We start from the raw sequence: 69667 nt of genomic DNA, 5'->3' as shown, positions 1-69667 counted from the left end.
ATTTTGTTCACGTTATCTATTCGACCACTCAATATTTAGAAGACTACCGTTATCATTTTTTGCCATTTCACCCTTTGGCACTTCCGTGGATCGCCAAGAAAATTAAAATAAAAGTAAAATGGAATTAAGGAAAAGTAGGAGAAAATATACAGAAGTCATGAAATGAAGAACCAAAGTAGTGAATAAACATGTTTCTTTTTTTAAGAAAATAAGTTTATATTTAAGTTGTATAGTAATATAAACTAAGAGATGTCAGAAGATTCTCTTTAGTTATTTTAGTGAACATTTTTTAAAAATTTTGGATTGACTAGATTTTATTTCTAAGTATTTGATTGAGTCTAGAATTATTAAAATAATTAAAAATCATAGGAATCGATGTATAAATGTGTGTATTAGGGTAAAAATTAAATTCTAAAAATGTTTACTTTCGAAACAGAGAGTAGTTATTTGGCATAAGATTTTTTTTAAAAAAAATGGAATACAAGGGGAGGAGAACAATCTTTAGTACCTTTTAAGGAGTTGTTTAAATCGGGGACTTTTTTTTAAGTTACTTATCACATCGTTTGAACGTTAATTAGGAGTATTAAATATAGAGTGATAAAAAAACTAATTGCATAAATAAAGGCTATTTCTTTAGATAATTTTTTAAGACTAATTAATCCACGATTAGCAAATGTTTACTGTAGCATCACATGGACTAATTATGCTCAATAGATTCATCTCACTAATAATACTTCTAATTAATATCCAAACATTCGAAGCAAACATGCACTAAGTTTTTTTCTAGTTAAGACTTCATTTTTTCTTTGACATGTTCGGACATCGTAATCTTTTGCTGAGCACAAGTGGCCAATTGGCCACACACATGTACTCGTATACACCTATCTAGACAAGTCGTAGCACACGTAAACACTTGAATTTTTTTTTAAGAAATATTATTATTATAATGTAAAATAGTAAAATTAAAGGCCATCCGTGTAAAATCGTAAATTTAGCTCTCTGTCGAACTGTCATAGTTCGATATACCTCATATCAAACGACCAACAGTCGATTAGGGAAGAGATCAAACGACTACGAGTTCGATGGGGCCTATCGACCTGCCCCTGTTCGATAGACTCTGGACATGTACGTATCAAACGCTAGGTGATCGACAAGGGCGGTGGGAGGGCCCAATCGGTCTGCAGTAGTTCGACAGAGGGGTGGGAGGGCCCTATCGGCCGGCAGCAGTTCGACAGGCCTCGCGGCGCCAGGTGGTGGGCCTAGTCGAACGTTGGTTGATCGATAGGGGCCCTGTGAACAACAGCAGTTCGACAGGGCCCAATCAATTACCCATTGTTTGACCGTGTGCTAAATTTATGATTTTTCACGGACGGCCTCTAATTTTACAATTTTCTATTAAATTAATAATATTCCTAAAAAAATTCTAAACATTTAACATTGAAAAACATCCAGCCATATATATGTACTAGTAGTACTTCCTTAAGATTAAACTATACAAGAAATATAAGGACAGAATCAAAAAAATAAAAATAAGGGCACCTACCAAATTCTTCTTGAGTTCATAAACTTTGTACTATGTTTGGTTTTCCTTAATTACAAGTCTTTGTTCCAAAACATACCTACAAATACTTTTGTCATTCCATTCATAGGCAGGATTTACCTCACTGATGATAACCCCATCAAATTGGAATAGACTTAATATTTGATAAAGAAATATTTAGTTATTTGTGGTTTTTATGACCACCATGCTTACCACCAGCGTGCGGACCTCGATTCTCATAATAAGGACATTCACAACAAGAATACATGACAAGTGATTTTATTATTAAGAATACATGACAAGTGATTTTATTATTCCACTTCAAATATCAATCACCATGGAGGAGAGGGGTTTGAGGAGTATCCTCATTCCTCTACAAGGCACAACGTGGTTGATAGATAACCAATGGATGCATGGCTAGAAAATGTGTTAGGTGGATACATACCCTTGTCACACGCAGCAGACCCCAATGATTCCCTTTACTGCATATACGTGAATATTTAAACAGATAAAATTTCTCGTATACCTAATCTATATTTTAGTGATCTAAATTTAAATTTAATATCATATATATATATATACATATTTTACCATATTTTTTCTACGGACGGATGGAAAATACCCATCCCATTCTCACCCTGGTAACGCACTCCACTCCACACCCGATGGGGCCCGACGCCTTTCCCGTTTCGGGTGTGGAGCCCTTCTTGCCCAGTGGAAGTAGCCGCGCACAGAAGCCAAGCCGCCGCGTCAAGTCTAGCTCCCTCCGGTCAAGTCTCCTCCTCCTCCCCCTCACCCATTCCCCCTCGAGAACTAGGTCGCCGCCGCCGAGGGCGACTCGGCGGCCAATGCATTTGCTGCTCCCGTAGAAGCCGCCGCTGCGTCCCGCAGCAATGGAGGCGGAGGCGCAGCGGGAGATGGAGGCCGGCAACGCCGCCTACCGCAAGCTCTACCTCGAGACGGCCGTGCGCCACTACACCCGGGGCGCCCGCCTCGACCCCGGCGGCATCTCCTTCCTCACCAACCGCGCCGCCGCCTACCTCCTCATGGGCAAGGTAGGCACGGCGCACGGATCAGTCGAGTCATGCTCATGCTCATGCCCCAGCCCAAACCCCTCTCTCCGCTCGCGGGGGCGGGCCGCCATTGTTTAACTCGTCGCCGGTTGCACGCGGCTGGTTTATTTTTTTCTCCAGTACAAGGAATGCGTGAGGGACTGCGACGAGGCGGTGGAGAGGGGCAGGGAGCTCCGCGCCGACAACAAGCTGGTCGCGCGGGCGCTGTCGAGGAAGGCGTCGGCGCTGCTCAAGCTCGCCGCCTGCGCCGCGGACTACGAGCCGGCGATCAGGGCGCTGCAGCAGTGGCTGGCCGAGCAGTACAGCGAGGACACGCTAGCCAAGCTGGACGAGGCGGAGAAAGCCAGGAAGGAGGTGGAGGAGCAGGAGCGACTCGATCAGGAAGCTGCCGATCACCACCGAGACAAAGGTTCGTGTGTTCTGTTGTTGATTAGTGCAATGTGAGGTACAGTAGGAATTGATTGCTGTGCATCGACCATCTAATGTTGTCATGTTGCTCCATTTGGCCATTTGTTACATGCTATCTTATCCATTTTTAAATAACAATTTGGCAGGAACACTACCTGCCTATCCAATATAAAAAGGAAAGAGTGTAGAAGTAGCCATTTAGTTACAACTTACAAGGTAGGTGTTCACAGATGATGGCAGATCTTTCCCTGCCTATAGCACCTCATGGACGACTGGATTGCTGTATTATCAGATATTCCTCCAAAGCATGCTCGTTGAATGCCAACTGTCAAATACTCTAGTTCTGTGAAATTGCAAGAGTTAGCTTGCTATGTGCAAGAAGAAAGCTATTAAAGTAGAACATCACTCTCAGAAGTTTCAGTTTCTCACTTCAAGCGTGAGACGGAGCAAGTGTACAAAACTGTTCTGGTTGTTCATGCAGTAACACAATAAACTGGATAGGGGTTCCCTTTCTTCAAGCATTATACAACCAGCTCCTGGCTAGTACTCCCTCCGGTCCCTAAAAAGAGTTCATTTTTTGGTTTCTGTGTTCAACGTTTGACTATCCGTCTTATTTGAAAAATTATTAAAAAAATAGTCATGTGTAAAGTACTATTCATGTTCTATCATCTAATAACAATAAAAATATTAATCGTAAACTTTTCTTAAATAAGACAAAAAGCCAAGCATCGTATACAAAAAGTGAAAAATGAACTTATTTGGGACAGAGGGAGTAATACACTAGGCATGCTACATTGTAATGTACATATTCTTCTGCTCATTGTGTACCTGTGTTTCAGGAAACGATTTTTTTTAATCAGAGAAAGTACCAGGAAGCAGCAATGCACTATACCGAAGCCATGAGAAAGAACCCAAAGGATCCCAGGGTATTGATTTATACTATTACACTGGTTTTATAACAAGTCAACTATTTTCTTCTTGGTGAAAATTACATCTCAAGTTGTCACTTTTTAGTTTGGTACTCATCTTTTGTAGCTTTCTTTTAGCAATAGAGCTCAATGCCACATCTACCTAGGAGTATTTCCTGAAGGTCTTGAAGATGCATGTAAATGCATTGAGTTGGATCCTACTTTCCTGAAAGGCTATCTGCGTAAAGCTAAAGTTCAGTTCCTTATGAACAATTATGAAAATGCTCTGGCAACTTACTTGGAGGGTTTGAAGTGTGACCCAAACAACCTCGAAGTTCTTGATGGCTTGAGGAGGTAGCCTTTTTCAGTTCTCTGTTAACTTTAGTGATGCTATTAGTATTATTTGAAGTAACATTATTTTGGTAAATTTAGATGTGCAGCATGCATTAAAAGGGCTAATGGCGGTGATGCCAGCACAGAGGACTTGAGAGAGATATTGGTCAGTTTAGTTCCTTTCATCTAATTATTCTACCATTGTCACCTATTTCTATGTAGTAGTATTTTTGAATGCAATGAGTATGTCTTGCATATGTGGTTAGCTATGAAGGGTAATCCTTGTAAGATGGTAAAATGGAGTAGATAATTTGACTAGCGCAGTGCTCAAGTATTAAGCTTAGGAAGTTGCATTAGGAGTGACAACTGATAAACGAGTTCTATGATGCTAATCCATAGCTCAATGAAAGCTTGCTACCTATTAATCTATATTTTCTCATGAACTATCCTTGCAGGGAGATTTGCATTTGAATGATGATCTGCATAATAAACTGCAAAAATGCATGGATGAAGCTGCACTGTTGAAGAAGGAAGCATCTGACGAGCGTTTAAAGCGGATTGAATCTGAACGATTGGTAAATTCATTACGAATTTACTATGCTATCATTGTATTAATATTTTTTTTTCTTTCTGCAAAATGGTTGGATTTGACTGGAGATATATCATCAGCCAATCATATCTTGTTCTCAAACATTTGGTTCTATAGAGTGCATAACATCATTCATATCTAATATTGGTGTTGTTGCGATTCCAACAGGCAAGCCTTAGCAGTCCACTGCCAGTGTATCTACTACCAATTTGCCAGGCCCAAGCTTTATCTCCATTCAAACCAACACTCACTCGCCATATGAAAATACTTTTTGATGACACTTTTTTCCTGACCAAGGATGTTGCAAGCTATTGAATGAACCCATAAATCAAGGTAACTGTCTGAATGATATGAATGACAGCTATTTGATTTGTGCAGGCCAGGACATTAGAAGACCTGTATTTAAGCCAGGTCCAACAAAGGAAAGAAACGGGGGAATCTCTTTCAAGGGTACAACAAGAGTTTGAACAACTTAAAATGCAGCAAGATGAGGTCACCGTGGAACTTCAGAAAGTCAATGAGCTGAACGAGAATCTACTAGGTCAACTCTCTGAATCCAAAGAGTGTTTTGAATGGCTTCTATCGGAGCATGATCACTTGCTACATGAACGAGATAATGCAGTCCGAGAGGTTGAAGAATTACGTCGGAAAAGAGGCCAAATGCTTTCAGTTTTGGTTACAGCGATGCACTGTGAGTTTTCATCATCTGAACTGGAATCTGCAACAGAAAATTATAGTAATTCACTGAAGATTGGAGAAGGAGGGTTTGGCTGCGTATAAAGTTATCCTCCGAAACATGACAGTTGCAATAAAGGTGCTCAGACCTGATAGTTTACAGGGGCAATCACAGTTCGAACAAGAGGTAGTTTAATGCACCCATTTTAACTTTTGTTATCTTTGTCATTCTGGAAAAGGGAGTCTATCTCTGGCTGCTCTCGTCCAAAATGGAAAGTAGAAACTGAGCATCTTCTTTTGGATTTTGTTGCAGGTTTCTATCCTTAGTAGAGTGAGACACCCTCACCTTGTGACTCTCTTAGGAGCTTGCTTAGCGTCTTCAACACTTGTATATGAGTTCCTTCCAAATGGAAGCCTTGAAGATTTTCTTGTGTGTCCAGATAAGAGGCAAAATTTGACATGGCAAGTTCGGATTAGAATTATTGCTGAGATATGTTCAGCACTGATCTTCCTGCATAAGAATAAACCTCACCCAGTTGTTCATGGAGATCTTAAGCCTGCTAACATCCTCCTTGATGTTAATTTGGTCAGTAAGCTCAGTGACTTTGGTTTTTCTCGTCTCCTAATCCAGTCCAGCACCAATAACACCACCCTGTACCGCACCATGCATCCTGTGGGTACCCCTCTGTACATGGACCCAGAATTTCTTTCCACTGGAGAGTTGACACCTCAGTCCGATGTTTATTCATTTGGGATTGTAGTCTTGCGTCTGTTAACAGGCAGGCCTCCTGTTGGTATAAAGAAGATTGTGGAGGATGCAATGGAGAAAGGCGACTTGAATTCTGTAATTGATACCTCAGTGGGAGACTGGCCTCATCTGTACATAGAACAGCTGGCATACCTTGCTCTCAGATGCACTGAGTTGAGCAGGAGGTGCCGCCCTGATCTTTCAGGTGAGGTGTGGGAAATAGTTGAGGGCATAAGGGATGCTGCATTATCTTCACCTTCATCCTCTAGATCAATGCAGGATCAGAACAGTGCACCATCATATTTCATCTGTCCTATATCTCAGGTAAGCAGAAAGACTAACTGCCGTAAAATTTGTCAAACAATCACCTGAGTTTCACCTGTTCTGGCACATGTGAATTTAATCAGAAGACAGTACTGAAGAAGCGCACATTTATGGTATAAACCAAATGTGATTTTGTTTTTTTGAAAAAATGCTGACCATCATAGAAGACCATATCCTTATAGTTTGTGCGATGACTTACATTAACTTACTACCTATGTGGTCAAAATTTCAGGATATCATGGATGATCCTCACATTGCAGCAGATGGATTCACCTACGAAGCCGATGCCATCAGGAGTTGGCTCTGCGCTGGTCATGACACATCTCCAATGACCAACTTGCGACTTGAACACGAGGAACTCATCCCGAATCGTGCACTACGTTCTGCTATTCAGGAGTGGCTCCAGCAGCACAACATGGCGCTGTAGCCAACTTCCTCCCATATGTGAAGCAAGTGGTACCAACTGTATAGAATTAACAGACCCCTAAGGCAAGTTCGGTATGCCTTCTTTATGCAGGTATGTAACTAGTATAGTAGCATGTAATGTGAAGGCAGTGTTGGGCAAAGCCCAGTAACTTCGATATGTAGTGAGGACAAAACCTGTATGCGTGTAGTGTAGGTATGGCTATGACTCTTGAGGACAACTAATGTCGAATCTTAGTTTGATAATGTGTATATCAACCGTAATGTTGCATGTGCCATGAGTTTGATTATGTGTGTATCAGCTAGTTTATCCCCAAAAAATCAAATAGCTAGTGAAAAATGGTAGCTGATGTATTCATTTTAGCTCCCATTTCTATGAACAATAACTATTAATTAATTATTTCCAATACAACCAACAATTGAACAAAAACACCATTTTACGCATTGATTTTTAGTTTAATTACACAAATCTAAAACGAATTTATTTCAGATCGGAGAGGTAGTTGTGTGAAGTACCAGTATCTTTTTTTTTTTATGATTTGAATGTTCCATCGTCCTAAGGTAGGGGCCTGATATGCACAGATACACTTGATCACAAGGCGACAGGTCGTCTTCTGTTGCAAAGGAAAAAGGAGGTACCTGAGCATTGATGATGATGCTAGCTGCTCGTCCAGCCTCTTGCACAGTTTCACTACCTGGATTTTATCACATGTTTCCTTTTGTCGGATACCATACCAGCAGCATGCATGGACCAGCTGGGTTGATGATCAATGGCGATGATGGTTCAGGTCTTCAGGAGACGTCTGGTGCGCCCAGTGGGCCAGTTTCACTGTTGTGGTTGGTTGTAGGTGGACCGGAGGAGCTTTGGAGGAAGTTTCAGCAGTTGAATTCTGGATTCTTTTGCGAGTATCATGGTGCCTTTTTGGACTGCACAAATGGTACCGGAAGAAAATATTGTAGGAAGGAATATATTGTTTTCTATGCCTTTTCTAATGGCCTCAGACGTCGAGCTGAAGCCCTTGTTAAGATTCCTTCATGAAAAAGTTCAAGGCAACCGTGTTGCAGCCTTGCTCTTTCTCTCGTGTAAATATCCTCCTCTTGGACAACTACTGCATCTAGTTCCCTATCATTTTTAAGTTGTTTTAGGGGTACTCTCTATCGTTATTAGAACCAATTTACTCCGTACATTCTGTTCTACTTGAGTAAATTATACTTTGGATCATATATCTTATCGAAGTTTTACTTTGGACCACTTTTATAGTGTTATTATTTTTTTTCACTTTGGGCTATTCATCGTTGCAAATGTTGCAATTTGAGCCGGGTAGCCCACATGTCAATGAAAATAACTCTCTATTGTCCATGTACATCAATTGGTCCAAACTGTAACATTTTGGCAACAATACTAGTCCGAAGTAAAAAAAAAAGACACTTTAAGCATGGTCAAAAGTGAAACTTTTTGAAGTATATGACCCAAAGTGCAATACACTCTTTCTAATCCTATGGGTTATATTTATACTACCGCATTATGATATTAAATGTTGACGGCAGAATATTTTTCTGATGACAGTATACTCATTAATCATACCAAGATTAGGATGCAACCAATAAATGTTAATATACTCACAATTTTTTTATTACCACGTTTTCTACAACATGTTTGATGCATGAGGCAGGGGCGGGACTAAAATGAAATATGGATTGCCACTTGATTTTTAATACGGTGAACCAAGTCTAGACTCGTTACGAGTGTTTTAGTTTGGATCGAGAGAAATGTATATGGTGAAAATATATAAACTCTATTTAAATTTTTTTATATCGGTATCTATAAACCCTCTTGTACAACACAGTTCCACCCCTGGCAACAAATTTCAGATTCCGTCTGGAAAACACGAGACAAATCTTTTGAGTCGGATTAATCCGTCATTAGTACATGTTGGTTACTGTAGCACTTATGGCTAATCATGCACTATTTAGGTAAAGATTCGTCTCACGATTTTCTCCATAACCGTGTAATTAGTTTTAATGTTTATGTACTCTTAATACTTTATTTAGGTGAATAAAGATTCGATATAATGTTTTTGGAACTAAACCGGGCCTAAAACAAGCCACCATCATAAGGACACCAACAACGTGACTCCTATACCTACGGCAGGTTACGAGATGCATGTGTTTATATGAGATCACTCTTTTAGCTAAGTCATTGACTTGAATATAACGTGGAAGCACGGTACAAATAGCTGTATTACTGTATTATAAATATCCTAATAAGTACCCCTCTTTATTTTTTTTCTTTAAGCAGAGTATGCACACTATGCAGAGATAGAAGAAGCAAGAAGCAATGAAAGAAATGGGTCCCATCTTTTACCCTAAATGCATATATTGTTTTAAAATTTAAATTCTAAAACTTAATTTTGGAATTGTTATGCGCTTTTCATTGTAGTTTCTCAATCAACATTGGTGTTTAATTCATTACAAATATAAATAAAATATTAACCATGAATCATTTTTATTGGTAATGCGTATTAGCTGTAATTGGTTGAACTCAATTGAGACCATATACCATAAGTTAGTGACTCACTGACATGTAGATTTACTTTTCTATGGATTTATATATTACTAGCCGTAATATTACATAACTTAAGAGTGAGAGAATCTGGTTCTGGCTAGACCCCAGCCTGATCTTTGCGTTATACGTATGCTTATAAATAAGAAAATAGAATTATAGAACTTAAATTTAATGTTAATTTTGAGGTTTTTCACTATAATTTTATTTTTAGTCTTTGTTTTGTTAGATTGCTATGAACATATAATTTTTTATTCATAGTCTATTTTTTAATCGTTAATACCAGTTTTTCTTCCACTTACTATAAGACATAAGACAAGGATATCAAGCTAAATGCATATGCTGCTCCCGAGTCCCAAACACCAACGACAGGGTCCTGCAACAATATAAGAAACTTAAAAAATAGATTGACATGATTTTTAAAATTAACTTTTTTACATGAAATCTTTAAAAAACATATCGTGTTGAGCGCACCCGTGAAAAAGCTAGATTCATGAAAAAGCTAGCGAATCTAGCTAACTATAAGATCAGTCTCAATGCATGTTTCATAAGGATGTCATGCACATTAAATAGGGTGCCATATCGGTAAAATTACTGACTTAACAGAGTCATTAAATAAGGGAGTTTTGTGCGACAAGAGAGGAGTTTCATCCACATAAAACTCATCTGGTTTGATTACCTAGATTATAGTCTTGATAACTATACCATTAAATCATACGTTATGCATTGAGACTGACATAAGGGAAGAGAGCTTCAGTCGTGGCTGGCCACACAGAGGTCGACAAGTGGCTCGCACCACACCCGGGTGGGGTACCGTACGGCCAGCAGCGACGAAGGGCGGCAAAGAGCCATCGCATCGCCCATCGCCAAAGGAGCTACAGTATCTGCCACCATCCAGGACACAAGGATCCTATTTCTCTTTTATTTTTCAAAAGATCGCCATGGATCCGATTCTATTCCAAAGCGATGGCCAAGCCGGCTTTATTGTTAACCGGCGACGGTACCACATGAACAGTGAGGGGCCAGATTGCAGTAGTTGCAAATGGAGCAGGGTGCTGTACGAATTCTTTTGTCTCGTAGCCGCCTCCACGTGTACTTTTACGGCCGTTTTAAACAATCTTTTGTTGATTCGTGGATGTGCATGGAAAATGTAAATTGCAAAATTATAAGGACCGGAAAAAACACTAAGATCCGAGTTACCAAATTAAAACCATTTATATTATGAGATCCAAATTTAAGACCTCTATGCTTAGTCTACGTGTCACTTTGGAACCAGACTTAGGTCCGTTTATTTCCAAAAACTTTTTTCCAAAATTATCACATCGAATTTTTTGATATCTAAATGGAGTATTAAACATAGATGAAACAAAAAAAACTAATTGCAGAGCTAGAAGGGAAATCGCGAGACGAATCTTTGAGTTTAATTACTACATGATTAGCCATAAGTGATACATTAATCCACATGTACGAATAACGGATTAATTATGCTCAAAAGATTAACCTCACGATTTCTATGGGAAATTTGTTTTTTCATTCGTGTTCGAAAGCACCACCCGATATCCGATCAAATCTCTGACGTGACATTCAATTTTTTTCTAACTACACGGGACCTTACAAGCAACCTCCATTTTTCGGGGCATTTAACTTTTTGCGACTATTAAAAATGGATGATAACAGATTTGTCACTCGCTGTCTATGATATATGGATTCTTATGTGTCTATGGCATGTAAGTCCAGTGACAAATCTGTTATAACCAACCGTAACAGCGGCCAAAAAAAATTTAATTATTCCTAATTTGTCAGGCAAGAGATCGTATGCCTACCTAGGCCTGGGAAAAAAGACCGAGACCGAGAGACCGAACCGAATAGATCGAGACCGAGACCGAAAAGACCGAGACCGAGAAATTTGGTCCCGGTCTCGGGTGGAGGAGGTGAAAGACCCAAAAATTCAGTCCGGTCTTCGGGTACAAGGCTCGGGTAACCGAATAGGACCGAACAAACCGAACCGCACTCTTCCCTCTGCCTCCTCCCGCCCGCCTCCTCCCCTCCGCCTCTCCGCTCGCCTCCCTGCCTCCTCCCATCGGCCACCGCCTCCTCCCGCCAGCTGCCGCCTCTCCTCCGCCTCCTCCTGCTAGCCGCCGCGTCTCCTCCGCCTCTTCCCGCCGGCCGCTGCCTCCCCTCCGCCTCCTCCTCTCCGCGTCCTTCCGTCCACCGCCGCCTTCCCTTCGTCGTCCTCCTGCCAGCGGCCGCGTTACCTCCGCCTCCTCCCGTCGGCCGCAGCGTCTCCTCCACCTCCTCCCGCTAGCCTTCTTCTCGACTCCTCCCGCCGGCCGCTGCCTCCCCTCCGCCTCCTCCCCTCCCCGTCCTCCCGCCGGCCGTCGCCTTCTCTCCGTTGTCCTTCGGCCAGCCGCCCCGCCTTCCCTTCGTCTCCTCCCGTCGGTCACCGCCTAATATTTCGGGCATTTCAGTCAGGACCGAGACCAAACAAGACCGAGACCGAATTTTTCGGTCTTGTGTTTTTTTCAAGACCGATCGAGCCCGAGTTCTGAAAGACCGAATTTTCTCTGAAAACCGAAGACCGAGACCGAACAAAAACCGAATGCCCAGGACTATGTCCACCTTATTGTGATGACCCCGTTAATTCCTAATATTGCTGAAGCTAAAGACTAGAGAGCCCACTGAGTCGTCGACACGTGCCCCCACGGTACCACTCTGCAGCAGTTGCTCAGCCAGTAACGAGGCGCACGTAGCAAGTCACTGACATTGTGGGCCGCTTGACTGGTGGGTCCCGCGTAGCACTGGGCAGGTAGTCGGCGGCCAATCGCGAGCGTCGCCAACACGCTGCCTTTTATTCTCAATGCATGGTGTGGGCCCCCAGGGTCCAATCAACCAAAGGAAGGAAGCAACCGAGTTGAGAGTACACTTGAGATCTTGGTGTTTAGTTGTCAAAATTTTTTATAAAAATATCACATCAAATGTTTGGTCGGATATTGGAAATGGGTTTTTGAACACGAATGAAAAAACGAATTTCACGGCTAGCCTAGAAACCACGAGACAAATCTTTTGAGCCTAATTAATCCGTCATTAGCATATATTGGTTACTGTAGCACTTATGGCTAATCATAGACTAATCAGGCTCAAAAGATTCGTCTTAAGATTTCTTTCGTAATTGTGCAATTAGTTTTTTGGTTCATCTATGTTTAATGCTTTATTTAGGTGTCCAAAAATTCGATGTGATATTTTTGGAAAAAAATTTTGGGAAAAACAAAGCCTTAATACGAAACGTAAGAGCAAGTTTACTAATTAATAAATAGTACAATCAACTGTTGGCTACAAATTGTCTATAGACAATTTAATAGTTAATTTATACCATAGTTATATGCTATATAATTAATATTCGATTATACCTGCATATGCACACGTGTCTCGGAGTCCGTACTATAGCTGGCTATAAATCTGTACTCCGCTGCTCTTTTCTCTCCTCTCTTAATTATCACTCAACATATTCTTATAGCTGACTTATAGTTTGTTATTGTACCTGCTCTATAAAACAACTATCTAGCACAAAATACATCCCACGCACCTCTCCCTTGCCCATATAGAATACTTATAAAAAGAGTTTATATAATGAAATTTGAACACAAGACCTTGAGTAATATGCCATATGAACTAATAATAAACAAGCCTCACTTGTGATAGATATTTCTTAGTAGTATTTTATCTTTTACGTTCATATCATATTGATAACACATGTGGTTAACCAAACTATGATGGATATTACTTTACATTATATTACTATTATGCATATGCTACGGTGTTACCGCAATAACATCACTATAAGATATATTATAGTAGCATGCTATATTACCATGAAAGTTATAGATGTTACTGCACATTTACAGTAATATCATCAAATGATTATAATAAGTAATAGATGATAGTAACAGTAATGCAATAATATTATTGCATATGTAGAGTTAATTTTCAAAATCCCAAACTTTAGAGAATAATATCTTTCGCACCACAATATTTTAAAACTGTTTCGCTATAATGTCCTAAAAGAAGGTGCTTACCAAAAATAGATCCATGGTCACTATATTGTTAACAAAGTTTTGGCACCGTTACTGCATGCAAGTCATAATGTTACTGCACGTTAGTTCTGTTACCGTATAATTGCTAGATGAGAGCAGAGAAGAGGTGGGCTGTAGGAGAGGCTTGGGGTGACTTTGACCGGGGTCTGACCGATGTGGTGACCTTTGACAAGCCTTTGACCACTAGGAGGTGTGTTTTAGGGCTTGGCAGGGTGGTGGGAGGTAGATTGTGGGGTGTAGAATGGTTACTATAATAGGGATGTAAAATAGATTCGCTAAATATAAAGTTTTTTCAAAGGCCACACATTAGAAGCTTGTGAAGCGTGTTCATGGTAATGTTGTACTAACTTCAACGTAATATGTAAAACGCTTTAGAGTTGGGATATTAAGAAAGTACGTTCAATTAACTAATGTTGTAATTGGTTGCATAAAAATAAATATGGAAAAATTGAATGGCGAAAAATTATAATTGATTAAGAAAATAATGTATGTAACCAAAATCTTATATTTAAGATATATTTAAAATGCTCAAAGTTGCTATATTTTACGGTAGGACAGAAGTGCGAGCAGTGGCTAGCAGGTAAAAAGCTAGACCAGGGCTGCAAGAGAAAAGGAGGCGAGGAGGCTAGTAGCACTACGGCACAGTAGATGATACTCCCGCTATTTATTTTTTTATATGAGTTCGTTGATTTTAAATTTACATTTAAAGATTCTATTTAGATATACAAAATTATAAGTCATATTTAAAGTTTCTATAATAACAAATTAAATTATAATAAAATAATTAATAATTTTGTTTAATAAAGTAAACGAATCATACGAAAAGGTGGAGGGAGTACGAGCCTACAAGCATGAGCATGGCTATCTAGCTAGCCGAGCTACTACATATCCATGATCCATCATCATATCCATCCCCAACAGTTAAACGAAGCAAATACGGCAAGAGTGCGTGGGAGCGAGCGAGCGAGAGGCCGGCCGGGGAGATTCAGCTAGGCAAGCCAGTAGGTAGAATTAGCAGAGAGAAGAGATTCTTAGAGAGAGATCAGGGAGATCGAGAAGAGATGGGGCGAGGGAAGGTGGAGCTGAAGCGGATCGAGAACAAGATAAGCCGGCAGGTGACGTTCGCGAAGCGGAGGAACGGGCTGCTGAAGAAGGCGTACGAGCTGTCGGTGCTCTGCGACGCCGAGGTCGCCCTCATCATCTTCTCCACCCGCGGCCGCCTCTTCGAGTTCTCCACCTCCTCCTGGTACCTCTTCCAGATCATGCTTTCTTAATTTCTTGCATGCCCTAATCCTATTAACTGCAAGTTTTTTGCATCCAAGAAATTAAGGCTATTTTTCTCGTTTGTTCTTTTGTGAAAGACCGAGATTAATTTATCTCCTTAAATATGAACTATATATGTACTACATGTAGTACTTATATATGAATATTTCTTGTGTCTATAATTATTTATAACACCTTGTGTCCAGCGAAGTTCTTGATTTGATGGATGAAATACAGTTTTCCCTGCGTTGTTAATTTGTGTTTCAAGTATTTCGTTTCAATTTGTCAGAGGATTTCTGTGATTGTCATGTTTTCCCAAAGACTCTGGATTTAATTTCACCACACCTTGTAATCATAGAGATGTAGGCTCAGAGCTAGCTAATTAAGCTATCTCTCTCCCCTTCCTTACTGTTTTGGTGAAAGAAGAAAGGGAAGAGGGGAAGAAATGAGCCAGTCGTTTTGGTCTCCATAGTTTGTGGGTTTCCCTTCTATTAATCCCTTCCCTCTTGATGGCTTCCAGTTGCCATAGAGAGGCTGTCAGAATGAAGCAGGCCATCTCTCTCATGTTTGCTTCCATTAATTTGTAGGCTAGCTTGCATGCTCTCTATCTTGCTTGTCGATCTCCTTTAGTGCATGCAATTTTCAGAGCCAAATGGATGAGATCTCTGCAGATCTGCACTAGCACAAGGCATATATGCATGAATAATATTAAATCTCACAGTCATTAATTCCTGAGCAATTTTCTTACCTTTAAGAGGTACCATGAAAAATACTCTTAATTGTTAGTAGGAACTCTTCACCATGCATATGGTTAAGCTACATGCAGTTGCTTTTCCAATGTGAAGTTCTTGTCAGATTTTAGGAGTATTCTGATCTGTGAAGTTGTGTGAGGTTTATTCTTGCTCTGGTTTTACTGTTCCATTGGGAACTCGCAAGAGAGCGTATTCTTGTGTGTCTTGGGGTTCTACTGTTCCATTGAGACACTCTCTCTACATACCGTAGCTAGCTTGCTCTCTCTACGTGTCTTGTCAAATGTCAAGATAGGTTGCAGTGGTCGCCATGCGGCTAGCTAGCAGGAGGAAAAGGCGAGCGAGAGTAGTATCGATCGCCTCGTCGGTAGTTATCCTCACTGTTGTGTATGTATGTATGTGTACGAAACAATTGGTTTTCTATGGTAGCCAACTGCCCACGAGTTGATTGATGTGAACATTGCCATATCGTATGCAAATACTAGAGAGAGAGATGTGTAGGAGTAGTGTAGTACATGTGAATCGCCAAAATGCCGAGTCACAGCAGGCTAGGAGTAGGCTGGAACGAGGTACAGCTAGCTGGCTACCCAACGGTGTTGTGTAGGAGTACTTGTGTACCAGTACCAAGAACTCTAGTACTAGCTGGATTTTCCAACATGATCCAGTCAGGCAGTCCATCTAAAATTTTCTGAGAAAACTACTGCCTACGTGTTATAATAATTTTATTTTTCGTTTATTCATATTTAACATTTGACCATTCGTTTTATTTATATAAAGACTAAAAAAATAGTCACGCATAAAATACTATTCATATTTTATCATCTATTAACAATAAAAATATTAATCGCAAAAAAATTTTAAATAAGACGAAGAGTTAAAATATTGTATCAAAAAACTGAAAAATGAAGTTATTATGGGACGGAGGTAGCACCTATTTAATCTATTGTATCTGAAAACTACATATTTAGTGACATATTTTCTTTTTAAGAAACTACATATTTTATATGTAATTTTGTGATAAAATCGATGCTATATCTGTAATTTTGTAAAAAAACAAAAAATGTGTAGTTTGAGATATAATGGCTTAGTAGTTCTACGACAAATCCATTCCTAAATATATATTTCTGTGATATTATGACTTGATAGTTTTACCAAAGTAAATGTAGTTTGTGAAATTGACTCACATATTTTATATTTTATATGTAGTTTATGCGTGTTGTGACATTCATTGATTTCTCCTCTCTCTCTCTTTATGTTAACAGTATGTACAAGACATTGGAGCGATATCGCAGCTGCAACTACAACTCATGCGAAGCATCTGCTGCATTGGAAACTGAATTAGTAACCTTCTGAGTTCTGAATATGATCTGATTTCTCCATAAGCATAACTTGTAAACCATGATTCTTAAACCTTTTTAAACAACGGAACTTAAATTAAACAAAGATCTATATATGACCATGAATATATATTAACACATAATTCCTCTTCCCCTAAAACAACTTTATCTTTCTACTTTAAATTTGAATTAGAAATGTTGACTTGTTTTAGGATGAAGGGAGTACATATTTATGAATCACTATATTTGTTATACCCGTTTTGGTTCCTTAATACGACGTATGTTTAGACAAGCAAGGTATATCATCATAAGTACGTTGTGTCTTCATTACTGACACTGATGACCATATATATACTTAATTTACTTCCCTTTCTTTGACGTGAAATATCTATTGCTGTACTGCAGATGTCAAGAAAAGGAGAAACAAGCTTGTTTAAATTGACTTACAGCCATATAAAAACTTCTTAAATATTATATACTCCCACTCCCAAAAAATAATGATTTTTAGACCTAACGACAATATTCAAAATTTTGGTGGAATTAAACTGGGGGAGGTTAATTGGTTGAGCAAAGAAAGTAGGTGTAGTAAATTAACATACAATTTTTTTTCATTTTTTTATCATTATTGGTAATATAGATTGTATTCTAATAAATTGATGCTAGCCAAATTGACCATAAAAAGAGGTAATTAAATCTAACAAGTTATCTGACCACCCTAGGTATAATAGGTAGACAGTCCCGCCAGCCTATATGTGTATAGTAATGGTATATGTGAATTATGCTTCCTTGTTTCCAAAGTATAAGGACATGTATCAATTCTAATATGAATTAAGGACAAGAGAAAAGTCCAGAGAATATCCCTCATTAAATAAGAAGGACCACTCTTGATCCATTAATTGATGGCTAATTTTGTAGCAGTCCATATGAATGACGAGGGATGTTTGGCTTAAGAGAGTACATAAATGGAAAAGGCTAATGGGTGAACACCAGAATGCCTGCACGAACACAATTTTCTGTTTATAAATTTTCTATATATAAAATTTCTATAGCATACTTTATATACACAATTTTCTAGTGTAGAATCTTTGTAGATACCTCTTTCTAAGATAGTATTTTTAATGTGGATAGTTTTCCTACTATATACTTTATATGTTAAATTTGTTTCTACTTATGATTTTCTATATATTTCTATATATAATAATATAAAGACAAAAATTTATACATTATAAAAACTTTCATGTATATACAGATGTTCACGCTGGCATGCAGGTGTGCATGCGTTCGCCCATTAGACCTGCCCTACACTAATTACTCCCTCCATATTTTTATGTATGATATCGTTGACTTTTAGAATCATGTTTAACCATTCGTCTTATTCAAAATTTATATCCAAATATGCAAAATTATAATGCATAATTAAAGTTTCTATAATAATAAATCATATTATAACAAAATAATTAATAATTATATAATTTTTTTGAATAAGACGAATGGTCAAACGTGGACCTAAAAGTCAACGGCGTCATATAAAAAAAATATGGAGGGAGTACTATTTAGAAATCCATATATTTTGGGACAAATTTTCAACCTAAAAAATCCTTATACTTTTGGACAAAGAGAATAACAAACACAATATGACACTGTAGTATATACTCCATCGTTCTGATATGACTACATTCTTTATCACAACAAGAACATATCAATATGTACGCTGCTGGTCATAATACTAAATTAAACATAAGTGACGACTTAAAATTTTACATAAATGTTTGGCAAAAAATCTTTTAATTAATATGTGCATCTGATAGCTAGATGTAATTAATATGCTACACATGAGAGTTAATGTAAAACAAATATTTCTATTTATTTTTATTTTACAGTACATTAATCCCACATAAGTTTATTCCCTTTTTGGACAGCTAGCTATATGAATAGAGGATGAAACAAATAAACAGCTATCCATGTACGATACATATATAATAAAGTTCTATAATTGTCAACTAACCCATCAATTGTCAAGTAGAGCAGGCAGTATACTTTGTAACACACCTTTGCCATTTTTTTCGTATTACCTACTCCATTTTTACTAAAAAATAGCAACCTAGACACATTCGTCTAGGGCTCCCATTGTTTTGCTTCTACTTTTGTTTTAAGTAAAGAATTGAATTTTTAAATTTAATTGAATTTATGTTTGTTTTCTCATTGTTGTTTACTATTTTACAGCATTTTTTCCCACAAATTATTCTTATTGTTCATAAATCGTTTCGTCAATTCTTTCAATAAGCGAAATGACGGAAGCTTCAGATGTGCTTAATCTAGTAGTAGGTTGCTATATTATGGAGATAAAAATACTTAATTTCTCATGACAAATTTAGTATTATACCAAGCAAAAGTATGTTATACATTTACAATTTATACATAGTAATCATGATTTTATCAATTACCAATTGAATTCTGTTAATTTTGGGATTCATATAGAGTAATTATCAAGAGTACTTGAAGTTAAAGACAAGAGTTGAGTTCCTACAAACAACTCAGAGGTATGTATTTTGGGATTATGAGGCATTCTTAGAAAGCTTAATTTACAATGCGGTTTTAATTAACCCAAGCCGCACCCATGCTGCACATGGAGTCATGGACTAACTATATATTGATATCATGCAGAAATCTTCTTGGAGAGGACTTGGTTCCACTTTGCTTGAAGGAGCTTGAGCAACTTGAGAGCCAAATCGAGATATCCCTCATGAATATCAGGCAATCAAAGGTAATTAAATAAATCATATTTTCATATATTCTTATCCACTTGATCGACACTGTATATACACCGCACTATGTATCATAGATATTTCATATATGCTCTGTTTTTTTTCTTTCATTACACAATTTGATCATAAAAGATCAATTTTTAACCAGATATATCATAATCCTGTAAACCATATGTGTGTACATTTTTACAGAACCAACAGTTGCTTGATCAACTATTTGAACTCAAGCTTAAGGTAATTTCATGAGCTGTCTTTGTTAATTTGCTTTTGTTTCCATTAATCTTCTAACTTAAGATTTGTTTTGTAGGAACAACAACTTCAAGATGTTAATAAAGACTTAAGAAGGAAGGTAATATATACACATATTAGTATGTGTGATATAAATCCAAACATTAATTTGTTACTATCTCCGGCGCTGGTTGAGCCTGACTGAATTCGAATGTGCTTGAACAATATGAGTAGTCTATATCATTTGCATACACAACCTTATTTGCTCATCCTCATTAATTTCTATGAACCTATGAATCTCATATTATCTAATACATTGAATATATTTATCAGAAAGAGAACCCACTAATAATTAAGAAACTAATTGTTCTTATCTCGAACTAGCTTCCAACTTCTGCCATTCCAAAGTCTCGAATGGACCCTCCTAACCTCCTTGATGCAAGAGTTTGGTTGCGGCTAGATGTTATTTATCTAAAGAAAAATATGTGTTACACTAGAATGAAGCTCTTGATCTAATTCAGTGGTACTGTGAATTACCCACAGTTGTTAATTTGATATTAATGCACTAGTGCTAAATAATTGACAGAAAAATTCTTAATTTTCAAGGCAGAGTAATATAATGAGTTTTGGAAATGAATGTATATATATATTGCTCTTTAATTTTGATTAACTAACTATATGAGAATGATCTAAATTATTCTTGTTGCTTGTATATACTTTAAAAAGGGATCGAGTTGCTGTCCTTTCAGCTTACATCTCTTTCATTGCAACAGATACAAGAAACTAGTGGAGAAAATATGCTTCATATATCTTGCCAGGACGTAGGGCCGAGTGGCCATGCTAGTGAAGCTAACCAAGAATTTATCCACACTGCAATTTGTGATCCTTCCCTGCATATAGGGTAATTTGTTTACCTCCTGTTTTTCTCTTTGTTCTTTTCAAACTTGTTGAGTGTTGTACTTTTTCAGTAACTCTCCCAAAAATCTTATACAAAGATACGCACACCTTATGCGTATTTTAGAAAAAAAAAATGACCTAATTTCTAATCGACTATCTAAACCATATGCTAATATTAATATTTGATGCGAATTATATGTTTCACGTCCTATATTGTGGAGACAAAAAAAAAGACGACACCACTATAAATTGATAACACATATTCCCTCCATTTCATAATGTAAGATTTTCTAGTCTTGCTTGAATTCATATTGATGGTAATGAATCTAGACATATATATATAAATTATATGTATCAATCAATTGATGAATTTAGGTAAGACTAAACAATATAAAACGGAGGTAGTAGTTCAGAAAAAATATGAACTACTCCTGTATATTATTAGCAGGGACTGAAGAATGCACTAAAACTCTTCTCAGAACTTTAAAAAAGCAGTTTCTTTTCAGCTGGAGCTTAGTAGATACTTACATACAACCTATATGTGTGTTTTGTCCTTTTCCTTTCATGCAGGTATCAAGCCTACCTGGATCACTTGAACTAATGAATGAATTGCCCTTAATAGAGATTTGCTGGTGTTGGATGTGTGGTGGTTGAGTAGTGCTCATTTCCCTGTGTGCTTTACCTTATAATTCCGTGTGTGCTAAGTTAGGTGCTTTTGTTTATGCTCCTTTCAAGTGAACAGATGAATGATTTCGATGCGATGTTTATGCATGAACAAGGACATATCAATATATCATATAAATATCGTAGTACGCATGAAATGTGTCTATTGAAGAGTTTCTGTTACTGGGATGATTCCCAATTAATAACTAAATAAATAACTGAGAATACTAATCATGTGATCCTATATATGCTTACAAATATTTGTGGGGGCAATTCCTACATTCAATAGGTAGATGCACATTTTGTAGTTTCAACTGATATATAGTACCATGCTACACTATTGCTTGTCGGCATCACCTACTAAATATATATGTTACTAGCCGTCTGTATAAATGTTTTTAGTACCAGCGAATATAAGAAATTCTAAATAATAATAAGTAATTAAAGACAGTGCCAAAGTACATTCAAGCTGAAACAAGAAAAAGCTTAGAATATGGGCTTCAAGAAAAAAGAAAAAGCTTAGAATATTAATTAATTACAATATAATCAGTTCATTTGAAACCATACATAGAATGTGTTTTTTTCTTATTTCTCTAATATTTATTAACCATATAGATTCCAAGGTTGCACTCCAAAAGGTCGTGTAGTATATATTAGTAGCACATGCAGTAACATCACTGGTTAATTATTTCCTCATCCACTAGCCGCAAATTGTGTACGTGTGACCATCTCAACTAGATCCATCTCCTCCTTCACATGCACTGCTGGCGTCTCCAATGGTGACGATCCAGATTCATTGTCTTCAAGTTCAAGCACATCATCATCCCATGCCATTTCCATATCTTCTATCTCATGGCCGATCTTGTTAGCATAATCAATATGGTTGAAGATATAGTTCATGTCAACATCATCACCATCGATGTTGTAAACCTGGTACGGTGCCTCCTCCTTTGTTTCGAATAAATGATCACACATATCAAGGCATAAGTCACCATAGGTAGAAACCAGCAGCTGGAATTCTTCACAAGTGTTAGTCTGGATGTCATCATTCTCATCCATGCTGAGTGTTTCTTGGGTGACCATTTGGTTGGATAAGTTGGAGCCTGTCCTCACACCATTCACCTGTGCTAACTTTTGTGTGTTTGCCGGTGAAGATGACACTGTAGGTTGTTCTAGTGGAGATAGACGGACACTGGACTTGATTGGACCAATTCCAAGGCTTTTGATGTAGTTTTGTAGAAGGGTTCCAGATTTCGGGTTCTTTGAGCTAGCACGGCTCCTCCTCCGTGCGAATTGCCTTCTTTTTGTTGCGTTCCAGTGATTCTTGATAGAGTTTTCTGTTCTACCAGGTAGGTGCTTGGCTATCTCTGCCCATTTGTTGCCTACTTCTTTGTGCGTTTGGATTAGAACTATGTCTTCCTCCTCACTCCATGTATCTTTCTGCATTTGTTGTTACATAAAAGAATTATTCAATGTCTGGATAATCTAGAGAAATTGTGATTATGATAATTAACATATCAGTTTTTTAATAAAATTAAAAACATGCCGGTCATTTTTTTTTTGCTTATGAAATAACTGAATATATCCTTTTTTGAGTTTCTTCGTTTCTCCTTGATATATGCTTCCCGTTAGACCTTTTGTTCAATAGGAACGGGAGGAAAGATATATTGAACTTATCTAATTCTTGTCTACGGTGATGTACCCTAAGGTTTGTTTTTCCTAATTCCGGTGATTTCTTCTCTAATACCACAACACTCCTTATTACTGGTCACCAGAAAGAAATTGAACCTTAGCTTGTGAATGCTGGGCTAGTTAAAACGATTGAATGGTAAGGAAAGTATACAAAGGCCGTGTTTGGCACCTCCCCATATTTCCCCATATCGTCTCGTTTTTCGCGAACACACTTTTCCTTAACTATAAACGACGGTGTGTTTTTTTAAAAATTTTCTAGAGTAAAATTGTTTTAAAAATCATATTAATATATTTTACAATTTTTTATAACTAATAGTTAATTAATCATGTACTAATTTATTATTATATTTTCCGCGCCGGTTATATATCCCACCACAGAATGCAGTATATATCCCACCACCGAACGCAGCCAAATATTATGATTGATATAAATGTATTCAAATGAATATTCAATGCTCTCTTTCATAGATTATAAGTTTATTTTGTTTTTATTAACTACGAACCTTTACTATACACATATATTTAATACATTGCGTTCAGACTCCATGACCTTTCAGTCTCAAGGTAGGTCATGGAGAGAGATAAAAGTATTGGGGAATTTATTAGCATTGATATAAATATATTAAAATTGATTTCGTCCAAATAAGCAAAAATATAAAGAGATACCAAACAAAACTGAAATGCAGGGGCATTTTATTGGTCAGAAACGTTTTCCTTTCCTCTACTCTAAAACAATAGAAAGTAATTCTCCTAGAAATTAATTAGTCTGGCAAAAACAGATGGCAGGAGAAAGTACCTTGATGTTAGGCCTCAAATGGTTGTGCCATCTTTCTCTGCACTGCTTGCCTACCCTTCCAGGAAGCATTTGAGCTATGTGAGACCACTTCCTTAATCCAAACTGCTGGACTAATTTCACAAGCTTCCTGTTAAAGTTTTGCAAGAATCAATTCATTTACATTTGTCAATGTTATAGAGAGAACATGAAAGATCCTATGTCCTACTAACCATGGACTCTTTAGGTGGACATATGGAAGCTAAATAATAGAAGAACATGAATGGACAGAATTTAATTTACCTGTCTTCCTCCAATGTCCACTGCCCCTTGACGACATTAGCCTTCTTCAGAGACTTACCCGAAGACTTCTTACGCCGGATGAGCCTACCATTCATCTCAAATGCCTTGTATGATCCAACCACACCACCTCCTATGAGATGAGAAACCTCAGATTTAGGTGTGAAGAGAGGAAGGTGAGGCGAAGCTTTATGAACAGTCGGCGAAGCCTGGTCGACGACGGCCTCCTTATCTCCTCCTCCATGAGGGCAGTAGTCATCATGGCCAAGATCGTAGTAGGTTGCAAAGGGAAGAAATGATCCACCGGCGTATGAAGAATAGTATTCATGGCCATGGGTGACGCCCTCGAACAATGGATGATCAACAAGATGGAGCTCCTGGTGGTCATTTTGCTGCACATATGAGTCAAGTGGCATGTCATCACAGCATCCTGAATGTGGCTGGAAGCAACTGAAATCCATGGCGGATTTCAGGAGCTCTGGTCAGGGAATGGAAAGAGAGAGAGATCGAACAATATGGCCCCTCTTTCCCTGCATCTCTCAGGGGAGGAGACACAGGTATAGGCATGTCATAATATATCTAGATAAGAACGCATTGGACTTAAACTTAAACAGCACGACTAAATGGAGTTTAATGTTTCCATTAATTGGTGAGTTAAAGTACCTCATTTATTTTTTGCATTAATTGATTACTTCATGCAAAAGAGAATTAAGCATGCATTACTCCAAAACGTGGCACACACCCATTGCAACATGGTAGTCAATTAGTCATGCAGTAAGGCTGACTGAATTGCATGCCCGGTGATGCAGATATACTAAACGTCTCAATTAAGGTGTAGAAATCCATGTGAAATGCGACCAAGAAACCTATAGAACCGGTTAGTAATCAAGCCTACACATAATCATGTTTCAAAACACTAATCTTGAGCAATGGTCACTGTCAATAGTAATATTTCCAGGCACCATTTGAGTGCTGGATGTGAATGAAACCGTGCATTCTAAACTTGACAATTCAATTCCAGATTCATGCCACTAGCTCGCACAGAATTGTTCCAACTATTCAAATTTGCAGCGATGGCGTATTAATTAGTCTATCAAATTGCAAATTCAAGCCACTAGCTTGCACAGAATTGTTGCAAAATCCAATTCGCAGGGAAACCGGATGAACTAGTCGATCTCAACTCGTGCGCCGTTTCCGCTTCAAAATTCAACCCGCAGAAAACCAGTACTCGAATCCTAGTTCAGCGACCTCTCGATCAGTGCAAAACCCTAAATATCATGGACTCATGGTTTATCAGTTCGAGAAAAGAAAAGGAGGAGAGAGAGCCCAGCGGCAAGCACGCCAGGGCGGAGAACTCACCAGCGCGCTACGCCTCCTCTCCGGTGCCGTCGCACGGCGCCGCCGATTGATCGGCGCATGGGGGGCGCCGCCGCCATAGTCACCGGCGGGACGTTCCCAACACGAGGACTCATTTTACGCCCATTTCATATTTGCACTGGGCCTCGCTTTCCAGCCCACTAAACCACGTGGCCCATTTAGTGCGGCCCAGTTAAAATGGGCCAGGTGGGGCCCAGTTTGGCGGCCCCACCCACCAGCGCCGGCCCTAGCAAAAAGGATGCACACGCCGGCAAGAAGGGGGAAGAGAGAGAGAGAGAGAGAAAAAGAGCTCATCTTCCACGGCGACGGCGAGGGGAGGAGGAGATGAAGCTGAAGCAGCTGGAAGGCCTCCTCGGGGAACTGCAGCAGTTCACCAGACCCAAGGTACACTCGCTTGCCGGGGTCGTGTGCCCAAAGTGGTGGCGGGAATATGTCTGAGTGTCTGACCTTTATGCCGCCGGTGGTGGTGGGCTTGTGGATGCAGGTGGAGCTGGAGCAATACGCGACGGGCTCTCACATCGCGTCGCGGATGCTCTACACGGTAGCATCCTGTTCCGATTCCCGTGCAGTTTCCTGCTTTACTAGAGTAAAAAAAATTACCTTTCTTTGATCTTCGAATAAGATCCTGCTTCTTCTTTTTCTTTTTTTTTGATGTGGGTGGAATTGGGCTCCATCAAGTGCAACAGCTTTTGGTTCCATGTCCAAACCGACCAAGCAATACCAGCAGTAGTAGCCTCATGGCTAGAGTAGAGTGGCTTTTGTAGCGGTTTCTTTGTGCTTTATCCTAGAAAACAAATTGAAGAATAGCTATTCATGTAGTTGTTGGCCTTTGGAGCCTTTATTTTTGATAAGCCAATACCTAGGGTATAAACTTTGGTGATGTTCATCCAAGTAGAAGCTTTGGAAGATCTGGTGTTTTGGCCCCGATTCCAACCTATACTTGCAAGTTGCAACCTTTGGAAATTTGTAGTTTCGTGGTTTGTCTCACTAATGTTGTCCACGAAAGTATCAAGTTGACAGATAGTAGATCATCTGTCTGGTGTGTGTGCGTGCTGTTCAGATGCTAATATTCAAGTTGTTCTGGTGTGTTTTTTTATCTTGCTCATTGTGATTTGATGAATCCATCAGGCAGAGAATAGTTTTGATGACATAACTGGAAAAGTGGTGGCTGACTTTGGCTGTGGCTGTGGCACCCTGGCTGTTGCAAGCTCTCTACTGGATGCTGAGTGAGTATGTTTAAGATCTTAGTATATAGGCACCCACTTTCTTGAGTCTTTTTCTTTTAACCAACTGGTTTGTCCTGCGTTTATTTTGATAAACATTTCATTTGACGGTGCAAACGTGTTACCCTTTTTTTCCAATTCAACTGAAAATGGCATTGTTGCATCTTGCATGCTCCTTTTTGGCACTCACTGACCTAAATGGAGAATGGTTGTATCTAAAACTGTGTGGTTATTGAGTATTCTGTCTGGATACATTTTAGCCTTGTTTAAGATTTACCTAATAAGTGTAGTGGTCCATGATGTTTGTGTGTTGATATAGATATACCATCAGTTACAGAACTTAGTGGAAAGTAAATTACCATATTAGTTCACCTAGACAATTGCCTCAGTGCCTTCCCATTTTTTCTGGCAAAATAATGCAGCATTATACAATAATATAATTTCGGCCATATATATATCTGAAACACAAAAGTGGTATGCCTATGCCACAATCTTTCAATAGCATAGAGTGAATTTTCTGGATAACACTTTTAAGTGCGCATCGATTAGTATAGGAACAAGAAAATGAGGTGCATCACTTAATTTCTTTGTGCCTTTTGCTGTTATTTGTTGAGTTACAACTTCTAATCTTCTGTACCTATGGTTGTGAAATGACAGACATGTTGTTGGTATTGATATTGACCCACAGTGCCTTGAACTTGCTCAAGAAAACGCTGCTGATCTAGAGGTACACCATTGTTTTGGTTCCAATTATAACCATGGCTTTATCTTGAAGTAGAAAAACCTTAGCATTGATTATTTTCCCTCTTGTTTTCACCTTTTACCTGTGTCCTGCTTCCATCACCACAAAACTCCGCGTGATATTTAGTCATCTTTTGTGATAGTTCTCATCTGCTTGCATCACCAGACAGCAGTGTGGCAAGCTATATGCTTAAATCACCTTTCTGCAACTACAGATATGCACTACAGGTGTTCATTTTCGTTTTCAGTTCTCCACATCTGTGATGTTTTATATTGGAATTTTGCAGCTTTACATTTCTTTATATGTACTCCTCACATGGTTGTTTTTCCCCAGTACCTTTTTTATCAATGAATCATGCATTTTTCACAAATGGCAAATTTCCTTCTCTTTTTTCTGTAAACCTGCAGTAATTTGATTGTGATAAATTGATTCACGAATGGGTCTAGACTACCCTCTTAAATATAGGTTTTACGGTCTCTGATTTTCTTCATGATTTTTAGCATCACTGGTCAAATTTGCATGGTTAAGCTCATGTTGGCAAAGTAAGGCTGAAAGTAAAGACTGAGAGATTAATGTATTAGTTATTTCTAGGATCAATAACAATGCTGAATTATGGGAATGACATGTTTCTTTTCTTAAATGTTTGTTGCGCAGTTGGATATGGACTTAATTCAGTGTGATATAAAGAATTTAAATCTGAGAGGTATTGTTCTTAAATGATGACATACACTACCCTAGTTTAAATGCACCTGCGATGCTAATGTTCTTTTATTTGTCTATACACCCTATTGCTTCTGATCTTCTCATAGTATTTTTCTACACTGTTTATTCTGTTGCGTGTTCTTTATTTATTGTTTTTATAAACAAGTAGATAATGTCTAGAAAGCATATCCAGAGTAGTATCCTAGCTGATGCTACTTTACAAGCCAGCTAGCTACTCACTGTCCAGTAGTACTTCAATAGCCTGCACGCCAGTGTTCAGGTCGAGAAAGATAATATAGCATCACAAAACAACTTTGAATAGTTATTGACCAAATCATATATAAACATAAGCATAGATGACATTGAAAAGCTTATGTGACTTCTACAATTTTTGTTTTAGTGTAGGCCTTCTTGTTGACACTGTTGTCATGAATCCTCCGTTTGGGACAAGCAGAAAAGGAGCTGACATGGAATTCATTTCTATGGGCTTGAAGGTGGGGGCAGCAGTAGTTGCCAGCTTGCTGTTATACACGTGAGCGAAATTGTGGCATTGGTGTTTAAAATTTTTAATACCCATACTATTTGCAGGTTGCCCGTCGAGCTGTCTATTCTCTACACAAGACCTCTACCAGAGAAGTAAGTTTTCCTGGTGGGGATTGCAAATGTAGCATATCAGAAATCATATCTCTTTTGTTTAATTTGATTCTTCTGATATTTGAACCTTCTCTATTGCCGGCAGTATATCTCCAACAAGATGTAGCCATATTTATCAAATTTTCATCTCCTTGTGTTTAGAATGGAGGTTTTATTAATTATTTTTTCACCCTTTTTGTGTCTGATTTTTAGCACATCAAGAAGGTAGCCTTGCGCAATTGCAATGCCATCAGTGCTGAGGTTCTGTGTGAGGTAACTAAATAATGCTGGGCATTTATCTTTTATATCAAGAAGCAATTTTATACTTTGCATCTTTCCAACTGCAAAGTAGTGAAGAAACTGTTCTTTACTAATTCTGTTGTCGGTTTTATTTTGCTTCTATTTATTTTCTGAGTCAGACATTAGGGTAAAGATTGGAGGACCAAACATATTCTGTGCTGTCTGTCTAGCTCTAGGCCAATCTTATTCTGTGCTGTCTAGCTCTAGGAAATCTGAGAAAATGGAATTGTGAAGGCAATATTGAGTTACCATTTATTTCTTAAATCACTTGCACACCTGTTTTGTTTATATTATTTGGAATACCAGAATATAATAATGACTAGCAACTGTAGTTTTGTTTGAAATCTTTCAAAATGATGGCTTGTTCTTAGACAAATCGTTTCTGCATCAAGGCTTTTACGGGTCAAGGACACGTATGTTTTCTCATTCCAGTTTTGTACTTGCTATGGTAATCTCTATTTCCCTCTGCTCCAGCTCCGATACAACCTACCACAGACATACAAGTTCCACAGGCAAAAGGAGGTTGACATCGCCGTCGACTTTTGGCGTTTCGTTCCACGAGCCCGACATGAAGGTAGCACTGCATGCTCTGTTACTGCCAACGTGAAACAGAGAAGAATGCACGGATGATCATGCAGCCTTTTTTCACAGCGGTTCAGCCGTGTGTCTGAAGAAGACTGAAGAACGTGTTGGTGTTTCCCAGAGTCTGGGCATGAGGATAGACCTTGGTTGCGATTGCAAATTTGCAATGGTTTTATGTTATTGTGCAAGTATAATCCAATCCATACCATGGCCTCTGAAGAACTCCACAAGCTGTCGTTTTGATGCGTAATCTGTCTGTCTGTATACTGAAACTGATTAACAGCAAATTCAAGCGTAGTGCACTAGTGCATGGTGGCTAATGATTGATTTCTCTGGACTGGTTCTCTAGGTCTATTCTATGTATTGGGCCAATTTAACTGGGCTGCATGTAGGGGTATAGGTGAATCAACCTGCGAGCCCACGTACTACCCACTTAATAATTGATGTTTAGCGAGTCGGCTAACTGAGAAAGCGATCTGACACTCAAAGATTGATACAGCTCGTTGTTGAGGGGCTAATTGAGAAAGCGATCCATCTAATCACATTTTTTTAGTCCACGATTGAAAGTTAAAAAGTGTAAAAAGTTAAAAGAGTAAAGGTAGCTAGTAGAAAAGAAAAGGAGACGAAATCAAAATGTAGTAGTATAGGTTTTTCAGTCATCCAACTTCGTAAAACCACAACAGAACAATCATCTTCCGGGCTTACTTTCATGCTTTACTTAGGGTGCGTTTGGTTGGTGGTCAAGGTGGAATTGCTTTACTTAGGGTGCGTTTAGTTGGTGGTCAAGGTGGAATGGAATATGACCATCTATATTTTTAGGGATATGGTGATCTAATTTTATGTTTGGTTAGATGGATAGGATGATCTAATTTTTTGTTTGGTTGGATGGATAGAATGGATATTGAATTACTAATAAATAATAATATAAATTAATCATTATAGATTTTTATCGTAATTAATATAAATTATCAATTAAAAATATCTATCGTCATTAATTAACACTAATTTAAACTTGGTAATTACTAGTTAATGTCAAAACAAGCTAATTATCACTAAACAATCACTAATGATCCTGGTTCGTGAAGGTGGATGAGCTAATCCGGCCAATTTGGCCTGATACACCCATCCAGCATCTTCGTGGAATATTCCCTTTCTGAACTACCATATCCAGTTTCGCCCACAAACCAAACACATCAAAAACCTGGACGGTCATCTCCCATCCAGACATATCCCACCAACCAAACACACCCTTAACTGGAACAAAGAAACATGTTGCGGACAACACCGCAGCTAATAACTGCAAACAAATGCGAAAATGGAATTAGCATAGGTGGTGCATGGTCAAATCGCACAAATCCAAGATATCAAGGTCGATCGATCACTTCACGTACCCTTGTTCAAGAAAATATCAGAGAAGTCACAATTATTTGACCCAAAGCTTTCCACATGAGTCGTCAAGAACTCCGTCGGTGAATCAAAGGCAAGGTTCTCAATGCGTGCATTAACAAAGATCCACATATGCCTTTCCACATCATGCAGTTGCGCAGTAAAGTTGTTCCTTTTATCATTCACAACACATCACATGGGTGGCGATCTTGTTTGCAATGTAATCAACATGTGTTCCACCCTGATGGTTGCATTTCCATTTACAAAACTAACCTGAAACACATAAACAAGTACTGCCTCCATTTCATAATATAAAATATTTGACTTTTTTATTATAATATTTGACCATTCGTCTTATTTAAAAATTTAGTATAAATATAAAAAAATGACAAATTGTGCTCGAAGTTCTTTTGATAATAAAGTAAGTCACAGGCAAAATAAATAATATTTCTATAACTTTTTAAATAAGATAAATAATCAAACATTGCAAAAAAAAATTTTACACTATGTAACGGGGCGAGTAAGACGCAACTTTAACCACGTCGATCAGGAGAAGGTTAGCTAGCTACCCGCGTAGAAACATAACCCACAGTTATTTACCTGTTCAAACTGCCCCTCACATGGACTCACACATACCTCCCACTGACCATTTACCTTCTCGCAAATCCTGAAAAGAAAAAAAGTGAGAACTATCAGTAAATGCAATCGTAAGAGCTTTCATACACACCAGTAACGCTGATTAAATATGTCTGACTAAAACATGCTGCCTAGCTACTGTTTGCTCCCAAGCTACACATCAACCAATCGGACCAATTTATTCCTCTCCATGGCCGACGCATAGCTAGGGATAAACCATCTTTGTCCGTGTTCTTGCATGCCTTACTGCTCTCCACTTTATAAGGCAACCAGCCTGAACTAGCAGGCATAACAAACATATCACAGATTATGAAGCTAATAACTGACAAGAGAGTGAGGAAGCCATGTTCAGAGCTGCAGGGTGTAGGTCTAAGGTCACCAGATGTATTCACCTGGGGAAGGGCACAGGTCGATCTTCCTCATTGTCTCCACCTAATGCCATCAAGGTAATATCCATGCAAAAGTGTAGTGATATAAGAATTTAAGAAATAATAGTGGTTTATTAACTTGATGTTTTTAGACAAACAAATGGATAGAACATGCCTGCCTGGATGAATCCAGTAATTAAGCAATTCAAGTACTAAATTTGACATGTTTTGTAAGTAATTATTTTTTAAAAAAAAAGACAAAAAATTGACATGTTTTGTAACAATATTGTCAGGCGTTCTAGTTGACCTTGGGAGCTGAGTTTGTTTTTCATAAGTCGATATTTTGCACAATAAGAAGCGATAGGTTACTATAGATGTACCATCGATCATTCTTCGGGTGCAATCTTCAGTTACTGAGTGGAAGAAGCAGACGCTTGTACAGGAATTGACAAAAATCTGAAATCAGTCTCCTTAGATCTACTGGAGCAATTCATCGACAGTCTCAATGATGAACTCTATCGAGAAGACATTGGCAAGTTTGACGGCGCCGGTGGTATCGTTCAAGTTATCGGTGCTGATAAGGTGTGCAAAGAACCCTAGGAATGAACAGCATTAATGGAGCTTGGGACCAACCTTTTACCAGTCACCCGAAGAGTAGTAACTATTATCCAATTACAATATGCTCGCTATTTCTTTACAGGTTTGTCTGATATTTTAGGGGGAACAGTAGGGAAGAGTGATTGTATATTATAATAATCTTCAATGAGAAAACCTTCATCGATCAATCCATCATCAGCCATTTCTTAAATTTCAAAAGTTCACTTCATGGTGCACGAGTATAGAAACACGAAACATTTCAAAAGTTCAAACACAAAATGGCCTTAGAATATCATTAATGGCAACTATTAGAGATATGATCCGAATTATTATCTGTAATGTATTTGGATTATATTACTACTTTTCTACTAGTTTTTTTCTAGCCCTTTCCTACTTGGAGTAGGAGTAGGATTAGTTTCCTAATAAGATTGTGCAATCCTTTTTCTATTAGGACTGTTTGATTTCCCCTTATATATATCTCTTGTAAGCTGCACGGGAAGGGTGCGACGGCCCGGTGTATTCATCATTTCTTAGTGGATATTGCCGGTTGGCGCCCGTGGTTTTTTTCCGCAAGAGTTTTCACGTTAAATCTGCTTCTCGGTTATGCCTCAATTTTCCTAACAAGTGGTATCAGAGCCAAGATCCGATCTACTTGGTTATGTGGCCAATTTTTTCTAACAAGTGCATTGCCACTTCATCCACACACCAACATATCAGGAAGTTTTTCTCTGTTCAACCTATCATATTTTTGATATGTAAATTCTTCTCGAAGTCTTTCCCCAAATTAGACATTGAGAAGTTTGATGGCAAGATCAGTTTCAGTATATGATAGGTTCTGATGAGAATTTGCAATCCGCCATCGCTGGCTGGTTCGTCAGACCAGATCGATTTCTGACGTCAACATTGGCGCCCTTCGATCTACTGACTTTTCTTCTACAAGCTGGTGTTTGGAAGGGAAAAACAATTCATCGAGAAGATTTTCGTTCCCGTTTATCACTTTGATCAAATTTATCAGGAGATTTCAATACTTCGTTTCGCTATTCTGTTGAGTGGTTCCCCAATTTATACCAACAAATTTAGGATTTGATCCTATGACGAGTTTTGAAGTATTACTCAATGCTCTTGTTTTGGTCACGTGATTTCAGAGGAACTGCTATGAGTACATGACTATTTTTCATGAGGTTTATCAGGAGATTCAAGTACTTCGTTTTGGTTCGCAGCACGTGAAATTGTTTCATGATGTTCTGTCGTCATATTATTCATCTATAGCAAGGGTTCACACGCATATGATTTTATTTACAGAAGATTTGTGGAAGTGGACAGCTGGTGACAATGGGGATTAGTACTGAAAAACCACACTCTGTGCTTGGAATAATGGTGAGAGGCTTCTCCACAAGGTCGATCTCAAATTTGAGGAAGGCAAAACTCATTTCATGAAATCCGAGTAACTGCACAGTATGCTCGCTTTTGTGTACGATATTGTTGTCAACAATATATTTTGCTATAACTACTAACTGCTATACTGTAGGTACAACATGAATATACTTCGTTGAGTAGCCTCAGGGGTCAGGTGTGCAGTAAGCTGCTGAAAGGAAAGATCAAAAAAGCTGTACCGAAGGCCTTTGTGAATTTGCGATTCAAATGCCTCAGGGGTGCATCCGCACGAAGGAACTGTAGCATGTGAAAAAAGGAACTCTTTCAACGGGTTGACGAAGAAGGACTCTTCTGACGTTGCCATCACTGCTATCAAAGGCCGTTGATAGATCAGTATCCAGTGCGGTTCAGCGTATCGAACAACTTTGCACTGCATCATCGCTTGGCAAGGATCCTCTGCAAGCCTTTTTCTCGTACCAATGTGGCTTTTAAAACTACATCTATTGCCGATGACCATGTTAGTGAATGGAATGGATAAAGTGTTATTCCACTCTCCTTCACTCATAGCATAAATTCTTGCGGTCACAGTCTGGTTATCATAGGTCAGGAGTGCTAGCAGCCCATTCCAATGGCACATCACAGAATCTCTTATGCCAGCAAACCCAAGAGGTATTTCAACCATGCCCTCCTTATGCTGATCAATATTATAAAATATCAAGGCTTCTCTTGTAACATGGAAGTATACTTTTTCTCCCACAGTTATGGCATTCCTGGGGACAAATTCCTGGAGTATGTTGTTACTGTGTACCACCTGCCATTCCTGATTCTCAGAACTCCATAGCATGAAAGCAAATGACAAGCCGAATCCAGGCCGATTGAGCCAACCAGGAGCATAAATGATTACTGCATAGTACCGGTTAAGTACTGCAACACCATCTGAAAACCTGGTTGCTATCCCAGTTGGACCAACTAAATCATCATGGCAGAAGATGAGAGCTGGAAGTATACTTTGTTCTACCGTCATTGGATTCCATAGAACTAATTGATCTGGAGCAGAGAGCTGAACGCAATGTACTCCCAAATTTGTTGCTACTATTTTAGCACCCCTCCCCTCAAAGATGACATCTAGTCTAGGAAAATAGCGACGTGCACATCTGAGTCCAACTGTTGCTGATTTTTGTAATTCATCGGTAGGGAGCAGAAAACCCAGAGGAAGAACACCGCCTCGAGATGGCTGTGCTTGGGCCAGTGTCAGAGGGGGCAGCAATGCACTTTGATAAGAGTTAATCCAATTGCCCCGAAACGCCAAACTTGCTCGGAAGGCATCACAAGCAGGTAATCTTGGGAAAATGTTTCCAATAATGACCTCGGGTGGAATTTGGGTAGCCATGAAACTAAAAACATATAAATGGATGCAATTATAGAACACCAAGATATTAACAACATTCTTGTCGATACAGAGTAATCAAAATATATATATTAACAGAATAATTCATGTGATATCTATTGATCACAAACGAGTATATATATATAGGCATCATACAAGCCGTATCCAGATACAAACGACTGCATGCAGTAACCATCCAAACCATTCTTTACAAGATAGGGCCGTTCACATGAAAGATAAGAAAAAATAAATTCTTCAGGGTCGGGCGCATTTCTCCAAATCCTCCAGGATCACAAGTGGAACGCTAGAACGACTGCATGCATGCAGTAACCATCCAGGCTACAAACAACCAAAACTCTATCTCTAAATACATGTCCATCCAGGCTATGAAAGGATAATCAACCAAAACTCTATCTCTAAATGCATGTCTAACATTAACCACCAATAGTAAACCTCATTTCAAGCCGCTACCTAGAGGAGACACACGGTGGTTCTATCCACATTAGAAATAAAATTCCCAATTTAATACAAATTTTAAGCCAAAACGTAGATAATACGCACACAGCACACTTCTAGATAATGCACACACATCCATATGATCGATCACCAAAACATAAACAAAATCACCGAGACATTTGATCGAGCACACGAATATAGGGAAACACTCCAATCCAATCCGCTAGGGGCCGAGCGCGTACCAGAGCAGAGCAGGGGAGGAGACGCTGATGCCGAGGTCGATGATGCGGTAGGACGAGATGGAGATTGACGCAACGCCGCGCCGCGCAGCAACCCAACCCTAATATTTGGGGCAGGGGAATTTGTCGGGAGTGGGAGCTAGAAGAAATGAGCGGGTACCGAGGCGAGAATTCGAAGTTTTGAGCCGTAGCAATTCGAGTGCAGTGGAAGTCAAAGCCTGCTGAGATTTTTCTTTTTTGTTTTAACAGCTAGTGAATTCTTGGCCATCGGATCGTTCCGAGATTGATGCAGGGTGGGACCGGGACCTGTCAGTGTGTGGGGCCACGTTGTTCTCCTTCCACCTTCGACTCGCTCTCGCTCTCGCTCGAGCGGAGGGGCGCACCACCGGCCGCGCCGGCTCTGCCTCCCGACCGCACCCTGCGCCTTGGCCGCTCATGGTATCCGGACGGACGCCCGCCGCTGCCGCACCCTTCCTCTCCATCGCTCACCGCCGCCCCTGGCCGCGCTCATGGTGTGGTTTTTATGGTGATTCGATAAATCCATCAGGCAGAGAATGTTTTGATGGCTGCGGCTGTGGCAGGCACCCTGGATGTTGCAATCTCTCTGCTGGATGCTGAGTGAGTATGTATGTTGCATCTTGCATGCTCCTTTTTATCACTCATTGACCTAAATGGAGAATGGTTCTCTAAAACTGTGTGGTGATTGAGTATTCTGTCTGGATACATTTTAGCGCTGTTTAAGATTTACCTAATAAGTATAGTGGACCATGATGTTTGTGTGTTGATATAGATATACCATCAGTTACAGAACTTAGTGCATTACCACATTAGTTCACCTAGACAATTGCCTCAGTGCCTTCCCATTTTTTCTGCCTAAATAATGCAGCATTATACAATAATATAATTTCGGCCACATATATCTGTGAAACATAAAAGTGGTATGCCTATGTCACAATCTTTCAATAGCATAGAGTGAATTTGCTGGATATCACTTTCAAGTGCGCATCGATTAGTATAGGAACAAGAAAATGAGGTGCATCACTTAATTTCTTTGTGCCTTTTGCTGTTATTTGTTGAGTTACAACTTCTAATCTTCTGTACCTATGGTTGTGAAATGGCAGACATGTTGTTGGTATTGATATTGACCCACAGTCCCTTGAACTTGCTCAAGAAAACGCTGCTGATCTAGAGGTACACCATTGTTTTGGTTCCAATTATAACCATGGCTTTATCTTGAAGTAGAAAAACCTTTGCATTGTTTATTTTCCCTCTTGTTTTCACCGTTTTCCTGTGTCCGGCTTGCATCACCACAAAACTCCGCATGATATTTAGTCATCTTTTGTGATAGTTCTCATCTGCTTGCATCACCAGACAGCAGTGTGGCAAGCTATATGCTTAAATCACCTTTCTGCAACTACAGATATGCACTACAGGTGTTCATTTTCGTTTTCAGTTCTTCACATCTGGGATGTTTTATATTGGAATTTTGCAGCTTTACATTTCTTTATATGTACTCCTCGCATGGTTGTTTTTCCACAGTACCTTTTTTATCAATGAATCATGCATTTTTCACAAATGGCAATCCTTCTCTTTTTTTCTGTAAACCTGCAGTAATTTGATTGTGATAAATTGATTTACGAATGGGTCTAGACTACCCTTTTAAATATAGGTTTTACGGTCTCTGATTTTCTTCATGATTTTTAGCATCACTGGTCAAATTTACATGGTTAAGCTCATGTTGGTAAAGTAAGGCTGAAAGTAAAGACTGAGAGATTAATGTTTTAGTTATTTCTAGGATCAATAACAATACTGAATTATGGGAATTTTTTGCGGGGCCAACCGCAGAGTGGGTGGCCAAATTCATTAAGAGGGAGAATGTACAATTTTGTTTCGTTTACAAGAGAGATCGACAAGAAGCTGTCGATGTGAGCTTAGTTTGTCACAGCCGACAAACCGGTGGAGAAAAGCTAAAACCGACTACTCACTAATTGATTTCAACAGGCCCACGACCTTCCAAACTTCAATCTCATCTCTAATACCCTGCACCACGCCTTCCATTGAATTGTGTGACTGATTGAAAACGCGGTTGTTTCTTTCCTTCCACACCATCCAACACCTTAGCTGTACCAAGGCATCAAAATTTTTTTCTGTAACCCTTCCGACAATAGGCTCTTGCGTCCAGCCACCATTCCCCCAGTGGGAGGTCCTCCTCCCCCGGTAGCGTCAAATGAATTTGTACCCAATTCCTTAATCTTGCCCAAACTTCATTTGTGAAACGGCACTCCACGAATAGGTGCGCACAACTTTCTTGCATTGCTGGGCATAGCCTACACCCCGCCTGATGCTGCCACCCTCGCTGCGCCAGGTTGTCAGCTGTCAGGCACCGCCCCTTCTCCGCCAACCACATGAAGAATTTGATCTTGGCTGGAGCGCGTGATTTCCAAATGAGCTTTGAGCAGACAGCCCTTGTGTTGGATGCAAAGAAGAATTTGTAAGCTTCTGAGACAGTATAGCTTCCTTTGGTCGCCGTCTTCCATACTGCTACATCCTCCTGATCTGGGGAGAACACAATCTGTCTCACCTCGTCCCAGACCGCTAGGAATTCAGCAATCGCTCTGTTCGATGGGGCGTCCTTTATATCGCGCACCCATCTGTTATTACGGATGCCCTCTGCTACCGTTATGTTGGCCCTTTCTATGTGACTGTACAGACAGCTCTTGGAGTGCATGATACTTCCCCCGGGCAGCCAATCTGCTTTCCAGAAATTGACAGCCCCACCGTTGCCAACAACAAACTTTGTTGCCGAGTAAAATAGATTCTCCATCAGTCTTGGTTGCTTAACTGGGTACTTCGTCCAAGGTCTGTCTCTGTGGTCTTGCTGCAGCGCCTTCCATTTCAATCGCAGCGCCTTGCCAAAGAGGTCGAGGTCCTTTATTCCTAATCCACCGTTGTCGGTCGGCATGCAAACCAACTTCCATGCCACCAAGTAGTGACCTCCACTCACTTCTTCCTGTCCCTTCCACAGAAACGCGTGGCATTTTCGGTTGATTTCTTTCAGAGCCCACCGTGGTAACTCCATTACTGTCATCAGGTGCAAGGGCAAGGCAAACAGGACGGCCTTGATGAGAGTCAGCCGGTCACCCGTGGATAGAAACTTCGGTTTCCACCCGGCGAATTTTTTTCCAAACCGGTCTAGCAAAGGTTGAATCTCTGGTTTAGTTAGCTTCCGAAGGGAGAGTGGTAGCCCCAGATATGTTATAGGAAAGTTCTCAATTTTGCAGTCAAGGATATTCTGAACCAGCTCAGTCTCTTCCTGGGAGCATTGAATCGGGGTGATAGCACTCTTAGTAAAGTTGACCCAGAGGCCTGTAGCAGATCCGAAAAGATCAAGAATTGCCTTTAGTCCATGCGTCTCTTGCTCTATGGGTTTGAAGAAAATGATTGCATCGTCAGCATACAAAGAGATTGCAGACAACACCTTGTTCCCATCAATTGGCCCCAATAGTTTGTGCTGTGTCGCTTTTGTAACCAGGGCCTGCAATGTATCCATTACCAGGACAAACAACATTGGTGAGAGTGGGTCTCCTTGCCGTAAACCCTTGGCTGGAGTGATAGGCTCACACTCCAGCCCGTTTATGCTGATTGTTGTGGAGGAAGTTGCTAGCAGCATGCACACCCAGTTGCACCACCTGTCCCCGAAGCCTCGAAACCTCAACATGTTGATCAAGAACTGCCATGACACTGAATCAAAAGCACGGGAGATGTCCAACTTAAAAAGAATTGTCGGCTTTTTCTTGGCATGACATCTGGCAGACAAACCCCTAACAAAGATGAAGTTCTCATGCAAGGATCGTCCTTTAATGAATGCTGACTGGTTATTGGGGATCAACTCTGGTAGTCTTCGTGTTAACCGCGTGGCCATCATCCGGGTGACGAGCTTAGAGAAGCTGTGAATGAGGCTAATTGGCCTGTAATCTTTGAGTAAAGCTGGTGACTCCTTTTTCGGCAGCAGGATTATCATCGCTGTGTTGAGCTTGTGAAGGTTCTGTGAATTGCCCGAAGTGAATTTCTCTACTGCTTTGATCAGATCCTCTTTAATAATCTCCCAACATATCTTGTAGAATAATCCGGTGTAGCCATCTGGCCCGGGAGCCTTGTCATTCGGCATTTCTTTAATCGCGCTCCAGCATTCATCTTCAGTAAACGGGATCTCCAGGTCAGGTAGGCATGCTGTTTGCAATTGCAATTCTTGAAAATTTAAGCTGCTACCCCCGTTGCCAACTCCCTCGGTCATGGTAAGTTGGAAGAAATTCCTTGCCAAATCCAGCATGTCTTGATTGTTGGAAGCACGAAGCCCTTCATGCTCAAGAAAATGTATAGCGAGTTTTCGTTGTCATGTTTTAGCCTTTATCCTGAAAAAGGCCACACTAGCATCACCATCCTTGAGAACTTTTATTCTCGCCCGCTGCCTCGCTCTGATCCTCTCAAGTGCTGCCAGGGCCAAACATCTTCCCTTTAGTATCGAGCGAAATTGTCTTTCTTGCGGCTGTAGTATCCTAGATTCTTGTGCCACATCCAGGCGGAAGATGATCTCGTTGGCCACCTGCAATTGCAGCCTCACCTGACTAATGCGCCGCTGGCCCCAAGTTCTCAACTTCCTTGACAACCTAGCCATCTTGATATACAGTACCACAAACGGATCATCATTATGCACGGGAGCGGCCCAGACCTCTTGAACTACCTCAATGAAGCCTTCCAGTTTGGTCCAGAAATTCTCGAATCTGAATTTTCTCGGCCTGTGGTTCAAGTGCCCGCAGGCAAGTAAGATTGGACAATGGTCTGAAACCGATGAGCTTAAAGCCTGTAGATTGGCTTCCGGAAACAAAACTTCCCAATTGGTTGACACGAAAACTCTGTCCAACTTGGCTAGAATTGGCTGTTGCTGTTCATTACTCCAGGTGTATCGCCTTCCAAACAGATAAACCTCCTTGAGCTCCAATTGATTCAGTTTGTTTTTGAACGCATTCATCAGCCTTCTATTTACTCTGCCATTGCTTTTATCTGCCATGGATGTGACCAAGTTGAAATCCCCTGCAACCACCCAGGCTGGTTGACAAATTGCTGCTGCTGTCTGTAACTCCTCCAGAAAACTGAATTTGTCTGGTTCTTCCTGAGGCCCGTAAACCGTGGTTAAAAACCAGTCTCTGCCCGTGATCAATTCCTTGACCTGAATCGTGATAGACCAGGCACCCGAGTAGACTAGTGAACCAGCAAACATGTCGCCTTTCCAGGCTATCAAGATCCCCCCTCGTGTCCCTTCCGCCGGCAAAAACACAAACTTGCTGAAGGAGGAGCCACAGACTTGACGAACACAAGAGAGATCCACTTGCGACAACTTAGTTTCCTGAAGACAAACAAAGTCGGCGCCTACACTTACTACCATCTCCCTAACAGCCGACCTTTTTGCAACATTATTTAGGCCCCGAACATTCCACACTAACATATTAAAAGATAACATGGAGATAAAGTGGGGGGGTACACAGCAAACTCAGAGCACACACACGGCAAGAGGACTAGGCCGTGAAAGGCACCGGCGTCAGTGGTTGATCCGGGTCGCAGGCAGCCAGGATGGGGCTCGACGGCGGGGCCACCTCAACCCCAAGCAGCTCAGCCAATGCCTCTAGGTGAGAGGCTGACAGTGGCTCATTGAAGAGGTTGGTGAATTTTTGCACTTCGGATTGGGATGGTTGGTCTTGCTCTCCGATGATCCCCAGCTTCTTCATGGCTATGGTTTGCGCCTTGCTGACGGCGTGGCATCGCGCACCATCCCCTTGCATCATGATTCTTGGACTGCGGCGCGGCTTGAAACCCACCGGCACCAGGCAACGCTTGCGGGTGGCCGGCTGCACCGGCGGTGGCGGTGCTCCCAGCACGGACGGCACTGGCATCGCGGAGCAAGCGTCGATGAAGGCGGCGATCTGGAGGGAGAGTTGCGGCGGCAAGTTTTGAACGACCTCAGTCGTCTCGCCCGTCATCTGGGCCTCCGACGTAGCTTGCTGCAGTTCGGCCTCCACTGGTTGGAGCGGCGGCCCAGCTAGGCCGACCTTGGCCCCAGCCTGCTGCGATTCGGTCCCCGCTAGTTGGCGTAGTGACAGCCCTATATGGCTTGAAGCTGGCTCGATGTTGCGGGCCGGCCCAGTTTCTCGCGGGCCTCTTCTTCTTCTGCTGAAAACCAGCAGCATGTCGCCCGTTGGCGGTTCCGCCGAGGGAGGCTGCGCAAAAAGAACTCTCGCCTCCTCAGCCAGCTCCTGCCCCGAGGGCAAGATCTTCTTCCCCGACGTTATCTCCTCTTCTGCATGCACCATTAATGCGGCAGCGCCCCTCTCTTGACCGGTTGGAGCGGGCTGATCAAAATAGGCAGCTTCAAATGATAGCTTTCGGACCGGCTCCCGAAGCTGTCGCTGCGCCCTAGCTTGGGGCAGTGTTGCTGGGGCGGAGGCAGGATGATCTGGTGCGCTGACCTCAGCCCCTGCGGCAGCTCCAAGTGACCCCACCGAACGACGAGCCACGTCATCCGTCGTTGTGGTGGGCCCCTCCAGCAGCAGCAACTGTGGCGACCTGCCCAGGCCCGGCGTGCTTGCGCCGGCAGCCATGGCAGCCAACACGCCCCCGCCATCGCCGCCTGCGTTATGGACCCGAGCCACCTCGTCCGCCAAACTTTGGGTGACCACGTCCGCCTGGGAAGGCAGAGGGGAGGATGGCCAGAGCGCTTGCTCGAGCGGACGGGGCCCCTCCCCGCCGATCGCCGCCTGGACGTCCGTGATCTTCCCCTGGCGAGGCCGCAGAGCCGGCACTTGACGTTGCAGTCCGCCGGCAGTCCCGGCTGGCCTGCCCCCGAACGACTGACTGCCCCCCAAGTAGGAGCGGTGCGGCCCTGTACCATCCACTCTCCCGGGGAAGCACTGGAATGTATTGCACCGTGGTTGCCGTGTTCTTCTCTCCTCGTCGCTGTCATCATCCCGACGAAGGTCGTAGAAGGCGTCAAATTCGTGGGACACAGGAGACGGATCAACCACCTCCAAAACGTGAACGAGAAGGTTATAGTCGAGGCAGCTCTTCTTCCTCGGTGGCGAAGGTGGTTGTGAATCAGGTTGGGAATCAGGTTGGGCTGAGCTGCCCATGCAACAACTTCCAGGATTCTGGCGTCCGCCGGCGGCAACAGCTCCACGAGATGACATCTCCAACCTGCCAGCAAAGAGCAACCGCCCCTTCCTCCCAGGCGTGCGCCGGCAGGCCCTCAATACCGAGCTTGGTGAGATATTTCAGCTCCGAGCTCCCAGCTGCCGCCCGTCGGCTCCAACGACAGAAGTCAATCCGGCATCCCCGCACCCAAAGACTCCCGGAGAAGTACATGACCGTCCTGTTGCAGTCAGCTGGTCTCGCGAAAGTGACTAGAAAAACTTGGGGAGCGCAGACCTCGACACGCACATCATGCCGGTGAACGCACACTCCCGGACGATAGCGGCGACCAGCATCTCCGGCGAGATGGCTTGCCGATTTCCTCTGACCGAGGCGAGCAACGCATGCGAGCCCAGGTGAAGCTCTCGCTCATGCATTCCAGCCGTCCAAGGGATGGAGCAGACGAGGACTCCCGACGGACGCAGGCTTGGATCGCCGCACAGCTCCATCCGGGATGGCGCGAGCTCCTTGCAGGCTGGCACCGGAGTAGGCGACTGCGGAGCCGGCGGCGCTGGAGCTGGCTGTGCTGCTGGCCTGCGTGGAGCGCGATTGTGGGCTTTGTCCGGGCAGTCCCGCTCAACGTGACCAGCTAACCAGCAAGTATAGCACCGCCGTTGCCCCTCGCAATCCAGCTTCCGGTGACCTAACCCTAGGCATTTAAAGCAACGCCCCAGCAGCCAACGGGGTACCGGCTTTAGCGGCTTCCATGCGGCCCTGCGGTCGCCGGTGGTGGTTGGCTTGTCTCCCCGCCATGAATTCTTCTTACCCTTACTTCTGACCTCCGTCCAACCTCCTTGAAAGTTGTTGTCTTTGTTGCTTCTTGTCTCTGAACGGGCAGCCTTGAGACCGGTAGCTGCCACGACGTCTCTCCAGGTCCGCATGTCGACGTTGGATGAGCGGCGGTGGGCGCCAGTGCCGGAGTAGCCGCCGGCGAGGCTAGGTGGGCGCCGGGGCCGGGGTGGCCGTCGGCGACGCTCTCACGCTTACCTGACATGTTTCTTTTCTTAAATGTTTGTTGAGGAGTTGGATATGGACTTAATTCAGTGTGATATAAAGAATTTAAATCTGAGAGGTATTGTTCTTAAATGAAGACATACACTACCCTAGTTTAAATGCACCTGCGATGCTAATGTTCTTCTATTTGTCTATACACCCTATTGCTTCTGATCTTCTCATAGTATTTTTCCACACTGTTTATTCTGCTGCGTGTTCTTTATTTATTGTTTTTATACACAAGTAGATAACATCTAGAAAGCATATCCAGAATAGTATCCTAGCTGATGCTACTTTATAAGCCAGCTAGTTACTCACTTACTGTCCAGTAGTACTTCAATAGCCTGCGCGCCAGTGTTCAGGTCGAGAAAGATAACATAGCATCATAGCACAACTGTGAATAGTTATTAACCAAATCATATATAAACATAAGCATAGATGACATTGAAAAGCTTATGTGACTTGTATAATTTTTGTTTTGGTGTAGGCCTTCTTGTTGACACTGTTGTCATGAATCCTCCGTTTGGGACAAGCAGAAAAGGAGCTGACATGGAATTCATTTCTATGGGCTTGAAGGTGGGGGCAGCAGCAGTAGTAGCCTTGCGCAATTGCAATGCCATCAGTGCTTAGGTTCTGTGTGAGGTAACTAAATAATGCTGGGCACTTATCTTGTATATCAAGAAGCAATTCTATAATTTGCATCTTTCCAAGTGCAAAACTGTTCTTTACTATTTCTTTTGTCGGTTTTATTTTGCTTCTATTTATTTTCTGAGTCAGACATTAGGGTAAAGATTGGAGGACCAAACATGTTCTGTGTTGTCTGTCTAGATCTAGGGTAATATTTCTTAAATCACTTGCACACCTGTTTTCTTTATATTATTTGGAATACCAGAATATAATATTGACGAGAAATTGTAGTTTTGCTTGAAATCTTGCAAAATGATGGCTTGTTCTTAGACAAATCGTTTCTGCATCAACGCGCTTTACGGGTCAAGGACAAGTATGTTTTCTCATTCCAGTTTTGTGCTTGCTTCCAGCTCCATGTGAAGACTGAAGAACGTGTTGGTGTTTCCCAGAGTCTGGGCATGTGATGAACTGGATAGACCTTGGTTGCGATTGCAAATTTGCAATGGTTTTATGTGATTGTGCAAGTATAATCCAATCCATGGAACTCCACAAGCTGGCGCGTAATTTGTCTGTCTCTATACTGTCTGAAACTGATCAACAGCAAATACAAGCGTAGTGCATGGCCGGGCCGGTTCAGATGGGCTGCGTGGCGAAGAAACGAGCGATTAGGCTTTCCGGCCCAGTAGGTAAGATTGATTTCTCTAGCTCGTTGTTGAGGGGCTAATTGAGAAAGCGATCTATCTAATCAAATTTTTTTAGTCCAAAGTTAAAAAAGTGTAAAAGTCAAAAGGGTAAATGGTAGCTAGTAGAAAAGAAAAGGAGACGAAATTCAAATGTAGTAGTATAGGTTTTTCAGTCATCCAACTTCGTAAAACCAGAACAGAACAGAGTACAAAACTAAGGGTTTTATCATATTTGAAAAGTATCTCAAGGTACTACTTTTTTAGCTAAAAAGAGTGGAACCTTGAGGTACCTTTTCAAATTTCAAAGCTCTAAAACTAAACACCATCATCTAATATGTTATACGTAAGATAAGATGCCACTGAAGCCGTAAATAATCGATCGTTGTGTTCAACGCCTTCCGGCTTTTGACTTAACTGGAGCAAACATGTCGTAGAGAAGACCGCAGTTAATAACTGCAAATGCGAAAAATGGGATTAGCATAGGTGACAGTCAAATTGTACAAATCCAAGATATCAAAAGTCGATCAATCACGTCACGTACCCTTGTTCAAGAAAATATCAGAGAAGTCACAATTATTTGACCCAAAGCTTTCCACATGAGTCGTCAAGAACTCCTTCGTCGGTGAATCAAAGGCAGGGTTCTCAATGCGTGCATTAACGAAGATCCACATATGCCTTTTCACATCATGCAGTTGCGCAGTAAAGTTGTTGCATTTATCATTCACAAAATTCATCACATGGGTGGCGATCTTGTTTGCAATGTAATCAACATGTGTTCCACCCCTGATGGTTGCAATTCCATTTACAAAACTAACCTGAAACACATAAAAACAAGTAAGACGCATCTGTAACCACGTCGACCAGGAGGAGGTTAGCATAGAAACATAACCCACAGTTAGTTACCTGTTCAAACTGCCCCTCACTTAGGCTCAAGCATACCTCCCACTGATCATTTACCTTTTCGCAAATCCTGAAAAGAAAAAAGTGAGAATAACTATCAGTAAATGCACACCACTAACTAACGCTAATTAATTACTTATGTCTGACTAAAACTGTAAAATTAAGCAATTAAATACCTTGGAAGTTCTTCCACAGGTCTGTTTTTTTTGGCGGAAATGATATGCCAATCGACATAAGTTGAGAAGTCCTTAAGAGGCAACCTCTGGCCATCCAACACAACGTGAACAGTCTCTCCCAGCATTGCAGCAACATCAAATACTCTCTTCCTCATAAGGGCTATGACGTCCCGTTCGAAATGGGTAAGGTTGAACTTAGCAAGATCAGGCTTGAAGGTGATCCTGGTCCAGTTCTCCCCCTTCTTGCAATCGCTGATTTCAGGCTCCGACCTCCTCCCCATGTTTTCAGAGAAAACCTAAAAAAAGAAAGGAATATGCTAATTCACAATTAACCCAAATCAAATCAATTAACAGCAGCACATTCTCAATCGTCAAAACAACATTATCTCAGTACATTTACATTACATTACCTGCTTGTACTTCTTGAGACGGCACGCGTCGGCAGTCTCAATGATGAACTCTGTCGAGAAGACATTGGCAAGTCTGACGCCAGTCGAGGTGTCGGTGCTGCTGGTAAGGTGTGCAAAGATCATCTCCGGCATGTAGACGCCCTCCTCTTTGTGGAGTACAACGGGGATACCCTGGGCGTTGTTGTAGACAGAGATCCGGCGCTCGGGGACGTCGATCTCGACATGGAGGGCGTCCATCGAGGGATCCCGCCGCTTCCTTTCGGCGGCGTAGACGAGGACCTCGTCGAACACCTTCTGGAGGCCGGGGACGTAGGTAACCGCTCGCCGCATCATCGGGAAGCTCTCGTACTCCCAGAGCATCTGGGTCTGCTTCTCCACCGAACCGATGTACTCGTCCGGCCGCAGGAGAATTTGCTCGAGCAGCGGTGGCGACTCCATGGCGGCGCCTGTGACGGCGGCCGCAGGAGGATTTGCTGGCGCTAGGGCTTGGGAATTGGGGTGGGTGGCCTCTTTATTCACCGTGAGGTGAGGACAAAGAAGGCAAGAACGATCTACTTCTATCTTTAAACAATACAGGCATGCATGCATGCATTCATGTGTAGTTATATTTTCGAGGATGTGATTGGGTGTAATTATCGTTAGTTCGCTCCACTAAATATCAAGAAAAACATTTATACTACATTACAAAATAGTTTGTGAGAAAAAAAATCTACTCGCTCCGGTAAAAAAATTATTTATTATTTAGGACAAAATTTGGTCAAACTAATAAAATTCTGACAAATAATTTCATGTTAAATTAAATTTATAAAACCTAATATGCTTATGATATTATGATAGCACTCTTCGAGGAGAATATATATATATCATTTATCTTATATTTAAACTAACTATTTAAGAAATAATTGCTTATTAGAATTTTAGAAGTTTGACCTAATTTTGTCCTAAACGAAAAATGATTTTGACCGCAGGAAGTAATTTTCTAGCATTTGGTATAAAAAACTTATCGGCATTTTTATTTACATTCCAACATTTCTTTTTTCAAATAAAATACATTCATTTATAAGCCTTATATATATATGGATTCATAAATAAGATATTTTTTCATTCATAAACTTTATACATACTAGTTGAGTACACATGCGTTGCAACAGAAAAATAATTCATACCAACGACTCCATACTATATGTAAATGATACAAAATAGCTTAAATTATAATAAGTCCATTCACCACGGTACTATCACAACTCCATTGTATACAGGAGTAAGTTTTATTGCATTACAGATAGGGTCGACTCCTTTTTTTTTCTTTTTCTCCTTTATTTCTTGGGGCTATTTCTTTTCTGCCCCTGTTTCAGATTCTGATTTTGCCTCTCCTTTTTAAGGTTTTTCGTTTTTCCCTTATTTTTTTGAATTGAATGAACCAGTTGCTCCTCCTTTGAATGGAAGGACTAACGGTATTAAATGACATGTTAAAGAACTATTTTACCCCTGCACTATAATATCATTTTGATCTTTTTTTAGTCATTTGTGTTGTTACCCTCCGTTCTAAATCATAGAAATATACAAAAGCAATATATTATTAATTCAAATGACATGTTTAAAAACTTGTAATTTTTTTAAAATATTTGATAGAGTTTCAAAACTATGTCAATTTTTTAAAAAATTATAGAAATATACAAAAGCAATATATTATTAATTCAAATGACATGTTTAAAAACTTATAATTTTTTAAACAGGGATAATTTCGTCATTAATTATTTCGGAAATTAAATCTTTTATTTTTTAAACTAAATATATTGGTCAACTAACCATCAACATAACTTACATCCAAAATAGGGGCAAACGGTTTTTTTGATTAAAAAAAGGGGCAAAAACGAAACCCTAAAAAGAAAGAATAAAATCAATATTAGACTTAAAAATCAGAGCAGGAACGAAATTGTCCCTTATTTCTTTTTCTCTCTTCTTCTTCTCCCTTTCCTTTTGTCTCCTTTCTATTTCTCCTTTTTGTCATTTCTCCCGTAGCATACCTCTCCCTCCCTGTATCTCTCTTTCTCTCCTCACAAGGCGCCGGCGGGGGCGAGATGGGGGCACCGGCAGCTGGGGAGAGGGGTGGCCGGAGGCCATGGCGCTGATGGCTGGCAGCGCCAAGGGCTCGGGCCCACGCTGGCTGGAGAGTGGCCGGGGATGACGCCGGCTGAGGCGCTGGGTGCAGGTAGAGATGGCAACGGGGACCTGTGATCTGAGATCCGATGGGTCTTTATTCTATTAGGATACATGTATGAACTAAATATATTATCCGTGGATAAGTAATCAGGCAAATAAATTTACACGATGGTACACGGGTATGAAACGTTCTTATGATCCCCATACCCATTTACGCATGGGTAATAAATACCTGCAAGTTTAAATGCACGTCATGACTCAACATCAAATTAGCTTAGCCAAATTAACCAAAACCCTAGGTATTTAAACCATCCATACATTTTTCACCACACTATATAAATGTGTGATGTCTTAAGTATCTAGTGTCTATTGTAATATACTATATGAAAACTATACAATTTAGATGTGTTAAACTGTTGCAGGCCATACAAGTTGTCCTGATTTTACTTAAAAAAAGAAATTGACCTGATGAGCGGCATTGTGATTAACGTGCCCTGATTTTACTTCAGAAAAAGAAATTGGCATGATGAGCTTGATTCTACTTGAAAAAAAAAAGGACTTGACCAGCACCAAATCACTCACAAAAGGTCACAAATCACAATCTGCAGGAGTAAATCAAAGCCCTAGTTGCATCCTTGTTGAGCTGGCTTCTGAGACCATGTACTCATCGGCACCTTGCTTTCGATTAATTAATCAATCCTGTCCTCTTCTTGCAGCCCAAATCATCGAGAACATGATGCCTAGCTACTGTTTGCATCAACCAATCGGACCAATTTATTCCTCTCCATGGCCGACGCATAGCTAGGGATAAACCATCTTTGTCCGTGTTCTTGCATGCCTTACTGCTCTCCACTTTATAAGGCAACCAGCCTGAACTAGCAGGCATAACAAACATATCACAGATTGTGAAGCTAATAACTGACAAGAGAGTGAGGAAGCCATGTTCAGAGCTGCAGGGTGTAGGTCTCAGGTCACCAGATGCATTCACCTGGGGAAGGGCACAGATCGATCTTCCTCATTGTCTCCACCTAATGCCATCAAGGTAATATCCATGCAAAAGTGTAGTGATATAAGAATTAAGAAATAATAATGGTTTATTAACTTGATGTTTTAGATAAACAAATGTATAGAACATGCCTGCTCTGGATGAATCCAGTAATTAAGCAGCTCAGGTACTAACTTTGAAATGTGTTCTAAGTATTTTTTTTAAAGAAAAAAATACAATCATTTGACATGTTTTGTAACAAGATTGTCAGGCGTTCTAGTCGATATTTTGCGCAATAAGAAGCGATAGGTTACTATAGATGTACCATCATTCTTCAGGTGCAATCTTCAGTTACTGGGTGGAAGAAGCAGACACTTATACAGGAATTGACAAAGACTCTGAAATCAGTCTCCTTAGATCTACTGGACCGATTCATCGACTCTGCATACAAGTTTTCCGAGCAACCTTTTCTGAATGAGGTAAGTATAAAGATTTTTAATGTATGCATTTGCTACTATATATATATTGTTTGTGAGCATTATTTTGTTTAGTACCAAATTTGTGAATTAGTCTTTGGGCAACTTTTTTTTTTTGTTTTGCTTTCATCTTCTAGTATCTAATCCACCTGACTCATCAGTTACGCATGATTATCAACTGAATCTTCTACAGGGGAATTTCGGACCTGTGGATGAAATTGGAGATGAGGTTCTTATCGACAGTCTCGATGGAGAGGTCCCTGCAGATTTTCCTGAGGGTGTCTACATAAGAAATGGTGAGGAGTAATTCTTTGTAGTGGTGATGAAATGATGATTGACAAATATGTCCATCATTATTGTCATTTTCAAATATGATGATATAAATATTTTGAACAGAAAAGGTTAAGAATGAATAAACTTTATGTATTTTACAGGTCCAAACCCCCTTAATGCATCACAGGCAGCTGCAGAGTCCATGTTTGGCTCAACATCATACATGTATTATGAAGGACATGGAATGCTACATGCTGTCTACTTTACCAAGAGCAGTATAGGAGAATGGACGATATCATATAAGAACAAGTATGTGCATACGGACACTTTTGAATTAGAGAGAAAGAACAACAAAATAGCTTTCCTGCCATCTGCTGATGGTCAACCGTATGCAACACTAGCTGCATTTATTCTTAATATGGTAAGCACTGCTAATTTTAAATGGATTTTTTTAGTGTTCTTGACCTGTTTAGACCGTCCATTACATGAATGAATAGCATTAGTCTTACATCATTGGAGGTAATAGAGTATTAAAAGGAATGAGACAATTGTGGCAAGCTACTATATAAAGATTTGTCTCCAATATAGCAAGTAAGTAATTCAATAATTGAAATTTCTACATTTTTATATTTGAATTACAATACACAAAAGTACTTAATTTTAAATCTGAACTATAAACACACACACACACACACACACACACACACACACACACACACACATATATATATATATATATATATATATATATATATATATATATATATATATATATAAGAAATTTAAAATTTATGAACAAATCCCATAGGAAATTGGATAACAATGGACATGAATATTCAGAATATATATAAAAGTACAAGTGATTATGAAAGAATTCAAATATTTAGAAATCTGAACAATACTTTATTTCATTTGCATGTCTAAAATTTGAGATTTTTAAACTATATATTCCTTTGGTCGCATTTCCATTTTATTCTCTGCTTCCATTTTTGTAGAAATTTTATTGCTAGCCCAACTTAAACAACCAAACAAAATATATAATATTCAAATTCATAAATGTGAAGGTCGATCCAAATGACTGGTATGACATCGTAGCTTTAACTTTCTATGCATGCATGCTTAAATTTAGAAAGGTTAATTATTGCAATTGGTAATTTCCTTTTATGTTGTGATGTATTGATTTGAAAATTATATATATATATATATATATATATATATTTACTGATAAAACAAATCAAAATTCAATGGCTAGGAGTTGATGCTTGCTCTCACCACCCTATAGATAAGAATGAGCACCTTAAAACAACTCATTTTAAATAGTTTAGAATGAGATCAAGTGTGTTAACTGTAAACATCGGTTAGGATAAATGAAGATCTAATATGATGCGAATATAAATCAATACCTAGAACTCGTGAATTAATTACTAAATGTAGAAAAGGTATATAAAAATTGCATAAGAAAAAGAGATCCAGGATACGCACCTAAATAAAGAAGAAATATTAATCTCTTTTCTGTATAGGAACAAAAGTAATATATGGCTGTTTATATCCATTTTGGGCGTGTAGAGGCTAAAATTATTCTTATTTTGACGCAAGAAGAGAATCTGCACAAGAAAAACTCATGTAGAATTCTACTGCCCTACAGTGGAATAGATTGACTTGCTGTATGACAAATTATTCATTTGTTTACGGTGAAAAAACTGAATGACACTGTCAAATAATTCTCATGGAATTTCACGAGCTATATAGTTGTCAAATGGACACGAATATGTCGTTTAAGTAGAGGTCATGTGCATGGTTAACTTTAATCAACTTTGATCTTAGATGTAGTTTCTGCATACCATCTTCAGTGATATTTATAATCTTTTTTTTTTTACGTGAAAGACTGCCAGGGCTTTGCTCAGCAGTGTGGTTTTTAATTATATAAACAGAATAAGAGTTTATGTACAACAATCCAGAAAATCTAATTTATAGTCTTTTGTATGCCATATATAGCTGAGATTTGGGAAGCCTGTGAAGGACAGTGCAAACACTAGCATATTTGAACATGCTGGACGAGTTTTTGCTGCCGCAGAAAATCATCTACCTTACGAGATTGACATCAATAATCTCAGCACCCTAGAGCCTTACAACATCAATGGAGCTTGGGACCAACCATTCACTAGCCACCCAAAGGTATGCTATCATGCAAATACATCTTGATCATTATTTCTTTAAAGATTTGTTTGGTTTTTCAAGGTGAATCGTAGACAAGTACTGTCCACTTGGCATATTGTGGTTAAATAGTTTTCAGTTAAAATTCTTTTACCAATCAATTCATCAACAATTGTTTCTTAACTTTGCAAATCACTACCAGGCTGCTGATCTTTCCTATGGGGACAAAACCATCAAATATATATGATTTACCTTCAGAGGGATACCTTAAAATTAAAATACCATGGCCAACATGGTATTCATGTGGGGTGGAAAATAGAAAAAAAAATCCATATAAAGTTCATGAGATTTAACCTCTGGTACGAAACCAACAGGGAGACCCCCTCAGTATTATTTTTCTTGTAGGTGATGGCACTATCAGAAAGAAATGGGTTTGAAGAAAAAGAACAAAAGATGCAATTTTTTCATGTTTTCTAGTAGGATAAAAAAGTAACTGTATCAAACTATATCTGGCTTCTGGTAGTGAATTCACATGGTGAATGGTTATGAAAGCTTGGATCATCAATTCAAAGTTCAAACACAAAATGTTCTTAGAATAATATTAATTCCAATTAAAGTTACTCTCAAATTGTTCGTGATATTTTGTTTACAACAATATTATTGATCTGTACCAAGGTCTCACATGTATATGATTTTATTTATAGAAGATTTGTGGAAGCGGAGAACTTGTGATGATGGGGACTAATACTGAAAAACCCCATTATGTGCTTGGAGTAATCTCTGGTAAGTTTTGATTACACAAGTGTAAAACAATACAGTGAAATGGGTTATATCCAAACTAGAATTTTGCAAATATTGAGTGGAATATAAGTAATAAAAGTAAGGTATAAATGAAACACAATATTACTATAGTAATCAGCAATAGTTACATGCAAAAGGACATCCCATATATGATATGTCAACATGCATCCATACACCATCAAAATGATCTTTAGGTTTTATTACAATATTACTAAATGATGCCTTTTCACATGAACTAGCTGATGGTGAGAGGCTTCTTCACAAGGTCGATCTCAAATTTGAAGAAGGGAAACTCATTCATGACATCGGAGTAACTGCACAGTATGTTAGCTTTTGTTTAATTATGAGAGGTCTTATATTGTTGTGATCAATACATTTTTCTTAACTACTAATTATTCTATTGTAGGTACAATATTATAATGGACTATCCTCTTTGCTTTGGATTACTAAGGACAATTTTACAAAAACCGTGGGTGCCAAACATATATACTCCCTCCGTCCCAAAATGTTTGACGTCGTTAATTTTTTTTATACACGTTTGATTATTCATCTTATTAAAAAAGTTACATAATTATTAATTATTTTTAAATTATTTTACTTATAATATACTTTTATGCATATATATAGCTTTACATATTTTTAAAAAATTTACATAAAATAAACGATCAAACATGTGTCAAAAAATTAATGATGTCAAATATTTAGAAATGAATGGAGTACCATTTTTTACTATGACTATCATTTTTGTGCGAAATATGCACATTGACTTGGTGATGCGTAATGTGGCTATGTTTCTCTCTAGATTCATCCAAAAGGATATGGATGGCATATCGCGTATTGGAGTAATGCCAAGGTTTGGTGATGATGATTCCATTGTCTGGTTTGATGTGGAGAATCATTGCAGTTATCATTTATTTAATTGTTTTGAGGATGGAAATGAGGTAATTGTTCAATTATAACAAATGACAAAAGAATCACGAAATAACTTTAATAGTTTGTTAGACCAAACATTACTTTGTATAACACTAATAATAATTTCCTACCAGAGGCTGGATGAGTGGGTCTGGTGCTTGAATCTGCACTTGTATATATCTTCACCATGAAGAAATTGTTGTTTTCTTTAAGAAATTGTAGCTAACACTATAATGCACATTCTACATTGATCTTTTTGCTATTTCAGTTGCTTGTTTATTATTTTGCCAGAGAAATATAGATCCGTTATCTAGAAAAAGATAAATATATAGATATCATTAGCTCATTAGTTGTTATAAAAAAAACTTTATATTCTATTGTAGTTGTCTCTCATGAATCAAGCTTGTAGTGCACGTACCATGCTAGTTAAATGGTATGAAAATTTCCCGATCGTATCGGTACTATTTTCAAAAGCATCTTCTATTGACGTATCACCCATCTCATGGCTGACTTGTAATCTTGATGTAGTCACAAGATTCACATCATTATAATTTAGCATAGATGCATAACATGTACAAGAACAATGTGAAAAGTCAAGTTTAGGCAAGAATTTGACCTTGTAATTTTGTGGTTCAAACATAGAAAAAGGGTTTATGCCACATAAATGAGGATATAATTTCAAAGATAATATAGATCACAATGTTTTTTACTCACTGGCAAAAGCACATGAACAGGTAATTGTCAGAGGTTGTCGAACACTTGATTCAGTAATCCCTAGTGGACGCCATAATGCAGACAAGTCAAAATGTTATGGAAGAGCATTTCTCCCAGCGGATAAGAATTTGCAAGGATTTGATCCATCTGTAGATGGCACTCTCTTTTCTCGCCCATATGAATGGAGGCTAAACCTGAAAGATGGGACTACAAAAGAAGGTTATCTTACAAATGAGAATGTTGCAATGGATTTTCCAGTTATCAATGAAAACTTTGTTGGGATAGAAAACAAGTATGGATATGCACAGGTTGTTGACTCAGTAGCAACCAGTAAGATAGGTAATGTCATAATTATTTATAATTGTCCTTCCTGACATTTTAATTGTGTATGTTGTGACATGTTACTGTGTGTCCTTCATTTGAAGTTATTTGTGTAATCTTCATATGTATTATTGTGTGTAATGTTGCAGGTTTATTTAAGTATAATATGATAGCGAAGGTACACTTTGACATGGAAGATAAGGTCAGTAAATATTGCACAAAATAGCGACTACTTTTTGTTTATGATTTTATCTGTACTAAAGTATCAGAGCAACCTCAGGAAAACCAGGAACTGAAATTAGTGGAGTACCATGTTTTACCAGAAAAGAGCTTCTGCTCTGGAGTTCAATTTGTTGCAAAGAAGAACGGGATAGATGAAGATGATGGATGGATAGTAACATATGTCCATGATGAGTTAACTAATATATCTCAGGTATTTAAATTTCAACAGATCATTTACTGGTAAAGCAAACACATGGCATATTTTCCACTTGTTTTCCTTGCATATACTTAATAAACATTTGTGTGTGTGTGTGTGTCTGTAGGTGTACATTATTGATGCAAAGAGATTTTCCGAGGAACCGGTAGTGAAAATTACATTACCTCAAAGAGTTCCATATGGTTTCCATGGAAATTTTGTCTACAAGTGAATCGTATTGTATATGATCTATAGCGGGTTAGCAACACCTCAGTGAAGTGTAAGAAATATTGGCATCAGTTCAACATCTGTTTCCTTTATATTATTCGAAATACAACAATATAAAATTGGGTAGAATTCCTAATTTTGCTTGAAATCTAGCAAAAAAAAAGATGATTAGTTTTTAGGTGAGTTGATTCTGCATTAAGGCTTTGAGCTTTTTTAACATCCTTAAAAAATACCTCAAGGTACCATATTTTTCAGTGTAAAATCTTGGTACCTTCAGATACCATAATTTTACACTAAATTTTTTGGTACATATAGATACTTTTTAAATATAGTAAAAAAAGCCCGCTTTGAGCTTTTTAAGTCCTCAGTTTTCTGGCTGCCATGGTAATCTCTATTTTCCTCTGTTACAGCTGCGCTACACCCTTCCTCAGATATCCAAGTATTACAAGAAAAAAGGGTTGATATTATAGCTGGTTCTAGATGAAAGATAGCAAACATTACACTACATGATCTGGTAAACAGAAGAACAATGTATTGACGATCTTACAACTTCTCCATAGCAATTTACATTTGATTGCGATTGCAATGGAAATTTCTGTGTGTGTACAAGTATAATCCATTTATCTTTGAAAAGCTCGAATGCTTATCATTTTAGTGCACAATCTGTCTTCATAATACGTAGTCCCAGAAACTCAAAATTCACATCTACAGGTACCATAACTCTCTTTGCTATTGCAAACCCATACATGGCACTAGAACTAAAACATAGGGACCGACTCTAAGGGGTTAACCCTCGCACGTGGTAAGTATGGTAACCGCAAAATTACTGAGAAAAATAAATGTAATTTAACAAAAAAAATATTTTTTTAACTTGGTTGATATACCATGTGGTTTTCGTTACCACACCCTCCAAAACCTGATTAGGCCACGTTCGGCGGTATGGGGGAGGGGGTTAGTTATCCGGTGCGGAAAACGTAGTAGTAGATTAGTACATGATTAATTAATTATTAAAAATATATATAATAGATTAATATGATTTTTTGAAACAATTTTTTTATAGAAAATTTTTGTAAATTTAACCGTTCGAGAAACGTGCGCGGAAAACGAGAAGGTTTAGTTATCTTGCCAGGGGTGCCAAACGCGGCCTTACTATTGTAACCAAAGGCAAGGGGAACCGTTTAAATTATGATGAGCTGCATGGTAATAGTTTGGCCCATTTAAGATTTTAGGATCCAAGATGAAATGATTGTTTGAGGACTAGGGCGAATGGACAAATTTTAAACTTAATTAATGCAAAAGCATAAATCAGAATTTTGTTGGATATTTCGACACAATATAACATAAACAAGCAAGCCACAACCTATAGCAGTTATATCAATCACACAACCACCACAACAGAGTACATAAAAAATTAACTATCAACGGCAGCACAGAGACAAGCAAGGAGAACGAAAAGATCAAAGTTTTTATCGAGATTTGAACCAATGCTATATTTACTGAAGTTCGGATCATTGAAAAAATTCTACCTCTCTATTGAGGTTGTATAAATGCATTTCCGTCACGCCCTGAATTTTACCCTAGCCAAGAAATAAGTAAATAATGCATTAAAAATAAATTGTTTAATTAAATTTCAGGAGAATTTAATTAATTGGAAGCTTTTCGGAATGTTCTAAAATGTCCCGAAAGCATTTTAAAAGATTAACATGATTTAAATTTGAATTGCAGCTAAAAAAATTTTCTTAAATCAACTTAATAAAAATCGGCAAAATTGGAGACAATTTCTTTTTTTTTCTCCTTCCTTTTTCTTTTCTTTTTCTCTTCTCCCTTTTTCCCTTTTCTTTTTCTCTTTTCCTTTTTTCCTCCCTGGCCGATCTCCTCCTCCTCTCCACACCGTGCACGCCTCCACCTCCTCTCTCATGGTAAAACTAATTCCTATCGATTAGAATTCTATTTCTTATCTCTTTGAAACCTTATCTATTTCTTGTTAATAGGAGATGGATAACAAGATCTATCTCTAGTTTCCCCCCTATAAATACCCCCCTACACTCTTGCCTCTTTTCCCCGTCTCCCTCTCTCGTGCACCTCCTGCCACCTCCTGTCCAGCAGCAGTGCAGCCGTCCGCCGGTTTCCTTCTCCCGAATCTCAGGTTCGCATCTATTTTATTCTTGCGAATCAATCTAAATTCATCTACCGTTTAATTGTTTAGGTTTCCTAGTCGAACAACGAGGAACAACAGCAATCCATCGTCGATCTCTCCACCAAATCTCAGGTTCGCATACGTTTTACTCATACGAATCAATCTATTTTTGATCTACCGTGTAATTGCTTAGGTTTTCCAATCTATTAGCTAATGTGAGATTGATCTACAGTGCGGACTTTAATTTCGTACGTGTAGATTGATTTTACGTTAAAGTCGTTTAGTTTTTAATTTAGCGAGTCGTTAAATCTCGATTTAATGGGTCGTCTAATTCCTGTCGTTGTTTCGCTAACAGTGCACGGTTTCGCGTTTCGGATCTAATTCGTCGTGCAAATCTATATTCGCGCATGTTTTAGTTCTGTTTTGCGAGTACATGTTCTGTTCGCAATTTTCCCGAGCCGCGCCCAACTAGTGCCCCGAAGTCCAGCTCACCTCCCCCTCTCCTGGCCGCCGACAGGTGGGGCCCACCTGTCGGAGGCGTCTCCCTCCTCTGTCCGCCCGCTCGCGCGCGCGACAGCCACGCCGCCTTGTCGCCTCGCCGCCACGCTGGTCTTGCCCTCGCCGTGGCTGCCGCCTCATCCCGCGCTCGCGCTCGCCTCTCTGCACTGCTCCATCTCGGTCACGCCCGTCGCACCGTGAGCCGACTGCCCACGCTGCGCCGCCGTCGCCCGCGTCTTGCGCAACCGCCACGCCGTTGTGTTTTGCTCGCCCCGGCAGCGCCTCACCACCGCTCCGTGCCCGCTCGCCACGGCTGTCTTGCCCCTCGCCGCGCCGGTTGTGCCCGCCCGCATCCGTTGCGCCGCTCGGCCAATGCCGCCGCCACCCGATTCCGCCGCACCGCCGCCGCCAGGTCGTCGCTCGACGTCGTCGCCGTCACGCCGTCGTTTTGCCGCCCCCGCTTTCCCGCATCGCCGCCCCGCTGCATCCCCCTCCTCTTCCTCCGTGCGCACGCCGCCCGGCCGTCGCCGCCGTCGCCACGATGCACGGTCGCCGCCTCCCAGGTCGAATGCCGCATCCCATCCCCCCTCTCCTCTCCCCCTCGCCTTCCCGCGCCACCGCGCCGCCTTCGGGTGGACGCCGCTCCGCGTCGTCGTCACCGTCTTCGTTGTCTGCCCGATGAACTCCTCTCCCCTTCCTCTCTCCCTCGGCGCTCGTCGCGTCGCCCGCCATCGCGTCGCGTCGCGTCGCCCGACGTCGTGTCGTCACGCCGCCAACACTGCCGCCCCTCCCCTATAAATCTCGCTTCCCCGCGTGCAGCCGCCTCCCTTGCCTTGCTGTCGCCGACACAACCCTGCCACCGTCCGAGCACCGTCGCGCTCGTCGTGTCACCGCCGTCGCTCTCCCCACCGTCCTCCTTTGGCGTCGCCGCTCTCAGCACCGCCGCCGGTTCTCGCGTCACTATCCGTCGGTCGCCGCCCTCCGCCGCCCGTCGTCGCCCGCTTGCCCGTGCCGCCGTCCGCCGGTCGCCGCCCTCCGCCGCCCGCCCGGCCGGCGCCGCCTCTCCCCTCTGTTCGGCCGAGGCCGCCCCGTCCTCCTCTGTTCGAGGCCACTGATGAGCGGGCCCCACTCGTCAGCCGGCTAGCCTCCCACTCCCCTCTCTCTCCCCTTTGACGGGTGGACCCTCCCGTCATACTCCCTCTCCTCACTGCTTGTGGTGTGGAGCCGTCATCGCCAGCTGAAGCTGAAGATTAGATGGTCTAGTCTTGTTTTTCTTTTTCCGCTGTATTTCGATAGATAATTGTTTTTATTTGTTTTTAAGTCGTGGAACTGTGTATTAATTTGTCATAGTGTGTACTCGGGCTGATTCCTAGACCGAGATTTAATACATGCTATTGTTCAGAAATTTGGTGTAAATTTCTGGGCGTGACAATTTCTCCTCAACTAAGGGTTTCTTTCTCTTTTTTTTTCGGAGATGAGAGCTCCTACATCCGTTTCATAATGTAAGATGTTTGACTTTTTTAGTTGTAACGTTTGATCATTCGTCTTATTCAAAAAATTAGTACAAATATAAAAATGACAAGTCATGCTTAAAGTTCTTTTGATAATAAAGTAAATCACAAGCAAAATAAATGATATTTTTATAATTTTTTAAATAAGACAAATGATTAAGCGTTGCAAGAAAAAAGTCAAACATAAACGGAGGGAGTAGCTTTCAAAAACTTCCCTCGTGCATACAATTGAATCGGTACCCTAAGAATGACACAAAGTCATCGAGGAGTCATCAACCTCCAAAAATCATGCTCAAGATGAGAGAAACATACATAGGTCCTCAACTCCAAATACTAGCACAACTATCCAAAATCATGAAGACCGAGAAGAATTTAAGAGGGAGGGGGAAGAAAGAGTTAATTAAAGATTTAAAACATATTGCACAAACCTCTAGCCCAAAGTTTTTATGAAATTGAATTGATGGCTAACCCTATACTAGGGTTAGATGCGGTTTTAAATAGGAAATACCAAAATTTGGATATTGATGGGGGAAAATATTCAACCCACACCACATATTTCAATATGCCCATAAGCGTTCAAACGGTCAAATTTAAATCTCGTGTCTATTTAAATCTCATGTCTCTACAAAGCAACCGTTTGATTGTTTCAACGTCATCATCGGTAAATTTTGACCCAAGAAGTAGATCCATTAGAAAATTTTGACAATAATCATCGGATTTATAACAAATTTTACTCCCTTATTTATCTATAAATATTATAAAAGTTTATATGATTATTTGTAACGTGTACTATTATCTAAAGATATCATTACCTTATAACATTATTGATTAGGTTTATAATATATCTTGAAAATATAAAAAGTAGTCAAGTAACGTTGATTCATATGTGTTGTCATTACTACTAAATCATATAAAAGCCATAAATAATATATAAAAGTATGTCATGTGAGCTACCGTTTAGGTGCAACAGTATTTGAGCCAAGCTAGGAATATCATTATCAAAAATAACAAAGGATAAAAAAGAAGAAAAAGAATAATATATCGACAAATATTTAGTTTCACGTTGTATGATAGTAAAGAATAAGTTTATGTTAAAAATCATGATAATTTCAATAATATTAGTAAATTAATGATAAATGAGAGTCTAACATATAATAGTTGTGAGTAATTTATGTTATGTATGTGTGTTGAAGAGTAACATTCTCTTCGTTTTTCTCTTAGCACGCATGTTCAACCAATAAACATCTTTCTTTGAATTGAATAAAAAACCAATTAAAATATAATATCTTTTATACTACTCCACTTATATACCAAACTTTATCATGATAAACTATACTTAAAATCATACTGTAAACCATATTATTTAGAGGAAAATTCAGAAAACTGCCTCCCTAGCGGCGGCCTAGGACGGGCTCCTCTCATCCTCGCTTTTTTCTCTTCTGGAGCTAGCCCTGCGTCATGAACTCTAGATTGGTTTACCCGCTTAATTTTTAAGGGAGATTTTTTTTTGAAACATCAAATTTTAAGGGAGACTAATAACATAGTTCCTCCGATTTTTTTTCTATTTGGCGCCGTTGACTTTTTTATCACGCTTGACCCTTCGTTACTATTTTATTATGATTTGGTCTATTCAAAAATTTATATAATTATTGATTATTTTATTATGATTTGGTTTATTACTAAAGTAACTAAAATTTTTTAAATAAGACGAAGGTCAAACGTAAATAAGAAAGTCAACGGCATGAAAAAAAAAAGAGTAACAGGCTATTTTTGTCCCAAAAAAGTTGGAGGGCTCAACTGAACCCCCATATCCCATATCATATCCGCCGCCGTCTGGTTGCATCCCGCATCCGCCGCAGAGAATCGCACTCGGAATCCGATTGACTCGTCCACTAGATTTTGCATGCATGGCACGCCGTTACTATAAAAGGGCGCCCTCGTGGGTCGTTGGGGTTCGCCGGCCACTTCGCCCTGCATCAATCACTCCTCGTCTTCTTGGATCGGCTCGCCGCCACCGATCCATGGCGGGCTTTCCCTTCCGGGCGCTGCGGCGGTCGGCCGTGTCGCCGCTGCCTCCAGAGACGGAGGCGGCGGAGAAGCGCAGCGGGAATAGCCTGGAGCGGGTGCCGGCGAGATCGGCGGTGGCGGCGGAGCCGTGGGCGGCGGACCGGTCGAAGCTGCGCGTCGGGCCCAAGATCGCGTCGGGGGCCAACAGCCGCGTCTACCGCGGCGACTACGCGGGGCAAGCGGTGGCCGTGAAGATGATGCGCGAGACGGCGGCGGACGGCGACCTGCGGCAGCGGCGGGAGGTGGGGGTGGGGGCGCAGTTCGACGCCGAGGTGACCCTCCTGTGGCGGCTGCGCCACCCCAACGTCGTGCGGCTCGTCGCCGCGTGCCGGGAGCCGCCGTCGTACTGCGTCGTCACCGAGCTCATGGCGGGCGGCGCGCTGGGCGCGTACCTGCGCGGCCGGGAGCCCAACTCGCTGCCGCCGGAGGACGTCGTCCGCCTCGCGCTCGGCGTCGCCCGCGGCATGGAGTGCCTCCACGCGCGCGGCGTCGTGCACCGCGACCTCAAGCCGCAGAACCTGCTGCTCGACGGCGGCGCGCGCGTCGTCAAGGTCGCCGACCTGGGCACGTCCTGCCTCGAGGCGACCTGCCGCGCCGACAGGCGGCCGTCCAGGACCGGCACGTACCGGTGGATGGCGCCGGAGATGATCCGCGACCATCGCTGCGACCGCAAGGTGGACGTGTACAGCTTCGGCCTCGTGCTATGGGAGCTCACCACCTGCCTCGTGCCGTTCCAGGACCTGTCCCCCGTGCAGGCCGCCTACGCCGTCACCAACGCGGGCGCCCGGCCGCCGCTCTCGCCGTCGTGCCCGCCGGCGATCAACACCCTCATCGAGAGGTGCTGGTCCGCCAAGCCGGAGAAGCGGCCGGAGTTCAAGGACATCGTGCAGGTGCTGGAGAGCTACGACCGCTGCCTCCGGGAGGGCCTGCCCCTGCTGCCGCTGCCACTGCCACTGCCACTGCCGGCGCCGGCGCCGCTCGCCTCGCTGATCGGAGCATTCAAGATCCGATCATGCAGGCATACCGATCTTGAGCAAGAGCGCGACGCATCCATCCAGAGCCGATCGTAGAGTTCCATGCTAAATCTCGATCGTGATGAACTGATGATGACGAAACAAATCGATCTATCGGTCAGACATATCAGAGACCCGATATATCATATCAGAATTGAATGCAAATGTATATATTGCAGTTCAATTCTTTCGTTGATTTGAGTTTCTGTCTCTATGTCATCCTACTAATTATTATTGGTACAATCATACAAAAGCAGCTGTAGCGATACAATTTCCGGCCGCTGGTTTTCACAGGCCTAACTTTAAGTGGGCCGAATTCAGGTGGTGCTGAGGTTTAAAAAGGAATAGTCTGGAATTTTATAGATTTTTAAGCTAAAAATATAGGACAATAACAAAATTTCGGTGGAGTCCGATATTGGTGTTATTTTCTAAAATTTCCAAAATAATCATTTATATTTGGTGAGAAAATGATCATTATTAGTATTTGAATTTAAAAAATTCTGTTAAAAATTCCGAAAAATTTCTGAAATAGTCCCCCCTCCCCTGTGGTATAAAAGTGTATGCTCCCCTGTGGTATAAAAGTGTATGCCGAAATTTCAAACCATGGTTGGCTGCAAACCAAGATGGGTACTCGGAACACAAATGGATACTCGGAACACAAAAAGAATTACATGATTTTCACATGAAACCGTTCAATTTCTTTCTTTCTTTTTTTCTTAAATTCCACCAAACCAAACAGACCCTAAAACCAAGTTCCATATCGATTCTTTTATTCGCAAATGCTTAATACAAAAAAAATGCAGCTCGCAAATGCTTAATACGAAAAAAAAATGCAGCTCGCCAGGTTCGCTAGTCTTCCATTTCTTGTTTCCAGTAGGGATCAAACGACAAACAATACAGCCGGCTTTCGTTGTCCTGATGAGCAGCATTCTGAAGTTGTGATCTTCACTGTTGTAGCTAACACTCTGGAGCTCACGCAGCACACGGTCTTCACTCACAAGTCACAAATCACGATCCAAATGAATAAATCAAATCATGATCCAAATGAATAGATCAAATCATGGTCCTAGTTTAGTTGCATGTTCCTAGCTGAGCTGACTGGGCCTGAGTCATTTCTGCAAATCATGTGCTCAGCAACTTGTTTTTGATTAATTAGCCATGTCTCCTTGCACCCAAAACGGATGTATAATATGCTGCCTGCTGTGCTTGTTCCAGAGTCTTAACCAATCAGAAGAGTTCATTCCTTTCCATGTCCGAGCATAGCAAGGGATAAACCACATTTGTCAGTGTTCTTGCATGCCTTCCTACTGGCCACTTTATGTAATGCAACAAGCCTGAAACAGTAGCCATGACATCTCACAGACTAAAGCTAACAGGTCACAGCTGACAAGAGAATGTATCAGTGAGGAAACCATGTTCAGAGCTGGAGGGTTTATGTTACATACGAGGATAAAATGGGTCTTATCTATTTGCATTTAGGGCACAAAAACAACATTAAAAAACTGATCTTAGAGAACTAGATTTCCTAGTTCTTGTGAGTCAAGCATAAAACGGGTTTGTCACACACGAGGATAAACCTTCATAGATAATACAGATTTTATCTATATGCAGTGCTTTCTTTCCTATATGTGTACTCATTGGCAAAATGTTGTTGTCAGAGGATGCCGAACACTTGATTCAGTAATCTCTACCGATGACAAGTCGTCAAAACGTTATGGAAGAGCATTTCTCCCACCAGATAAGAATTCAGAAGGTTTTGATCCATTTGTATGGCACTCTCTTTTCTCATCCATATGAATGGCGGCTAAACTTCAAAAGTGGAACTACAAAAGAAGCGTATCTTATAAATGAGAAAATTGCAATGGATTTTCCTATTATCAATGAAGACTTTGTTGGGGTCAAAAACAAGCACGGATATGCACAAAATAGGTAATATTCTAACAATGGCATTGCTGAAAGACTGAAAGACTTGTTTATAGTGAAGGAATAAGTCTTGGGCTATTTGGTCTTGGTCTTGTGGTGTTCTACCCTTGTTTTTTAGCTTTTAGTTGCTAGGACAGCATCTAGGACAAGTTGTTAGGATGCTCTAGGACAGCTGGTTAGGATGCTCTAGGACAGGTTGTTGAGATGCTCTAGAACAGCATCTTTTAGACTAGTATGCAGCTATAAATATGTATCCAACCCTCCCCGGGAAGTGCATGACATTTGGTGATAAGTAAACAGAAAATTGCCCCAAGTTTGAGTGTCATCTTCTCACCAATGAGAGTAACAATAGAGATACTAACATCTGGTATCAGAGCCACACTTTCCTGTAGGTTGAACATCTCTTGCTCCTCCCCTTCCCAAGCTCGAGTGAGCACTCAGCCACCATCAACAGCAGCACCACCGGCTGCTCCTCCTTCCCCTTTCCCCTTCCCTTCTCCACGTAGCAGCCCCCCGGAGGCGCGCCATGTCCGACGGACAGTCTCGGCGTTCGGGCGCCTCGAGCACACGACGTCAGCAGGACGCCGAGCTCGCTGCAGCGCAAGAGCGCAGGCGAGCAACGGCACAGACCGCAGCAGCAGCAGCAAGGGCAGCAAGGCTGGCAGCAGCGGAGTTGGCGGCGATCAGGGCGGAGGTAGAAGCAGAGGAGGCGGAAGATGCAGCACGTGCGGCGGAGGCTGAGGTTGAGACCTTGCGTAGCAGCATCAACGGCTCCATCGTCGGCGACATCACCGCCGACAGGGACCTTGAGGAGCTGGCGAGAGGAAGGGTGCGGGAGCGGACAATACGGTGGGCAGCAGCCCACCTCCATGGCGGCGGCGGTCCAGGGGACCACGCATCCGCCGACGGCGCCCCAAGCGAGGGCGTGTGCGGCAACGGTAGCCCAGATGGGCGCAGGCGTGCCGGCGGCAACCCAGAGAACACACGCCGCGGCGGCTACCCTCCCGGTGATGGCGGCCGGATCTACGGAGAGCGCGGCCCTCACAGGCAGCGCGACTCTCCCTCCCCTGACCGACGCCATGGCTACCACGGCATCCAAGCGGTGGTCAGGGACTTTGGTCCCGGTGGTGGGTGGCCTACCCTCACCAAGACCAACTACATCGAGTGGGCCGCGGTGATGAGGGTGAGGCTCCAGGTGCGGCACATGTGGGAGGCAGTTCGGTATGGCGACGTCGACTACGATGAAGACCGACGGGCGCTAGATGCCCTCATCGCTGCAGTTCCATCCGAGATGCAGTTTTCCCTTTCGCAAAAGCGGACTGCCAAGGAGGCCTGGGATGCCATCGCTGCGGCACGCATCGGCAGCGATCGCGCCCGCAAGAGCACGCTGCAAGCACTCCGCAAGGAGTGGGAGAACCTGGCCTTCAAGCCAGGTGAGGACATCGATGATTTTGCCCTCCGTCTCAACACTCTGTTGCAGAAGATGGTGCAGTACGGCGACGACACCTACAACGAGGAGAGAGCTGTCGAGAAGCTCTTCCGCTGCATCCCAGAGAAGTATAAGCAGATTGCCCGCTCCATCGAGTCTCTGCTGGACCTCTCCACGATGACGATCGAGGAGGCGATTGGTCGCCTCAAGGTCGTCGACGGCGATGAGCCACAGCCCCTCTCCGGGCCCATCACCATTGGCGGGAAGCTCCATCTCACTCGGGAGCAGTGGGAGGCCTGCCAGGGTGATGGGAAAAAGGGGGAGTCCTCCTCGGTAGGCGGCCGCAAGCGCGGCAATCTGCACAAGGGGCGCGGAGGCGTCCGGGTCAGGTTGCGAGGACGCATCCGGGGTGGAGCCCGCGGAGGCGTCCAGGGCGGCACCACCGGCAACCGCAGGCCGACGCGAGACGAAGCTTGCCGCAACTGTGGCAAGTCTGGCCACTGGGCCAAGGACTGCCGACAACCACGACAAGGCCAAGCCAACGCCGCACAAGTGGAGGAAGAACCAGCCCTGCTCCTGGCACACGCAAGCATCGAGCTATCTCCAGCGGCACCGGCCGCATCGGCTTTCCTCCACCTAGAAGAGCCGAAGGCACGAGCCCTTCTTGGCGACGACTCCAACGACAAGACTGATGGATGGGTCCTCGACACCGGGGCCACCCATCACATGACCGGTCGACGGGAGTTCTTCACCGAGCTTGATCCCAGCGTCCGAGGCTTCGTCAAGTTTGGGGATGCCTCTGGCGTGGATATCAAGGGCACCGGCTCCGTCATCTTCACCACCAAGTCCGGCGAGCACAGGCTGCTCACCGGAGTCTACTACATCCCCGCGCTGAGGAACTCCATCATCAGTATTGGACAGCTGGAAGAAGAGAAAGGCTCATGCGTGGTGATCAAGAACGGAGTCATGAGGATTTGGGATCGGCGCAAGATCGGGGAGCGCCGTGGTCGCCTCCTTGTCAAGGTAACCAGAGGCAACAACCGACTCTACATCCTCAACGTGCAGGTAGCACAACCCGTGTGCCTCGTCGCCCGCCGGGACGACGAGGCGTGGCAGTGGCACGAGCGCTTCGGCCATCTCCACTTCGAGGCCCTGAAGCGGCTTAGTACCAAGGAGATGGTGCGAGGCATGCCATGCCTTGACCACGTGGAGCAATTCTGCGACGTCTGTGTGTTGACGAAGCAGAGGCGGCTCCCCTTTCCCCATCAGACGAGCTTCCGAGCCAAGGAGCGGCTCGAGCTCGTGCACGGGGATTTGTGTGGCCCGGTGACTCCGGCCACACCAGGAGAACGACGCTTCTTCTTGCTGCTCGTCGACGACCTCTCTCGCTACATGTGGGTGACGGTCCTCGGTAGCAAGGGAGAGGCTGCGGACGCCATTAGGCGCACGCAGGCTGCTGCGGAGGCGGAGTGCGGCCGCAAGTTGCGCATCCTGCGCACCGACAATGGCGGCGAATTCACGGCGGCTGAATTCGCGTCGTACTGTGCCGATGAAGGAATTCACCGCCACTACTCCGCGCCGTACAGCCCACAGCAGAACGGCGTCGTTGAGCGGCGCAACCAGACGGTTGTGGGGATGGCTCGAGCCCTCCTCAAGCAGAGAGGAATGCCGGCTCTCTTCTGGGGGGAGGCGGTGGTAACGGCCGTCTACATCCTCAACCGCTCACCTACCAAGGCTCTCGATGGCAGGACGCCGTACGAGGCTTGGCATGGGCGCAAGCCATCGGTCTCCCACCTGCGAGTCTTTGGCTGCCTCGCGTTCGCCAAGGAGCTTGGCCACATCGGCAAGCTCAACGACAGGAGCATCCTAGGGGTGTTCATCGGCTACACGGAAGGCTCGAAGGCCTACCGCATCCTCGACCCGACGACACAGCGTGTGCGCACGGCGCGCGACGTGGTGTTTGACGAAGGGCGCGGATGGACATGGGACAAGACGGTGGACAACGGCTCTACTCCGACGTATGACGACTTCACTGTCGAGTACATCCACTTCAGGGAAGCTGGGGGAGTGGGCAGCTCCCCTTCACCGAGCGTGCCTACCCCAGTCTCCGATTCTCCACAAACTCCCGCACCCACCACTTCGGCAGCGCCACGCTCTCGAGCCATGACTTTGGCTGCGCCGCGCTCTACGCCAACACCACCACAGTTGGCGACCCCACGCACTCCGACACCACCAGCCACCCCTCCGGGCACGTCCACACCAACACCAACTCA

General features: G+C 41.7%; 7 protein-coding genes and 1 pseudogene across 12 annotated transcripts; 6 read left to right on the top strand and 2 right to left on the bottom strand.

Moving 5' to 3' along the window:
- Positions 1 to 2320: 2320 nt before the first annotated feature.
- LOC102707501 (U-box domain-containing protein 70-like) lies at positions 2321 to 7297 on the top strand. The gene is given in 10 exon segments (XM_015838808.1): positions 2321 to 2595; positions 2734 to 3030; positions 3861 to 3947; positions 4057 to 4283; positions 4362 to 4428; positions 4718 to 4837; positions 5230 to 5624; positions 5626 to 5713; positions 5840 to 6598; positions 6831 to 7297. Coding segments are annotated over 10 exon segments (2397 nt in total). The 5' UTR covers positions 2321 to 2433; the 3' UTR covers positions 7026 to 7297.
- A 7236-nt stretch (positions 7298 to 14533) lies between these two features.
- Positions 14534 to 21828, top strand: LOC102712365 (MADS-box transcription factor 5). Its single transcript, XM_006655756.3, has 8 exons — positions 14534 to 14921; positions 16950 to 17028; positions 19503 to 19564; positions 19689 to 19788; positions 19982 to 20023; positions 20097 to 20138; positions 20791 to 20918; positions 21485 to 21828. The coding sequence occupies exons 1-8, from the start codon at positions 14737 to 14739 to the stop codon at positions 21513 to 21515; spliced, it is 669 nt and encodes a 222-aa protein (XP_006655819.1). The 5' UTR covers positions 14534 to 14736; the 3' UTR covers positions 21516 to 21828.
- A 249-nt stretch (positions 21829 to 22077) lies between these two features.
- Positions 22078 to 26358, bottom strand: LOC102707223 (transcription factor MYB119-like). Of its 3 annotated transcripts, none has more exons than XM_015838882.2 (4): positions 26319 to 26358; positions 24345 to 24474; positions 24066 to 24192; positions 22078 to 23017 (listed from the first exon to the last, which is right to left on the bottom strand). In XM_015838882.2, the coding sequence occupies exons 2-4, from the start codon at positions 24437 to 24439 to the stop codon at positions 22271 to 22273; spliced, it is 969 nt and encodes a 322-aa protein (XP_015694368.1). In that variant the 5' UTR covers positions 24440 to 24474; positions 26319 to 26358; the 3' UTR covers positions 22078 to 22270. The 3 variants fall into 3 exon arrangements, with proteins under 3 accessions (XP_015694368.1, XP_015694369.1, XP_015694367.1); XM_015838883.2 differs by lacking the exon at positions 26319 to 26358 and adding an exon at positions 25701 to 25800 and having other exon boundaries at positions 24345 to 24733; XM_015838881.2 differs by lacking the exon at positions 26319 to 26358 and having other exon boundaries at positions 24345 to 24969.
- LOC102712088 (rRNA N6-adenosine-methyltransferase METTL5-like) lies at positions 25982 to 30426 on the top strand. Of its 2 annotated transcripts, XM_006655755.3 has the most exons (10): positions 25982 to 26102; positions 26203 to 26259; positions 26847 to 26944; positions 27599 to 27668; positions 28338 to 28386; positions 28791 to 28879; positions 28974 to 29021; positions 29232 to 29291; positions 29793 to 29892; positions 29970 to 30426. In XM_006655755.3, the coding sequence occupies exons 1-10, from the start codon at positions 26043 to 26045 to the stop codon at positions 29987 to 29989; spliced, it is 651 nt and encodes a 216-aa protein (XP_006655818.2). In that variant the 5' UTR covers positions 25982 to 26042; the 3' UTR covers positions 29990 to 30426. The 2 variants fall into 2 exon arrangements, with proteins under 2 accessions (XP_006655818.2, XP_015694370.1); XM_015838884.2 differs by having other exon boundaries at positions 29793 to 30424.
- Positions 30427 to 36846: 6420 nt separating this feature from the next.
- Positions 36847 to 45478, top strand: LOC107304413 (rRNA N6-adenosine-methyltransferase METTL5-like). Of its 3 annotated transcripts, none has more exons than XR_001550508.2 (4): positions 36847 to 36969; positions 37465 to 37534; positions 44606 to 44654; positions 45063 to 45478. XR_001550508.2 is itself a non-coding variant. In XM_015838460.2 (4 exons), the coding sequence occupies exons 1-4, from the start codon at positions 36906 to 36908 to the stop codon at positions 45203 to 45205; spliced, it is 318 nt and encodes a 105-aa protein (XP_015693946.1). In that variant the 5' UTR covers positions 36847 to 36905; the 3' UTR covers positions 45206 to 45478. The 3 variants fall into 3 exon arrangements, 2 of the variants coding, with proteins under 2 accessions (XP_015693946.1, XP_015693947.1); XM_015838460.2 differs by having other exon boundaries at positions 36847 to 36961; XM_015838461.2 differs by having other exon boundaries at positions 36847 to 36965.
- Positions 45479 to 45992: 514 nt separating this feature from the next.
- On the bottom strand, positions 45993 to 47900 carry LOC102706664 (DNA topoisomerase 2-like). The gene is made up of 5 exons (XM_015838466.2): positions 47372 to 47900; positions 46962 to 47257; positions 46789 to 46855; positions 46427 to 46700; positions 45993 to 46338 (listed from the first exon to the last, which is right to left on the bottom strand). The coding sequence occupies exons 1-5, from the start codon at positions 47807 to 47809 to the stop codon at positions 46274 to 46276; spliced, it is 1140 nt and encodes a 379-aa protein (XP_015693952.2). The 5' UTR covers positions 47810 to 47900; the 3' UTR covers positions 45993 to 46273.
- Positions 47901 to 50474: 2574 nt separating this feature from the next.
- Positions 50475 to 57469, top strand: LOC102706389 (annotated as a pseudogene).
- A 5503-nt stretch (positions 57470 to 62972) lies between these two features.
- LOC107304456 (serine/threonine/tyrosine-protein kinase HT1-like) lies at positions 62973 to 64446 on the top strand. Its single transcript, XM_040525531.1, has one exon. The coding sequence runs from the start codon at positions 62984 to 62986 to the stop codon at positions 64097 to 64099; it is 1116 nt and encodes a 371-aa protein (XP_040381465.1). The 5' UTR covers positions 62973 to 62983; the 3' UTR covers positions 64100 to 64446.
- The last annotated feature ends 5221 nt before the right edge of the window (positions 64447 to 69667 follow it).

This window comes from Oryza brachyantha, chromosome 6 (genome assembly GCF_000231095.2).
Source record: "Oryza brachyantha chromosome 6, ObraRS2, whole genome shotgun sequence".
Classification (NCBI taxonomy): Eukaryota; Viridiplantae; Streptophyta; class Magnoliopsida; order Poales; family Poaceae; genus Oryza; species Oryza brachyantha.
Note: the sequence above shows the minus strand (reverse complement) of the source record. Positions and strands in the feature narration are given on the sequence as shown.

Excerpts from the sequence above, each read along its gene's own strand:
- LOC102712365 (XM_006655756.3), top strand. The coding sequence starts at position 14,737 with ATGGGGCGAGGGAAGGTGGAGCTGAAGCGGATCGAGAACAAGATAAGC. Across the intron at positions 20,024-20,096 it reads TATTTGAACTCAAGCTTAAG|GAACAACAACTTCAAGATGT; the intron begins GTAATTTCATGA and ends TTTGTTTTGTAG. Across the intron at positions 20,139-20,790 it reads ATAAAGACTTAAGAAGGAAG|ATACAAGAAACTAGTGGAGA; the intron begins GTAATATATACA and ends TCATTGCAACAG.
- LOC102707223 (XM_015838881.2), bottom strand. The coding sequence starts at position 24,802 with ATGGATTTCAGTTGCTTCCAGCCACATTCAGGATGCTGTGATGACATG. Across the intron at positions 24,193-24,344 it reads TGGACATTGGAGGAAGACAG|GAAGCTTGTGAAATTAGTCC; the intron begins GTAAATTAAATT and ends AAACTTTAACAG. Across the intron at positions 23,018-24,065 it reads ATTTGAGGCCTAACATCAAG|AAAGATACATGGAGTGAGGA; the intron begins GTACTTTCTCCT and ends CAACAAATGCAG.
- LOC102712088 (XM_015838884.2), top strand. The coding sequence starts at position 26,043 with ATGAAGCTGAAGCAGCTGGAAGGCCTCCTCGGGGAACTGCAGCAGTTC. Across the intron at positions 26,260-26,846 it reads CGTCGCGGATGCTCTACACG|GCAGAGAATAGTTTTGATGA; the intron begins GTAGCATCCTGT and ends TGAATCCATCAG. Across the intron at positions 28,387-28,790 it reads AAAGAATTTAAATCTGAGAG|GCCTTCTTGTTGACACTGTT; the intron begins GTATTGTTCTTA and ends GTTTTAGTGTAG.
- LOC107304413 (XM_015838460.2), top strand. The coding sequence starts at position 36,906 with ATGGCTGCGGCTGTGGCAGGCACCCTGGATGTTGCAATCTCTCTGCTG. Across the intron at positions 37,535-44,605 it reads AAAACGCTGCTGATCTAGAG|TTGGATATGGACTTAATTCA; the intron begins GTACACCATTGT and ends TTTGTTGAGGAG. Across the intron at positions 44,655-45,062 it reads AAAGAATTTAAATCTGAGAG|GCCTTCTTGTTGACACTGTT; the intron begins GTATTGTTCTTA and ends GTTTTGGTGTAG.
- LOC102706664 (XM_015838466.2), bottom strand. The coding sequence starts at position 47,809 with ATGGAGTCGCCACCGCTGCTCGAGCAAATTCTCCTGCGGCCGGACGAG. Across the intron at positions 47,258-47,371 it reads GTCTCAAGAAGTACAAGCAG|GTTTTCTCTGAAAACATGGG; the intron begins GTAATGTAATGT and ends TTCTTTTTTTAG. Across the intron at positions 46,856-46,961 it reads CCTGTGGAAGAACTTCCAAG|GATTTGCGAAAAGGTAAATG; the intron begins GTATTTAATTGC and ends TTTTCTTTTCAG.
- LOC107304456 (XM_040525531.1), top strand. The coding sequence starts at position 62,984 with ATGGCGGGCTTTCCCTTCCGGGCGCTGCGGCGGTCGGCCGTGTCGCCG.